This window comes from Chrysemys picta, chromosome 6, assembly GCF_011386835.1.
Source record: "Chrysemys picta bellii isolate R12L10 chromosome 6, ASM1138683v2, whole genome shotgun sequence".
Taxonomy (NCBI): Eukaryota; Metazoa; Chordata; order Testudines; family Emydidae; genus Chrysemys; species Chrysemys picta.
Window position 1 is genome coordinate 106,401,335 of NC_088796.1, and position 68,747 is coordinate 106,470,081.

Sequence of the window (68,747 nt, forward strand, 5' to 3'; positions counted from 1 at the left end):
TCTGCAGTCATGAATTATTATATACCCTGTGAAGGTTGCACTGCAGCTGGCATTACTCTCCAAGTGGCCACGGACTAGTAGAAATGGGAGAAGCTGATAAAAAGGTACTTGCTTTTGTGAAATTTCATAAGCATTGCCCCTTTCAGCTAATGGCTCCCCAACACATTTTACCAGACTGGATGGGATTCTAACCTTCAGTGAACCCTTTGTAGGACATATGTATGTCATCTGGCAATTACCAACACCACTGCCTCCTGCTCGTATTCCTGTGCTCATAATTCTTTTTCAGGATGTGCCCCGGGTTTATGGTTTCAATGACATATGCCCACCCTTCACTACAGCACAATTGCTGGAATCCTGAAGTAGTGCATGTTAAAACAGATGTGCAAGTTTTTGAATAGCCAGAATGTATCTGTCCTTCCCACCATCACACACAATGATCTTTTATTTTATTAAACCACTATCCAAAGCTGGCTGGAAATTGGTTTATTGTTTATGTTAGGCAATCTTCCTCCTCTTCTAAAACCCTCCCCAGAGGAGATTTCTTTTGGCCAGCCTTCCCTTGCTGACCTCCTGCCTTGCCTCTGTCCTGACTTTGACTACATTTTAAGATAATAAAGGAAACTAAAAAGATGTGTATGTATCAATACTATATCTAATGATCCCTCACTGCTGTAATCCATATCCTCCCATACTCTTCCTCCAACCCTTTTTCATCCTACTCTATACCATGTCTAATTTTGGTGGAGCATCTATCCCCCATACTTGCATTTAGTACCTTACTCTCTGAATTGAATGGGGCAAACTGTAAAGTAAGGTGTATTCATTGTGAATATGGGTGGCAGAATCTGGCCTTCCAATTGTAAATGCCTCAGGCTTTTACCTTTGCTGCTGCATAAGTGTGATGATCAAAAGTAAATATCACTGGTGTCAGTTTTCAGCAAGATGGCTTCCAAAAGGAGTAGATTCAGAAGTGCTAATTCTAGTTGCAGGCTTCATTATCCAAAATATTTCAGAGTTGAGACATGAGAGGAAGTTCCTCCCACCCTGGGAATTTTCTGAGCATGGTGCTAAGTTAAATGGGTGCAGCCTTTTTCTTGGAAATATTTTTGTCAGTTCCTGATACTGTTATGTAAAGTAGAAACAAGAACATTCCTTAGAGAACAATACAATGCTTGAAAATAAGATTATGTTCTTCAGAGCAGTGCAGATGGTGTATTTTGATAGACAGCATGTTATGTTGCCTCTTGAGTCATTTTGTTTTTCTGTTTTAGTGGTGGGAAGTGGAGCTTGATGTCACTCTACCATGCCTGCCCCATTCTTCACTCTTTGTAAGGCTGAGATGCAGTCTCTCGTGGGGGGCTACTTAAAACAAAGGTTTTTCAGGTGTTAAGTGGCCGGATTTTCAGAGATGCTGAGTCACTTTTACCTACGGCTTGTCGACACTGCCCCACAGGTCAGACTACTGCGGTGGCAGGTGAAGAGCAGTTGCATCAAAGTGCTGCAGGTGAGAACCAAAAGGTTCATAGTTTGCATTAATGTAGTCCTGTCTGAAGGGGATTAGTGCTGCTGTTCATCCCCCTCAACCCCAGAGCTCAAACTGTGAGGCAGAGGAGACATAGCCTTAGTTACCTAATTTTAGGCACCCAAACTTGAAAATTGTGACCCAAGCTTTTATTTCTTAAACATAGATATGAACATATTTGTTGTGCCTAATTGAGGGCGTGATCCAAAACTCATGGGAGTTAATGGAAAGGCTCCCTTTGACTTCAGTTGGAGAGAGGTAGAATGGTCCAGTGCTTGGTTCAGTCCCCTGGTCTGCTGAAGACTGTTTTGTGACCTTGGGCAAGTCACTAAGGGTATGTCTATACTGCAAAAAACCCTGCGGCAGTGAGTCTCAGAGACCGGGTCAACGGACTCGGGCTTACGGTACGGGGCTAAAAATAGCAGTGTAAACATTCCCACTCAGGCTGGAGCTGGACTCCTGAGACCCTCCCCCACTTGCTGGGTTTCAGAGCCTAGGCTCCAGCCCGAGCAGGAACGTCTACACTGCTAAATTTAGCTCCATAGTCAGTTGACCTGGGCTCTGAGACATGCTGTTACACGTTTGTTTTTTGGTGCTTTTTGCAGGGGGGGTGGGGGGGAAGAGAGGCGGCGGGAGTGTAGACATACCCTTAGTTTTCTCTGTACCTAAATTCACCATCTGCAAAATGAGGATATTGGACTGTCCAGTCACAGGATAAATACATAAAAGATTGTGAGTCACTTATGTGGCCCCCTATTACCACAGTATCTAAGATCGAGAGAGAGAGAACTGGGTTTTGGCTCAGGCCCTTAGAGAGACCACTCCTGTAGTGTGAGGGCATGTTTACATGAACACTTCCTGCAGGGCAAGCTGAGGTGGAATCTACAGCACTGCAGTGTATTGTGCACTAATTGTCCATGTGGACGCTGCTGGTGTGCACTAAAAGTTCCCTAGCGCAGGGGCCAGCAGAGTCCATACACCCAGTTAGTGCACAGCGAACTGGAGCACTGTAGATTTTACCACGTGGCAAGCTGTTTATGTAGACATGCTCTAGATAAGAAAGTTTGACTTGAATGCTTTTGGGTTTACATTTAATTTAGGAGTGACTATATATGTGGTGGCTGGGAAGGAACCGAGAGTGGGCTGAGTGAAAAATAAATACAGAGAGACTGAAAAAAAGGCAAGTGGAGGTGACAAAACTTCCAATGAAAATATAAACACAGTGTGGGACTTACTTTACTCTAACACACACTGGTGTAAATCAGGAGTAACACCACTGAAATCCATGGCTGACATTTTCCTGGCCATTTTTTTGGGAATGTCTCTGACCTAAATAACAAATTAGCTGTACTTTGGTACAGGACAGTGAAAAAACACACTTCCTCCAGTATACATTTTTTTTCCCCGATGTTGGTTTTGAAGAGCTTTAGTGCAAAATGTCTGTGGGTCAGAATTAAAATCTGGCACAGAAATAGTTTTCATGGAGAAGTGCTTTTGATTATTCCATTGTAAATTGGGTTTGATTTGATTGAATTATGACCCATTGAAAGTTGCACTTTGCGCATGTGCAGTAAATTTCAAACAATAGCACGCGGCACCCTCATGGTGTGCAGATAATGAAGGCCATGCTGATTGTGAGACTAACATAGCTGCATATGGAAAAAAAAGTACAGAAAGTGTGCATTTTTGTGTGCCGGGGGCATAACTTTGGCATTTCCTGACTCTTTAGTGCTCATCCTTACAACATTAATGTTCTTGTAACAGAGTTCTTTTTAAGGAGTCCTGCAATGTGTCTCCGGAAGCCAGTCTGTCTAATAAGCTGTGCTGTGCATTTTGACTGCACTTTAATAACTTAAAGCTGAAATATCATAGCTGGGATCAGAAAGAATGCAAATTGTGAATTTGACTGGAGAAAGGTAGAGGAAACAGATTTGATCAATCAGACGATAGGGGGTGAAGTGAATAACCAGTTCATAAAAACAAATGGCATTATGAGGTGTGTTTAGCCTTATTTTTCATGTAGTGTAGACATTTTTTGTGTGCTTGAATCACTAAAGCAATATATGGAGGGGCATCAAATAGAAGCTAAGGTGACTGCAAAACAAGCAAATAACAAACAAAAATTGAGAATACCACCTTAAAAATATACCACCAATACTTAGGCCTTAATCAGCCATGATAAATTATCTCAGTTCCCTTTGTCTTATCATCTCTAGAGAAATTAGTATTAATGTCAGCCAGGAGAGTGCCAACTTTTTGTCATATGGTCAAGATCAGATCCAAGGTAGGAAGGATAATGACAGAAAGCATTCAAGCTAAGAAAACTACCTATTCAACAATATCTGGTGCACCCCTCAAGAATAATATCACCCACACTAAATATGAGTGTAGAGGCATGGGGCCCAACTACCTCCTACACTTAATACTGTTGTAACTAAATTGACTTCAGTAGGATTACTCCTGAATTATGAAATCAGATCCAGGGCTTTGTTTCCCCTCTTGTCATTTTCTCTCTGTGTATAATATTGTAATGAACCAGCAAACTCCTCACTGGACACTGTGTTCACCACCACAGTGCAACATCCAGCAAGTACAGGGATCCGTAATCCCTTGAGTACACGAAAGAGAAGTTCTGCCTGATGTCAGAGGGGACCAGGGCTCTTAGGGGATAGGGGTGCTACGTGAAGTCAGGCCAGAGGATGCAGTCTACAAGCTGGCTGTGAAGAGAAGGTTGGGCAGTTTAGGAACTGGAGCAGAGTCTCAGAACTAGACTGGGAATTACTGAAGCAGTCTCTTGTTTGCAAGGGGGCCAGTGGTACCTATGACCTGAGAGCAGCCTGTAAATGGGGGGGGGAGGGGGCGGGGCTGGGTGGATGCGGGTCTGAACAAGACCGACAGAAAGACTGGGGAGGTGTGGGGGGAGATTTGCAGGGAAATGCATGATTGCCCCCTGGAGAGGTGTGGGCTGTAATGAATATCCTTGGCACTAGTCCAGAGGATCCCAATTGTCATGCCCCTGAACGGGACTGGACTGCCCTTAGTGGCTGAGTTGGAAAGTGTTGGTTCAACGTTTGTTTGTAGCTTTAAGCAATCATGCGAAGGACAATTGTACTGTTTATTTCTCGCAGTCCTAGTAAAACAATCCTTTGTTCCTCAGACTCTGAGAGTTCTTATGGGAACCCAACAAGAGCTAGAGCCTGAAGTGCTTGGAGTGCTTACAGAGCTGGCCTGTCAACATGTGGTACACTCAGCATCCTGTTAAACATCTGGGGGAGTGGTGTACCTCCGATTTATAATACATAATATATATATATGTGTATATATACACATACATGAAAAAACCCTGTAAGAATAATGCAAGAATAATACTTTCTGTTACACCACAGTCTAGAATAGTTTGATACTTGTGGAAGTCTTGTACCTTTCAGAGCACAGACTTTCGAGGTGTTTGGCATTTCTGGCTATGAAGATCAGCATCTTGCAGGAAAAAGATGATGCATCCTAATTATGGTACCTCCTTGGATGGTGATTTTACTTGTACTGGAGAACTCCATGGGAAACTCTGAGTGCTGCAGGAAGTGGTGCTAGTGATTTAGTAGGTGACACTTTTCATTCTGAATTAATATTGAATAAGCACTGCAGCTTCAGGTCTTTTGGATGAAAAGTACAAACTACAATCAGGACCACTTGTGATCACTCACTATCCTGTGACATTTTTCACAAGAATATGCATCATAGCCACAGTGTCCAGCCCTAATTCTATCTTGGCTAACTACATTATGCCCATACAAAATTTCTAATTGTTTCAGATAGGTACAATATTTTCCCGCCTAAACTAGTGGCTGTATTTCAGTGGTAAGTGAAATGATTCCTGCATGTACAGGATGCATAATTATAATAGTTCCTAAAGCACTTTGCCTGCCTTCAGGAGGAAAACCAATATATAATAATGCATATAACAGTACCTAGCACTCTTCATTCATAGATCTTAAAGCACTCTACCAGGTAAGATAAATGTCATTAGCCCTGAGTTTTTCGACAAATGGGGAAATGGACAGACAGGTTCAGTGACTTAATCAAGATCACATAGCAGTCAATAAGAATGCTGGAAACAGACCCCAGGTCTCCTGACTATCCCTAGCTCTTTGGGATTTGTAACTGTAAGTTACTAATGTATGTAATCCTTCTGCATTGAGATACCATTTTTAAAACCTATAGGAAGGGGAATGTGCGGAACAAATTAGTTTTAAAAACGGTTACAATTGCATTGCCATTCACCATGCTGCAAAACCAGTGTTTCTATTATAAATATTTTGTTACCAGGGGTTCCTAACTTAGCCATAAGGAATTGACTTAGGCTAAAAGTAAGTACATAAAATCTCCTTTAAAATCACAATTTCACTGCTGGTTTAATATAAAGAAATATCTTTAAAAATGTTATTTTTGAGTGTTAAAGGTCATAACCTGTGTGGTCCTGTGTACCTCCTGACTTGTCTGAGCACTTTCAATTTTCATTGACTTCAAGACAGGCAGCACCTTGCATGGTTGGAGCCCCATCGATTTAATATCCTCACCGGCATCCATTAATTCAAAAATGGTTTAAATTTAAAAACAGAAAGCTCATAGCATTGTCCAGTTTCCTGAAGGAACTGATTTTCCACCCCTTTTTCTTTTCCAATTGATGAGACTGTATTTTAAACATCAGCTACTTCACGGGCACAATTATGATAGACTGGAATAGTTTCTAGGGTTAATGATCCCTAGAAGTTAAAAGAACTTAATATAAGAAGCTATTCCAGTCTTAAGGCCAAACTGGCACTAAGAAAGAAAGAAAAAGAAGCCAGAGGAGGATAGCTATGAACTGGCTGTACAGGTTGGATTGTATGTTTTCTCCAGTGGGTTTAAATAATAAATGCTCCTATCACAGCTCTGGTCAAGTTTCCCCTCTGGACCCTCACCAGGATGCTGTGTTTAGACCCACTCACTTGGCCCCTGTGCTTTTAAACTCCCCTTGGTTGCTGGGTAAGTTCCAGCACTGTCTCTATATTTGTCCTCTCTGGCATACTTCCTAAGCACAGCTTCTTGGTCTCTACCCCTCCTGGGACTGGAACCTTGAGGCTTAGCTGGCTTACATCAGTGCCGAACAGCCCCAAGACTGCCCAGTAGCTTAAGCACACCCTTTTCCCAGAGCTCTCTTCTTGTGGACACTAGTGTATAGTTTACCCTGGGATGGGTTGGATCACAGAAACCCCCTTGGGACTGCCAAATGATGTGCCAAGACTACTTCTGCCCCTGCTTTCCTGCACTGGCAGCTTAGGACTTCAATGCCCTGCCTGGTTTGAGCCAGCCCCACTAGCCTGCTGCAAACCCAGACCCAGGGTCTGAACCACGTCCCCTAACAGCTGCAGACTTAATTGAAAGCAACTTACAGAAGTGTTCCTGTCTTTAACACTCAGATGTCCAACTCCCAATGGGGTCCAAACCCCAAATAAATTCGTTTTACCCTGTATAAAGCTTATACATAAATTGTTCACCTTCTATAACACTGATAGAGAGAAATGCACAGCTGTTTGCCCCCCACCCCCCGGTATTAATACATACTCTGAGTTAATTACCAAGTAAAAAGTGATTTTATTAAATACAGAAAGTAGGATTTAAGTGGTTCCAAGTAGTAGCAGACAGAACAAAGTGAATTACCAAGTGAAATAAAATAAAACATGCAAATCTAAGCATAATACAGTACTGAGTACAGATAAAAATCTCACCCTGAGAGATGTTTCAATAAGTTTCTTTCACAGACTGGATGCCTTCCTAGTCTGGGCTCAGTCCTTTCCCCTAGTACAGCCTTTGTTCCAGCTCAGATGATAACTAGGGGATTCCTCATGATGGCTACCCATCTTGTTCTGTTCCACCCATTTATATATCTTTTACATACGGCGGGAATCCTTTGTCCCTCTCTGGGTTCCCACCCCCTCTTTCTCAATGGAAAAGCACCAGGCTAAAGATGGATTCCAGTTCAGGGGACATGATCACACGTCACTGTAAGACTTCATTACCCACTTGCCAGCACACATGTATACAGGGAAATTTACAAGTAAAACAGCGCCATCTGCAGACAATTGTCCTGGTTAATGGGAGTCATCAAGATTCCAAACCACCATTAATGGACCACGCTTTGCATAATTACAATAGGCCCTCAGAGATATATTTCATATTTCTAGTTTCAGATACAAGAGTGGTACATTTATACAACTAGGATGATCACACTCAGTAGATTATAAGCTTTGTAATGATACCTTACAAGAGACCTTTTGCATGAAGCATATTCCAGTTACATTATATTTAAACTCATTAGCATATTTTCATAAAATCATATAGAATGCAACGTCACATACCCCTTCAGGGATATGTAATAGTTGAAGCAAACAGACACAGACTTTGCAAAAGGATTTCTAAAAAACAATCACTCTTTACTTTAGACACCACGAAAAAAATAGAGATCCATGTAAGATAAGAAACACTTATATGCAATTCCCTGCATCGTTTTCCTTATCACTCTTGAACAACTCTTGAGCATTTTTTTGGGATTTGATCCGAGCCCTTTAAGGGGTCTAGGATTCTCCCTCTTTCCCTTCTCTTTCTGTACAGTATTGCCTTCTAGTTCTAGTCTCTTCTCCCTTTCTAAAATAGTTGGTGAGAGACTTTTCCTTATCTAAGACTTTGTTTCCGTTATCAATGTCAAAATCCCTATCTGGTGATCTGTCATTTGGTCACCACCAACTTGGAGTCCAAACATGAAAACTGGCCATGGACAGTACCCCAGTCTTTGTCCAAGGTGCTTCTGTTTGAATGGACGATTATCAAGGTTTAACAATCCTCCATTGTTAGCCCTCCGCTAGGTGGAAGAATTTCTCCTGACACCATCTTGGTGTTCCAGGCACAGGGTGTTCAGTCAGGCACAGATCAGTCTTATAATCAAATGCTGCCCAGAAAACAAAATGGAATTTGGTAGTGTGATATAGATACACACAGAGTTCATAATATCAAACAGAATCCATAGGTTGTATGCAGGCCAATTTCCCAGCTCCATAATCTGTATATGACACCTTCAAAATAGTCAGTGATTTGTTTGTGAAGTTTCAAGCTGGGTAGGAGACATAGGGGAGACATAATATGAAGGGGCATATGCATAAAAGTCTTGACGATGTGAACTAAGGTAAATAATGTGACGTAATGTAGGGCCGGATTATGCTACTGTTGTTCTATACATACAGGACTGCCCTTGAAGACAGGAGACCTGGATTCCATTCCTGTCACTGCCATTGGTTCATTGTGTGACCTTGGCCAAATCACTTTAAGTATCACAGCCTCAGATTCTCCACCTGTAATGGGTATAATTATATGCACTTTTGTAGATTTGTAGATGAAAAATATTATGGAAGTGCTAGCTATTTTTTATATCTTGAAGTCAATCAGAGTTTTTCCAATAACTTAAATGGGAGCAAAATCAGGTGCATATTTAGTAAATTGTAATACAAATTGCAGGAAATACAAATGCAGGAGACAAGTAAATTCCCTGGGGCTGGGAAGTCTCAATGTTATAACCAGAGAGCACATAATTATTTGAGATTGTGTGTGTGTGTGTGGGGGGGGGGGAAATATCCCTGGCTCCTCCCTACGTCTAAATCATTGAAAATAATGAGTTCTAAACATCTTTTATTGGAGAGAGTGAAATGTATGCTGGGTAAATAATATGCCATTTTCTTTCTTTCTTTGCAAGACACTATTAAAAAAACCCCTTTGATTAAATATCATGATGGGCCTGGCTTAAACTGCCAAAAGCTAGGAAATCAGCATTAAGGCTGGTACTTCATCCTTAACTCATCCCATTGTGCTTGTATTTTTTCCTTCTTAATGGCATGAGTTGAGGGTGGTGCTTTAGCCTTAACTTTGAATTTCCTGGCTATTGTCAGTTTAAGCCAGACCCCTGATGTATTTAAATGCTGAATTTCCTCCCCCCCCCCCTTGTATTTAATGTTATTTTTAACTGAACTATCTTGTTAATCTTGGGAGACATCACTGGAGCTGAAAACCATTCAAGTAATAATAGCTCGACAGCTCACTCCCTGCGGACAGCTCTGCAGAGTCCGTCTGGAAAAGCTCCTATTGAAAGTGAAGTCACTGACTAGCCCCTTTTCTTTAACTTGGTGTGGAATTTTCTTTTAGGGACAGTTTTAGCTGAGGGAGATACAGATAATTGAAACATCAGAGTCAAAACAGGGGACTGCTGCCACACTAATTAAAACAAAGTTTGTTTGTATAAAGGGGGTTCTCCCCCCATGTGAAAAGGGCAAACAAACATGGGGCCTCTTTCCACACAGCGTCCTTTAATCTGCAAGGAGTTATATTTTTAAATATAATTAAAAGTAATGCCCCTTTGTTTATTATACTCTGCCTGCCAAGCTTGAGTTCTGCAGAACCTGCCAAACGTTGACTGTAAATTTAGTATGCTGAGCTGGTTTCCAAATGTAGTCATACTCTCAGAGGGGAGTGCAGGCTGTGATTGTCCTGGATTTGAGATATTAGCCACTTGCTGCTACAGTCTTTCCAAAGAAGAACAGTTCTGAGGAATATATGATGAAACTGGAGTATTATGTCACTTACCTTCGGGACAGAACTGAGCTTTCATTCTGACTGTAAAATGCTTTAATGGGGGGAAAACACTAAAGTTACTCATAGCTGTGAGGAGTAGATATCATAAAGGCTAATGCTAATTCAAGGAATTATGAAAAAGAAAAGTACAAACCTGCCTGTAGCATATACTCCTCTATTTTAATAGCATATAGTGTTACAAAGCACAGCCGAGATGTATTCAATTTAACCCTCATTACCTTTCTCCATGTGATTTACTGGTGTCCACATTTACTTCTAATTAATGAACATTCCTGATGCTGTTGGTTATTTTATTAGTGTCGATGCATTTTTTTTTTTGATTCATCTGATTTACCTTTTCTTAACGGAGATTTATTATTTCAGCTCCATTTCTGGTGATCAGGAGGAAGCATAACTCAGCATAAAAGCAAGCAAAGAGAGCCAGAGGGCAAGAGTCATAAATGAAATTAGAAACCTTAACTCAGGTTTTCTCCAGGAGTTGGAACAAAGGCCCTCTCCGCAGTATGGTTAAAATCCTGCTTACAACAACTGTGTTCCAAATGAAGTGGGACTAAAAATCACAACCTAGAATCCCCTTTGAATGTTTTGGGTGAAGGAGGTAGTAGGGTGGGTGGTTGGATTAGAAGCTCCATATCCAAACCTACTACTCTAGGTGTGGTTCTAGATCAGATCCAACCAGTTTCGGGGTTCTGGTTTGGATGTGGCCACAACCTTGAAAGACCTGCCCATGAAAGCTTGGTGCTGTTAAACATGAACCTGAGTCCTAGCCCTTCTTTAGCTTCTGTTCTGCACACTAATCAGTCTGAGCACTGTCATTGTCACTAGTACAGCTCAAGCCTAGTTTCCCTGACCACTGTAACAAGGTTTTTATCTTGAGATCCATAATCTGAAGCACAATTTGACTGGTACAGATCTCAGCAGGGGGCAATACATTCCAGTCCAAGATGGCCAGGGAAACTACTGTTCATCCTTGTGTTTAAGCATTGTTGTTACTAATAGATTTTTCACCATACAGTGAACAGGACTTAGACTCATGCCTTTTTAAATGTTCAAGCTTCTTTTCCAGTGACTGCATTTAGCCATGCCAATGCAGTCACTGGAAAAACATCCATGAACATGTGCTTTGGGAATCGAGGTGAGTGGCCCACCTCATACCTTGGTATATTTTGCTAGCCACAATGATGCTTTGCTGGTAAAAAGTGGACAAAGGAGAGAACAGTGAGGAGATGTTGTGAGCATACATTTAAAAACCGTCTCTACTGCTCCCACCCCAAAAATCCCAATTATTGGCTCTGGGCAAGATGATGAAAGGAAGGGTATGGGTGCCTAAAATTTCCTTTTATCAGAAAGAGGGGTGAGCATACTGCGGAGATACATCAGACTAAATCCAAACCACTCATGTTTGCCATAATGTTTCTTACCTTGTTTGCTAATTAGCAAGGGGTAGATTGCTCTGGACCCTTGTGTCAGTGCACAGGGGCCAAGCACATTTGCAAACCCTGGGAGGTGCGGGGGTGGGGGTAGAGCAGGGACTGCTCCATCCTAGCATCCCCAGGGTGGTAATCCATTCAAAAAGGGGGTGGGGAGGAGGCAGGGCTACCCCTGAAATCTGCGAAATCTGCTAGGGCTGGGTACAGACAAAACAAGCAGGCTGCATTATCCTAAGCATGGCGTAGCATGCACAGTACCCCAGCATTCCCTGTGTCTTCAGGAAAGACTGTGCCTTGCAATGGGGTGATGTGACTACATTACCCCCATCAAAGGCCAATGCCTTCAGGGCACATTCTGGTCCGAAGGCTTTATTTGTGCATAGACAAAGGCTTTCACCTTCCATCTCCTGTTTGATCCTGGCCTTCCAATTTTGTAGGCAACAATCCTTTGCAACCATAGACTGGTTCAATAAGTACATTATGGTATAACTGTACTGCAAGAAGAAGCAGGAGGAGAAGCTCAGCCCTGAGGGAGAGATCACTTATTGAAACGCAAACTGGTCTTCACTTACAGCACAGGGAACACGGAAAAATACTGGCTCATGACATGTTTTGTATAAAAATCTTCTTGTCCAAATTTACTCTAGTGTGAAAGTCCTTTCAGCAGAAAGCAGAGACCAAACAAAAAATATAGTCACACCCAAATTATCAGCTGCACTAAACAATACCATAGAAAATAAATGTTATCTGTTCTTCTGGGAAAGGGAAGGGAGGAGGGAGGGTAGTATATCCAATAGAACTATCTCTTTGCTCACCTTCTTACATTTTCCACCAATACAGTGTGATCGTGGCTAGCAAAACATCCCTAGATACAGCTCTTTTCCTTGGTGTTAGTAGAACATTGTGTGACAGCTTTCAGTGATGTAAAAGTCTTAACTGAGTCAAATTTTGCCTTTGGGTGCACACAAGCCTCTCCAATGGACTTCACTGGGAATTGCCCACATGCATCAGAGGGGCACTGGCTAGCCATTTGAGATGTCTCATCTTTTTGTGACTGTTGGAAAGATAAGGAGAACATCATTGACAATGTTAGCAACACTGGACTGTTCCGCTTTGTAATTCTTAGCAAGGATATCTTCATTTCAGACCTCTGTTACTGAATAGGGTTGCAGAAAAACACTAATGGAGAAAACATCTGAGTACCCTGATTTAGTGATGTGTTGACACCAGATGGTTCAGGGGTTTGGTTTAGCTTTGTACCCAAACTTTCAGATGCTTATGCTTATCTGATGCATATTCATATGTTTGCCCCTTCCCAATCAGATCCTCCTCCTCATCTCATAATCTTCCCTTTCCCAATAGACCCTTGTTTCCACTACCTGTGTTGTCTTGAGGGAGGCTCAGCTACCATCTACCCCGCTCTGGTGCATCCCCTTTATTTTAGGGGAGGCTCAGAGACCTGCGACCCCTAGCATCATAGTTAGCAGGCTTCTCCCTGAAGAAAATCATATGTTGGAGTGGATGGGTAATAGTCCCTTGAACATCCCCTTGAAGAAGACATCCACTCCCAGAAGAGAGGCACTGACTGCCGCTACAGGGATGGGTGGTGGGTGACAAAAGGGGGAAGGATGACCAAATATTATCACATCTTGAAAGAGGATGTGATTAGAAGATTGGGGAAAGTTTCAGACATTCTTTTCAGTCATACACATAACCCGGGTGACCTTGGGGTAAAGTAGACTAACAGGTTAATGGTGCCTGGGTATAAACAGATATCTGTCCAAATTGTGCAGGAGTTTAGCTTAAGAAAATGGCTTCTCTTTGCCCCAGAAGCCTCACATCCTGTGTGATTTCTTTGAGTGTCCCCCTTCCCATAGTGACGCTTGTGGTAGGGTTTAATAGTTGCCTGATTCAAAGTCCAACTTTCCACTGACTGCAAGGAGATTTACTTGTTTGCTTATTTTCACCTAGTTCAGGGGCGGGCAAACTTTTTGGCCTGAAGGCCGCATCGGTTTTTGTAAATTCTATGGAGGGCCCTCTATCCAACCCCCCTGCTCCCTGCTCCCTGCCCCCTTACCGCGCTGCCTGGAGCACTGGTGGCTGGCGGCGCTACAGCTGCACTGCCCGTCTGGAGCCGGGCCACGCTGCTGCCGCTGCCACCATGCAGCACAGAGCACCGGGTCAGGCTGGGCTCTACAACTGTTCTGCCCCAGGATCTCACAGTCCCGCCGCCTAGAGCATTGCGCCGGTGGCGGAGTGAGCGAGCTGAAGCTGCGGGCGAGGGGGAACGGGGGGAGGGGCCGGGGGCTAGCCTTCTGGGCCAGGAGCTCGGGGGCCGGGCAGGATGGTCCTGTGGGCCAGATGTGGCCCCCTGGCTGTAGTTTGCTCACCCCTGACCTAGTTCTTCCCAACACTGATATGAACTTAGAAGTCATGGAATGGGTTGCTAACTTCACTCCATCATGTGCACTCCCGATTTATGATCTGCTCCCATTAAGATTCCCCCTGACGTTAGTAGCTTAGGGTGAGCCATAGGACTTCCTATCACTGCCAGTAGCCATTCAGTTTGTCTCCCACAGTGAGACAGGTAAAAACAAGAAAGGGAAACAACAAAAAAGTAGAAAATTGTACAAATATTTCTGAACAGCTTTAATCAGAAGATGTATTTAATTTATATTTGTAATGTATGTTGAAGGACTAGTGGATTTTCTTTTAGGCAGTGTCTATAGTAACATTTCCTGTATTTTATGGCAGGGGTCAGACATGGCTTACCCCTGCCCCCCAACTAGCATTTGAACATTGTTGCTGCAATTGTGTAGACACCATCAACAGAGTTTAGCACCTGTTTTGACAAAGTAGAGGCAATCATTTGGGGTGGGGTGGAACCTGCCTACATCAGCAGGCAATAGCATTCAACATTTGTGGGAGCAGCTGGGGGTTATTATTAATTATTATTATTAATAATTAATAATAATTAATAATTTGTATTACCACAATCAGGGCCCCATTGTTTTAGGCATTGTACAAACACATAATAAGAAACTGTTCCTGAAGAGCTTACAGTCTAAATAGAAAAGACAGATGAAGAGCAGGAGAAAGGTAATGTTGTCATCCCCATTTCTTCCAGACAGGCAATGGGGGCACAAGAGGTCCAAGATTAAATAGGACGTCTGTGGCATAACTGAAAATGGAACTGACATCTTGTGAGTCATAGTCCATTGCCTTAACCACAAGCCCCTACTTCCTCCCATTATGAAAATTCTAACACAGGTACCCTGTAGTGGAGGCTTTTGCTGAGATGTAGGGAGATGCTGAATATGTCTTTCAAAGACACCAGCCCACTGCTTATCTTTTGTTGTTGTTGTTGGCATCCTTTCATCTGTGAGAGATGGTGGGAATTGCATCCTATGAGGTAGATGGTTTGCAATGTCTCTTGTGACGGATCTCAGATTGAACTGCTTATCTGGGTACAACGAAAACTGTACAAAGAAATTAAAAAAAAATAATTAAAATCCTAAACACCGTTTTACTCTTGGTGTGTTTTGTACTTCTAGATTGGGAAGGTTTTTCTAATAGTCTCTTGGTAGCACTATTTATATTCTGTTTGTGCACTGAACAAGGATTTGGCTTTGTGGAAACTACATAAGATATATTTGTGTGTACAAACACACACACACATTCTGTTTTTACATGGATATAATCTATTCAGGGGACATTGCTCTTTGGGAAGCCAAGTGCATAAAGCACATGTTATATTTTCTAGATTAAATCCTTTTAGAATTTTTCCTTTCACTGATTTCTTTCTGAACGTTTCTACTCCTGGTTCCTTTTGTAGCTACGCTCGTGCTGAATAAGCACTTTAGGACGAAATGCGGCACTTGCTATCAGTGATTGATAGCAAACATAGCTTCCAGGCAGTTAGGACATTTCATTGACCTCTGCTGACTTTAGGTATTGAATTATAATTCTAAATCAAGCTCAGTGCCAACATTTATTTAAGCGTATGGATTCTGGAACTGTTTGAGTTTAAGGTACTGAGATCTAGATTAGATTCACTTTTCTTCTTGGTTCACTTGGCATGTAAGCAGTGCAAGGTGATGCACAAATTAGACATACATGTCATCTCTGCATGTTGATTGAGTTTGCTCACTTTGCCTTTTGCATAAAAGGCATATTAGAAGCACTAATCCCATTCTAATCCCGACAGGTGCATTAGCTCCAAACTCTAATGTGTGGAAGCTCCACGCCAGCCTGATGAACTTCTGGGACAGTTAAGTTAGCAAGATGCGCCTATGGAGCAACTTGCTCCCTGATTGGAACATGTAGATGTCTAAAAGGGGATGGAGAGTTCAGCTAATGAGCTCCCCCTCCCTTTACTGGATAACTGCAGAGCCTTGCCTCTTTGCCTCTTCTGTGGAGACTTCTGCAACTTTGCATATTTTCTACCCGTGGGGCTGGGGATCGATGGAATTATTATGAGTCCCCTAAAAAGCTAATAAAGGCTGGATTAGAGGCCCCTGCCCTGAGTGAGCTCATTAGCACTAGTGAGCCCATCATTTTAACTTAAAAACACTATATCCAAGTTTTCAACTGGAGATGGATCTTCAGGCAGGTGACCACTTAGCCAGAGAAACAATAAAAGGGGGCTGTCAGTCATCTGGGGAAACCTTTTAATGAAAACCAAGCATTTCTGTCGGGACAGTCTGAATGTCTTAAAAGCAACACTAAACATAACTGCCATGTGCCCTGCAGTTCCCTGGGTGACATTTGCCACTGGTCGGGTAAGCGAGGCCATGTGGCTGCCTGAAACTGGGCACCACAGCAACCGTAGCTGCCAGGAAGAGGAACTGCAGCTTTCATTCTACATCCCAGCTGAATGTAGGCAATTATGGCTGGAATGTGGGGAGGTGTGACAGGGCTGCTAAATAAATGAGCATTACATGAAATGCCTGGCACTGGGCAGTCCTGAGTAAATAAAGAATATGTCCTTGCAAAAGGAGACCTAACCAAGGTCTTCCCCAGCATTCTTGCAAACTACAGAAAGTTCTTTAAGTTGCCAGGAAATGAGTGGTGGAATGGTGAACATTTTTGGCCTTTGATTTCAGTGTTGCCTCAGTTTTGAGACTTGTCATTCATTGCCTAATGTCTCTGCATGTAAAAATGCATATTTACTTAAGTTATAATTTGATTGTCTCAGAGTCTGAAGGGCTCCTTATGCTGCACATCTACTAAAGGCCTTGAGGCTTTCGTGAATGTAGAAGATTCCAATGTAAACCATTCTCCCAAAGTAACTTCCTGGGATTCACCTGAAATATCCCCTGACCTTAGGGTGACCAGACAGCACATGTGAAAAATCGGGACAGAGGGTGGGGGGTAATAGGAGCCTATATAAGAAAAAGACCCAAAAATCGGGACTGTCCCTATAAAATCGGGACATCTGGTCACCCTACCTGACCTAAGAAAGGCTCCACAGCAAATGTGTCAAGAGGATATGTTTGTTCCTAAATTCTTTTTGTGTGAGAGGGAAGGGTTTAATCTCTGCCTTTTCAATGGCCACTCGGTACTAGAAGGGCAGCCAGTTAATGTACTGGAAACGAGACAATATGCAACCAACTTGGAAGCAAGTGTTTACCTGTCACAGACTACTTGGCTAGGTCTCAAGTGAGGGAGAGGAGAGGACACTTTATGCTACTGTATTAGAAGAACCCCCCATTTCCTATATGTACCTACTGTAGAAATCCTAGAGACATGCTTCTGAAACAAGGGGGAGTGTCTTTTTTGGTTACCAAAAGCAAATGGATTATAAGATCTGTAATAGGCCTCATTAAACAAAAAATAGAACTCTTTTCAGTCTTGATAGATTTCAACAGGTTATGACTAAGCCAGGTTGCCCATATGAAGATGCACTCAGAAAACAGGCACTTAGAATCTTACCAGATGAAAATGAGAACCAAGTTGAGATTTTGACTAGTTCTATACCTGGTCAAAAATTAGAAAGAAGTTTGCCAAATTTCATATATTGCTTTTTGGAATTTTGAAACTCAAAATTTCATTGAAATTTCAAAAATTGAAAATTGTTGACCAAATAAATTGCTTATTACTTAATTGCTTAAAATGTATGATTTAACATTTGTATATAGTGGCAGAGGTATTCATGGCATGTTTCTCCAATGCCACTATTACAATCTACTTTTAAGCTCTGTTTTCACTGTGGTAATAACTAGAACCAGGGAGTTTGGCATACTAGTTAAAGCTGCTTCTCTAGCTAGACCAGTTTTACCAAGGTATTTTTCTTTTATGGGGATATTAAGGTTTTATGTAATCACTTAGCCAAACAACCCTTTTTGCAGCATCAGGGATCTGGTTCCTAACCGGGCTAGTAGCTCTGTATTGGTCTGCATGGGTATCTAAACAAGCTTAACTGAAAATGAATGAACCCTAGATGAAGAAAAAACAAAGGTTAAGTAAATGCCCACTTTCCTTTTCTAAACCTAGAGGATGAGGATTTTCACAAAGGACCCAGTTTCTGAGTATGAAGCTTACGGAAGACAGTCCTTAAGTCCTTATTGTTTGAGGACTAAGCCTGTATCAGCTACTATGGACTTGCTTTGGATGGTTGAATATTTACTCTATTTATTCGAGTTAATATCTTTACTTGAAGTTTCCGTATTTCTTGGAAACACATTTTAGCAATACTTTAAACATACTGTATGGAAGAAAAATATTTTTCTTTACTTGTTATATTCTTCACAGGCTTGTATTTATTTATTTCTGCATGTTATTGGATTTTTTTCCTGCAGTTAGGATATTAAACTTATTTCTATGATCATTGTGTGTAGAGATCCCAGCTGAGATTGGGGTCCCATTGTGACACAGAATGAGAGATCCCTGCACTGAAGAACACACTGTTTAAACAGACAGGACAACGGGCCACAGAATCCCCATTTTCCAGATGGAGAGCTGAGGTAAGGAGAGTTTGTGACTGCTCAACATCACACAAGAAGCCTGTGGCAGTATGGGGCATTAAGCAGAGGTCTCCTGAATGCTAATCTACTTTCTTAAATACAAAACTGTTCTTATCCTCTATTTCTATGACAGTATCATTCCTCTTGTCTCTTACACACATTTTAGTCTTTTTAAAATGTTGTATGTGCACTGGGCAGTGGCACTCCAGTTGTATCGTGCACTCACCCTAAGAAATTGTGGTGAACCCAGAATTCTTCCTGGTGCTTCCACTGTAGTGCAGCCTCCTATGTACCCCTTCCTCACAACTGTGTTTTAGGGGCATAATTGCCCCTTTTCTCCTTCATTCCATGGTACCAGGGCTAATGCTCAGGAGACAATAAACTGTCCGGTGCCAGGCTGTTGTGTGGAAGATAAGGAGTAATTTCTTCGGGTAACATTTTGTGTGGGGAGGCGGGGGGGGGGGGGGTGTTAGGTAAAAAGTAGGGAAGGTTACCTGACTCCCCCAATAGTATTTTGCTGGCCCCCAGGTTAACCTGTTTGGTTATTTCCTCCTTACATTGCCCTAACAAGAGCCACAAGGAACTGGTGAACCCTGTGAGACAGCAAGCAATCCCAGTCTGTATTTGATGAACTGCCAAGGGAGTAACCTTCTCATAAAACATACTCGCTGACCTGAAAGATCAGTTCCCTATTTTAAAACACGACACTCTGCATGGAGGCCCACTTCCCAACCCGCCAAATTCCAGGCAGTTTAATGCATCATCAGATGAATCATAGCTGCAAGGTAATAGAAATGGTACTCAGTGTAAACATGCTTGGCCAATGTTATCAAAATATGCACCATCCCTCCTGAGCTAGAACAAATACGAGGTGGAAAAATTTTTATGGCCAGCTGCGTTAGAGATGTGGAGAGCTGACCACGGTCATTGATAGAGTTATTATATTTCTGCCCTGTTACGAAGTGACAATGACCAGAAAGAAAGAAATGGAATGCCAAATAATGTTATCACCAGAGCATCACAGGAATGGATTCAGTTCTAGTAATGGGATGGGGGCTGTGATCTCAGGTAGTATCCAGTAGGGTGCAGCATACAGTTGCATTAGATAAACTTTCTTGACCTTTAGTCCTTGGTAAAATGGTATCCTTCAGTGCAGTAGAGAAAACTGTAGTTTCTTATCCCAGTTGCCTAGTCATTCCTCTGATTACTCTTATTACACAATACAGAATATGTGCAGGGGTCCATACGACTCCACCATACCAGAGAGAAAGAGCTCTTTCTGTGTGTACTCCCCAGTGATATACCCACATCCATAAAGTATATTGTATGATCAAAGCACAGCATATTTGAATGTGTCAAAGATGGGATGTATAAAAAAAGACATTTCCCCCCTTGCACCCTCCCCCATTTACTAGGATTCACATTCCTAGGGAACACTTTAGTATCAGTCTGGACAGTTTGATGTAATCCTACCAGTGTAGCTGAAGCTATCTAGACTCAAAGAGTTATTAGTTGTGAACGTTCATTTTTGTTTTTACTGGTCTGGTGCCAGTAAATAAGTCACCAAAACCACTGGCTGAGTGTCATTTGATAGGAAAAGGCTGGGATCACAAGGAAGCCTTCTGTCTTTTAACAAAAAAAAAGTGCTGAGGTAAGCAGTGTCAAACCCAGCTGCATCAACATGATGGTGGGAAGACAAATGAGAGCTTTCACTGCTGGATACAGGGGATAGAGAGCCCACAGCTCTGAAAAACCTCTTCATATCCCAGAAACAGCTGTCATAACTGAAACTGCAAGGGACTGCCTTTTAAACTACTGGCTTTGATAAGAAGAATTCTCTCTCCAGCCCTTTCTCTAGCACATAAACACACTTGTAGCAACACAGAGCTCATCTGAAAGGTGACTGAAGATTTAAATATCTTTAAAGTTTTCTGTCCTTTCCCTCTCTCTTTTCGTATAGCTGGTTCTCAGCTGGCATTTCTAAAGCACCTATCACCATAGTATCTGGCTGCTGTTCCATATGAACTCAACAATTATCATGTAGTATAAATCTCTCTTGGTTTTTGCTATGGAAACTGAACTTTACAAAGTCAGACCTAACATTTACACTGTTATTGCCAACAGTGAATCATTAAATGAGCCACAATAGAAGGGACATGGGGTCAATTTAGAGCAAACATACAAGCGGGGCAACAGTTTTGAAATGTTCCGTTGGTCTCTCCCTGTGTATGTTCTTGGAAGAGGGGGTCACCCAAAGTCAGGAGTGATGAAATGTACGTAGTCACTGTCTGTGACCTGCTGGGTAGAAGCAAGGGGTGAGTGAGGCAGAGAGGTATACGATGCATGTGTGGAATAGCAGGAGAGGGGTGAAATGTAGAAGTGGGGCGGGGAGGGAGAGGAGGTGGAGGTGGAGGAATGAACTTGAGACAGGGACTGCTTTCTCTCCCCAGGGCCCGCCAGTTCCTTGTGGCCGTTGCCTGGGCAATGGCTGGGGGATTATGAGGAATGCTTGGAGACGATATCCTTCTTTTGGGCTCATGGATGGAGCAGAAGGGGGTGGATGGCTTTTCTCTTTCTGTTTCTTCTTTTTATATTCAGCAGATTAGACAGGCGGGTTGCTGTGGCGACGACACGGAGGAGGTCTCCGGCACACCTGCACCACAAACAAGGAGTCCCGCCAACATGGACTTATGGAGTCCTGGAGGCAATTTTTTTTGCTGTGGGAAGCATACAGGGGGGAGAGGGGGAGGGAGAGAGAAAGAGGAGGAAGGAAAGGGAATGTGGAGGTGGGGGGAAGAAAGGGAAATCAATACACTACTAGCTCAGTTCAACAGCAAAGCTTACTGTTACAAAACAGGATATGCATACACAAGATACACACAGACTGTACACAGAAACACCCTGAACAAACTGCCCTTAGGAAAGAGAAAAGAACAAGTATCCTTTTGGTCTGATCCTATTGAATCTCCTGAATACTATGCAAGGCGGGGGGGGACGGGGGGGACGGAGGGGAAGGAAACAAAACTGAAATGACTATGGAAATTGCAAAGCTGGGTACAGGACTGAGAAAGGGAATGGGGGCAGAGAAGGCTGAAATGAAAAGGTACTCTGACTTGCTAGAGAGAGGGAAGTGTGTGTGTAAATTTCATTTCGGGCACACCCCCTCTTCTAGAAAAGGATTCACAGTGGTGTGAAAAATGACATTATACGCCTTCTCTTCAGCTAAGAGAAAGAAAGGGAATGAGAGGGAAAAGAAAAAAATTTAAAACCAAGGAGGTCCTAAAGGCAAACATGCTGCTCTGGAATGCTTTGGCACCCATCCAGCTTCTGCTAATGAAGCAGTCAGTTCTGTGCAGACTAACTGTCCTTGCCTCACCTCTCCTGGACATCTCCTGTCTCCTTCCCTCCCTTGTATTGGTGATGATGTTCTCTCCCTTCTCGCCCAAAATCCCTTCTGATTGCTTTTCACATTATAATCTGTTTCCCCACCATCCGTAGTGACTCCATTAGCATGCCTGCAGCACTTTCCAATGTAAATATACACATCAGATTGAATAAAATAAAAAATGCACACAGGAACAGGTAGTGAATGCATAGATGGGCCTCTGTTATTGAGTGTGTCTAAGCGTGGCTCTTAGGAGACATTTTTCTCCCCTCTGACTCAGTCTTTCTTCATCTCACAGGCAAAGGCTCTCACTCATACACTGGAATATTTGATAAGAGGAAGAAACCTTTAATGTTTCAAAGTGATAAAGTTAACAAGCACTTGCGGCCAGTGCTCTGCACTTGGTGGGGGAGGTGGTGCATCTTTAGTTTCCTGATCTCTAACTCCTAGGTATCAAAGGTGCAGGGAGTGCTTCCCAGCCTGGAAGGAAGGAGTGCTTTGCTTCATTTGACAGTGACCCTTTTTGAAGTGTTCACTCACCTCAGTACACCCCTTTCTGGCCAGGCACAGTACACTTTCAGTCTGCTGCCCTATGCCAACAGTCGTTCTGTTGCTGCAACAATCTCTCTTCCCATAACTCAGCCCACTGGGTGGCTCACAATTTAGTCCATCCCTTCCAGAGGTCTCTCTCCCCCTGGCAGTCCAAAGTTTGCCCACTCTACTCCAGTGGCTGCTTTATGCTGCCTCAGCTGCTTCTCAGTCTCTTCCAGGCAGGCTAGGAACCCAGGGTTTATACCCTCCTCCCTGTGCTTCCTTGTCACTACCTCTCTATTCCCACAGAGTGACTACAGACTCCCACCCTTAAGAGTCCCTTCTGCTTTCAACTCCTGGCTTTATAATCACCACTCAGTCTCTCCTCAGCTGGGCTTCATCATCAATTAAGCCTGGCTCTCTCACTCTCTCTCTGTTGCAGGTGCTGTCAGGTATGTTAATTGGCCTCTTAGGCCCACATTAACTTATTCAGGACCTGTGTGAGGTACATGTGCCATCACACCTCTCTGGCCAATTGACTGCTAGGCCTGATGAATGGAGCCTAAAGGGGATTGCTGGAATTTAGTTAGCGTGCAAATGGGAGTTTGCACCAGGTGATGGCCTTAGTGAGCTAAAATCAGACTTGGAAGATCTAGGTGCCTTGGGACTACAAGCTCAATCTCTGACAGGATCAACTTAGTCTTTTATCTTTCTAAGGAAGGTAAATTGTGTTTCATATAGTTTATGGTGATGGGATATTTCAGAAAAGACTGGAAAAGTCAAGGTCCTTCTGTCTGCCCTGTATGGAAGTTAAAGATTTCTTGACTGTTTTCATATAAATAGGGATTTGACCAGGAGTCCTTCAACAAAATTATATATAACTATATATGGTTAAAGCACTTTGGGATCATTCACAATGAAAGATATTGCCTTCTGCATACTGGTCTATTCAGATCCTGTGCTTGCACAGTATAAAAATCTACTTACAGTTCATATTAGTAACCTCTTTAAAGGAATAACGCTAGTAAATGATTGCATGCACTTTACCCCAATTTATGTTACTGTTTAATGCTTCCATTCCTCAATGAATCTGGAATAAGACAGGCCTCACACGGGACAATTATTTTACTGTTTGATGGTTGAGTTTTTATAATGTCCTCTATTGTGCTGGGTTGAAGTGGTATTCCATACCAAACTGTCTCTTCTATACAGAAATGAAAACAAGGCTGTACAATTTTTGTTTCAATCAGGGATTAAGTACATGATGTTGTGGTTTGATAGTATCTATGCAAATCAACTGTTTGAAAGGGTAACTAAGCCTGAGAAACCTGTTGAAGTAAGTGGGAATCATGCCATTGTCTTAATGGGCTTAAACTTAGGTCTTGTGTGAAAAGTTGATAGGGTGGAGTATTTGCCCCCTTTCCTCACCGGAAAAGAATAAGAGCAGTGGGCAGGCTGAGATGCAAATGTCATTTATTGAAGGCTGGGGAAAGGAAAACATTGACCACTTCCCCCTCACAGCATTTCAGTGAGATCAGCTGGTCAAATAGGTGAGGTTTACCACCCAGGAAAATGGTCACGAGCTTTGGCCCCCATATCCTCAAAGCCTATATGGCCCTGCCCCTTTTATATGAATCCCCATCTGTTTGAGGGAAAGCAGTGAGGGGATGGTGAAATGCCCTCCTTGAGGGAGATGTGTGGGGAGATCTATACCTGAAGGCCTTTGTAGGAATATGGCTTTCACGTATGCATTATAAGTAGGGATTTTTAAAAAGAGACAGAGAAAAAACAAGATCTATATACATGGAATTAGAAAAGTCTTCCTACTTGATGTCATTCGAAAGTCTTTACAGAAAAAATCTGAGGACACCAAATCAACATGTATTTTGAGCCAAATTCTGATCTGTTGTATTGGTCTAAACCACAGTTTCTCGGCCCCTTGCGGCCCATGTGACATCCTCAGGGCTATACAGGTAGTATATATATTGTGTGGCTGCAGTCCACATAACACAGAGAGAGTTGCATATGCGGCCCACAATGGTAAATAGGCTGAGAACCGTGGTGTAAACATTAGAGTAACAAAAGAATGGAAATTGGCCCTTGGTTATTTAACATTGAGACATTTTGCTATCATTTCTTTCACAGGACATTTCTGAACATACTGCCAGAGCTGCGTGGAACTGAGTTCTTCCTGTAGAATTATAATGCAGAGGGTGAGACTTAGGGCTGGCCTACACTGGGGGGCGGGATCGATCTAAGATACGCAACTTCAGCTACGAGAATAGTGTAACTGAAGTCGACTTATCTTAGATTGACTTACTTCCCGTCCTCACGGCGCGGGATCGATAGCTGCGGCTCCCCCGTTGACTCCGCTTCCACCTCTCGCCCTGGTGGAGTTCCGGAGTCGACGAGGAGCATGTTTGGGGATCAATTTATCGCGTCTAGACGAGACGCAATAAATTGATCCCCGATAGATCGATTGCTACCCACCGATCTGGTGGGTATTGAAGACGTACCCTCATTGTGGGAGCTGAACTGCAACATTGATTGGGGCAAGTGGTTTAATTATTGTCCTTAGAAGGAAAAAGGCTTTGCTTATGTCACACTCCTAACACTGAAGTATTGGCGTGATATGGCAGAGGAGTCTAGATTTTTATAGAGGGGAGTCTCACATTTCATATATTTATTTTTAAAGGATGTGGTGGGTTTTTCTTTTTTGTGGGTGTAACTGAAGTGTCCTGTCAATTATAAATTGTGAGCCAACAAATTAGTAAGTAAAATCTAACTATCTGAGTAGGTCAGGTGAAAAAAATTAGATTAAATTGGGATAACTTCTTAATGCATATGATACACATGAGAGCAGAAAACCTCATCTCAGGGAGCAGTGGATTTTGTTTGTTCAGTGAAGTTCTACAGTGTTACTTTGTTTTGATTACATGAAAAATGATAGATTGTTTGCTTACAGTTGAACTGAAGTGCTTGAAAGTTAAATACAAATGAAAATAATTGTGGAATGGCCGGGGTTTCATATAGACATACAACACTTCATGGATCTATATAAAATACATATTGAAAGAAGATTATCTTTGGGCCCTTCAGACCCCAGTAAAAAAGGTGATAAATTCTTCTTCTTTAAAAATGCTGTGCCAAAAAATATGATGTTAGCAGTTTTGCAGCCTCTGTTGATTTCCTGCAGGAGGAAAAAAAAAACAGTCAAAGGAAATTCAAACTGCCTTGAGATTCTAACCACGTGCTAAGTGAGGTTTCACAGAGGCCACTGCAGAGTACTGTATGCTACTCAGTCTGAAAGCTTTAAAAATGCCAGATACAGTATCTATAACTTAAAGAAAAAAGGGGAGGGGGCTTAAAGGCATTTGGTCTGGAGAACTAATAACATCCAGCATGAGGAGGTATGTGAGCAGTGAATCTAGCAGTGAGCTACTGAAAATAGTTCTCTTCCCCTTCTCCTCCTCCTCTCTAGATTTATTCCCAGAAAGAATGAGTTGATAGAATTGGATCATTTCTGGTCTTGCTTGACTCCTACTGGGGAGGAGAGGAAGTTATTGGCTGATGTGTTGAGCCACATTAGTGGTAGTTTGAGGGAGGCCTGCTGCTGTTCCAGCCTGCTCTTCCAATCAGGAGCATCAGAGAATAGCTCTGAAGGGAGGCACGGGGGGAGGAAGGGACATATGGTAAAAATCAAGGAGAGGCCATGTCTGGAACCACAGACACCATTAGCTACACAGTGGATTCCCAGCAGATGTGGTAGACAGCAGAATGTACTTTCCCATTGCCCTCTCTCTGGGCATGGATGCTGGACCTAGTGGAGAACTTTCTTCAGAGTCCCAGGAAGGGAGAATAGTATTGGTGAGTTGGCTAAACCCACACTTCCACTTGGGAAAGGAGAGATCTATTTGTGTGACTCTCCCTCAGGTGAGTTGGCCCTGAGCTAGTGGCCTTTCAAGATGCAAAGCTGTGTAAATGTGAGACAGTTGGCATTATTCTTTGAATACATGTGCAAGTTAAATAGCCTGAATGTGTTTGGAATGAAATGAACATGTTCTTGCTTGCAAATTTGGAATGTGACTTGTCAACATGCTCTGAATAGCTTTCCAAATATTAGTGATGTCTCTATTGCCAAACTACCCAAACAATTTGGTGTCCATTGTAAGGTACCCACTAGATCCCGGGAAAGGAGATTCACTGTCTATTGTATATTCTCATGTTCTTTTCTAAAAGCCCTTGTTTAAAAACTCTGTAGCCACTGTTGAAGTGCAATCACCTCTTAGTAAAATGTAGCAACTGTTTACACAGTACACAGTGATGCTATATCACAGTTCAAGACAGAAAGTGAAGAATACCATATACAATTGGAAACTACAATAGAATTGTAGATAGCTGAAATATACACCTCTACCCCGATATAACACTGTCCTCGGGAGCCAAAAAATCTTACCACATTATAGGTGAAACCGCGTTCTATCGAACTTGCTTTGATCTGCTGGAGCGCGCAGCCCCGCCCCCCGGAGCGCTGCTTTACCGCATTACACCTGAATTCGTGTTATATCGGGTCGTGTTATATCAGGGTAGAAGTGTAGTTACTTTGTTTAGAATTTGACCAAGAGAGCAGGGTGAAATCCTAGCCTCTTTGAAATCAATTGGAGTTTTATCTTTGATTTCAATGAATGTCACCCCAGGGCTAAGGCTGCTACACTGAAGGCCTGGAAAATAACATATACTCCATCTAGGCTTGGCCTTTTCCATCTATGACCATTCTGTTTTCAAAACAGTGTTTGTTTTCCAAGAATATAATAGCTCTACAGTTCCTGGTTTATGGGCTCTCCTACATTGCCACTGTGTTCTCATGTTCCTGATAGCTCTCAGTTCTTCAGTGTCCCTCCCCAATTATCTTCTGACTTTTCCACACAAAGGCCAGTTAGCAATGCACTTGGTTTTAAATACACATTAATAAGATGAGAGCACTTATATATGTTTATATCTGCAAATCCCAGTCTCTTTGTACTGTGCCATAAAGGGTTATGCTGTAAGTGTTTATTATTTATTATAGAGTCCTTCTGTCCCCAAAGCACTTTGGGAAATCAGCATTACTCTGTAAGACTGCATTGACTCGAGTTATTTTGTACTCTTTTATATATCTAAACGTAATGACTGGGGATTAAAAGTACACCATGTCTTCCAAACGTTTTATTTAATACAAATTCATTGCAATGAATCCCTTATTTTATGTTTTTTCATGTTAACAGGAATGCATAAACGAAAATCTGGATAGCTGATTCCCTTAGTCCAGTAATACTCTGAGTAATAGTGCAGATAAGATGCACTGCTTCTTGGAAGGAGTTTGAAATTCTTTTATAGCTTTTGCCAAGGCTTTATACTTATAATGTGCATGTATGTGACACACACACACACACACACACACACACAGATTTTTGTTTTCCTGTGCTATAACTGCATATCCTGTGCATACAATACCAGACATACTTAAGCACAACTGACTGCATTTGAATGTCATCTTTCGGTGGGTTGTGTCTGTGTGGTCTTTCTCACTTTTGAGAAAAAAAATTCTTGAAGTTTCTTCATTCTTTAGCCTATCGGAGTTAGTGGAACCTACCTGCCTGCTTCCTCCTTTTTAACTTTTTTCTTCAAGTTTCATTGGTAGTTAAGAGAATTTTCTGCTAGGATATTTAGTTTTATTAAGGTCAACATGCATTTAAAAAACTTAAGGAGATTGTGTCTGAGCAATTTTACCTTCAGTTGTACTCTATATTGCTGCAATAGAATCTGAATGCTTCAGATGATGCCACCTTACACACTAGATAAGGAAGATCATGTAGTCAGTCATGTAGATATTGTAGATATACTGTATTAGGATTTAAATGTGATTGTGCATGGAATAATTTAATGTGGTGGTGGAATTTCAATGCAACATGTTTTATTTTTCATTCTCCAAAAAGGAGACTAATCTTTAAATGGGTAATGTACCCCAAAAGACATTCTGGGCAGCCATTTCCTGTTCCTTTATAAATATTGCTATTAGAAGTAATGTTACTACTTGAACAACCCTTAAGAGGACAGTCAAGGCACTATGGGCCTGATTCAGTTTTCATTTATGCCAGTGAATCTGCGCTGGCTTCAGTGCAGTTATTCCAGACTTTACTCAGATGTAAGATCAGAATCGGGCCCTGTATGCATATACTGCATGACTACATTGCAGGATAGTTGAGGAAACTAAAGCTGTGTGAAATTTACTGGTCTTGGTCCACGTGGGATTTGGCTGACTTTTTTCATCATTGTGTTCATGGGGTTTCAGACTCCTTGAATTTCACTGCACATTTATATTATGTTTCAAGCCAATAAGGTGAAGGCAAAAGTCACAATGAAACTGGTCAATTCTTTCAATCTTCCTGTACTGCATTTAGGTTTGCAAAGGTTCTCCCTGCTTTGAGAAACTTCTGAAGGGTTTATTTGACCTGGGAGACTCCATACGTGACCAGATGGCTTTGATATAAAGCCAAGACGAAATCTCAAAAATTCATCTTGAAAAATCTTTGCCCAGTCAAAGACAGCAAAAAGTTCATCTGCTTTGTCTTATGAAAAAAACTACCAAAAAAGAGGTATTCACCATACTTACTACTGCACTCTTCTTAGGCAATTGCAACTCCAAAATAGATTTAATATACTGGTAAGCTTAATTGGAATTTAACAGATTTGTACAAATGCTCCATTCCTTTTACCTAATTTTAATGTGATTTCCACCCCCCCCCCAGTAAACAAATAAAGTGAAATCTGTTCTCTAGTATTACACCGTCTCTCCCTTCCCTCCCTTTCACCTTGTAATGTCAGGGCTAATGACTAGGGACCTGGGTTCAAATCTAGGTCACAAGTAGGAATGTGTTTAATCATCTCACCCTCATTTCTAGCTGGACAATTGACATTACAATAAAATATGCACAAAACTTTGCACCATTCGCAAACTCTGACTAAAGCGGGAACAAGAATGTTACAGGATTAAGATACAGGGACAGCCTTTGTAAATAAGTTTTTATTTTCACGGTGCCTTTCTGCGCTCTAGGCAGCTGTTATTTTCTTATGCTCACAGTAACTGGGCGAACAAGGCGTGAGACTGCCATGAGCCCTGCCTCTGCATTGAGAAGGATATTCCCAATGTAGTAACCAATGACCCCCTTCTCCACCACACACTCTATGCATGTTCATGACAAATTCATACACAGTTTCAATATGGAAGAATTAGTGATGGCCCCTCCCAAGCATTTTGGCAAGAGCTATTCTTCACCTCATCAATCTGAGCCATTTATTCTTCTTCCTTCAACTTTGCTGGACTTCCTCAGACTCTTATTTCCAGTGGCTCTTCTGATACACCCCAAAACACAGGAAACACTGCTCTTGCTTGCTCCTTCATCCTATTTGGTGCATAACCTCCATGACCTGTTTGGCTGCCACCAATGTAGAGCCTGATCCAACTCCTATTAAAGTCAATTGGAATCTTTCCATTGAGTTTATTAAGAATTGGCTCAGTCACTTAGGAGGCAGAAGTCCCTTCTGATTCTCTAGCAATGCAGCACCATGCCATGCTGTAGCAGCAGCAGCTTCTACAGCCCCTTGCTTTTTAATCTACCCATATTAAGAGCATTGGAGAAATTCACTCCCACTCGGCTTTATCTGTAGGCTGCCTGAAAGTTTGTGATTTAGTGAGAGGTTTTGCTAGCTCAGCTTGCGAAAATCACATTCTTTATCAACTCCCTAGACAGTCTAGTTTATTAGAAACACAACACAATCGAACACAACCCTTCAGACTGTGTACTGCAAAGATACCCTCTAATTTCCAAGAAAAATATACATATTCTTTGCAAATCCTTTCTTACTTTCTGCTGAAAAAATGCAATAAATTGTAAAGGTAAAGTTGGGGCCAATTTTGCTTTCTGTGACATTTGTATAAATCCAGGGTAACTCCAATGAAGTTGAGGCAGGTAGATACTATGGACTTATACCAATGTATTAGAGAACAGAATTTTGGCCAGAAGTATCTGAGGCTGCATCAGAACAGCCCATTTGTGCTACGTAGATAAGTTCGCAGCTACCCTTTTTGTCCCTAACTATTCTAGGTTTTCTGTTTAGTATTTTGGGCACCCAGCTCTCAAGAAACTGAAAAAGAAAAAGGAAAACTCAGAGCTCAACTACTATCCCACCATATGGTAGAAAGAAAAACAAAAAAAAACCAAACCCTTGTCCAATAACTATTTCTTCATAGGATAAACTGTACAACCATTCAAATTCTCTGCAACACTCTTTGGATCAAAATATTACAACCATAGTAAATGGAAGTGACCACATTTAATGGGTACTCAAAGAGCTAGGCCACTACTTGGATCCTTTACTGTCATTTGGAAGTGAAACCTCAGAGGAGAGGAGGGAGAGGGAGACAGACCTTGTGTTAAGCTGGCATGCACCAGTGGATAAATGGCTGGCATTTGCAAAGCTGCATTGCAGGGGAGCTTTTAGCAGTTTGCCACTGCCAGCTGATGTCTCTGTAAGCATCGTTGCCAAGAAGCCAAAACTGGAAGCAGGTGCAGGGGCAGAGAAACTGAATGTGGAAGAAAAAAAAAAAAGGAACAGAACTTCTGTTGTTAAAATTCTGTTGCCTTCATTAAAACCTAAACAATGCTTTACTTTAAACTTGAATAATATTTTTAGCATGATAGACTCCTGCATACCCAGTTTGACAATCCTCTTACATTTATGCACTGAACTAAAAGACTTTTTTTTTTCCCACTGCAAAGCTGTGGATTGTCTGAGAGAATGTTGTATGCTGATTATAGCAGCTTTCCTTCCGAGACTGAGAGCATCTGCTTCTTAATGTGTCCCTTCGCCCCACCCCCCCAAGCAAACCCCTTTGGAGATTCCCACCTCCATTAGCCCAGGGCCTGGGAACACAGCCTATTTCCCAACCTAAGTCTCTGTCTCTACCGTGCCATGTCACCAGTTCAGGCCTGTCGTATTCTGCCTTCGGATAAGAAACAAGGCAGGAAACCGTGGTGCCAGGGAATTTACATTTTTCTTAGAGACACAGAAGAGATGTGCCACTCGCATTGTAGTGAAATGGATTCTGTATTTTTCCTTAACCTCAGATAAGTTACATAAGAGGAAGTTATATCTACACTGCAATAAAAGACTCACAGCACCAAGTCGCAGAGCGTGGGTCAGCTGACTTGGGCTTACAGGGCTTGGGGTATGGGGCTATATAATTGCAGTTTAGACATATGGACCCTCCCCCTCACAGTGTCTCAGAGCCCAGGCTCCAGCCCAAACCCAAACGTCTACACTGCAATTTTTTTAGCCCCACAGCCTGAGCCAGTCAGCCATGGTCTCCTATCACAGTGTAGATGCACCCAGAGACAGTGGGGAAAGACAGATATGTTGTTGCATGGACTCACACAGAGGGGCATGCTACACAAGATGCTCAGTCATAGACATCTCCATCTCTGGGTTCCCATGAAGGTATACCACAAGGACACAGTACATTCCCTTGAAATTAAAAAATATCCCTTGTTACACCTGTAACCAAGCTAAGGCCAAAAATGTCTAATGTGGCTGCCTACAGGGGTGGCTCCAGGCACCAGCGCAGCAAGCATGTGCCTGGGGCGGGAAGCCGCGGGGGGTGGTCTGCCGGTCGCAGTGAGGGCGGCAGGCAGGCGGCTTTCAGCGGCGTGCCTGTGGGAGGTCCGCCGGTCCCGCAGCTTCGGTGGCAATTCGGTGGCGGGGACGCCGATGGCGCGGCAACGGCGGACCTCCTGCAGGCATGCTGCTGAATCCGTGTGACCAGCGGACTGCCCGCAGGCGCGCCGCTGAAAGCCGCCTGCCTGCCATGCTTGGGGTGGCAAAAAACATAGAGCTGTCCCTGGCTCCCTAAAATTAGGCCATTAAAGCTATATTTAAGCACTGTACTTAAATAAGCAGCCTGATTTTTAAGAAATGCTGAGTACCTGTAATTCCCATAGATCAAATAAAAATGAGGCAATCACTTATTTTAATGCCTGATTTTAGGCACCTAAGTTTGTAGATTTTGATCCATTTATACTCCACTCTTCAAAATGTTCCTATCATCAATGGCTAAAAGGATCTGCCTCTCTACTTCGCTTTACTGTCATGTTGTAAGAAATGACCGGGAACATATAAAGGTAAACTGCCAGGATAAAAAATGTTTGATATAAAAATGTGGGTATTTAACTGTATATTTAAACATTTTCCTTTTGTTATGCGTACTACATTAAGGTTTGGGTTTTTATTTTTTATTTTAAACAGTTCTCACTTTAAGACAATTATGCTGTTTTCACTTTCAGATTGAAAAATGAATCTAGACTGGTCAGTTTCTTATTTTTTTGCATTAGCACAATGCTGACAAGGCTCTGGGTTTCTAGTAGAGGAAATGGTTAAATAAAAAATACAAACTTTTGCAATATCTAAACCTATGCAGTGTGGTATAGCACTGCTGCTTTCTATTTACATTTAATTCCCCTGATTCCCTTACCCACATTCATCTTATTCTCTCTCCCTCAAAAATAAACGGGGAACTACGTAGAGGCTGGATCAGTGTCTTTAAGTCTATATTGTAGGTTTCTCTGTAAAGGTGGATCTGGACCCTGGTTTTGCAAGATGCTGAGTGCCTACTGGGAAGTGCTATGTATGCAGCCTCACCTTCCTTCAGATCAATGGGAATTGAAGCTGTTCAGCCTGTCTTAGGACTAGGCTCACACATAATGCACAATACATGTAGCAATAGGCCAAATTTTGCATAATTGCATCAGTCCCCGAATTGCTCAAAAATCAGAACTGGGCACCTAAAATCATGCAATTGGCTTAGAAATCATGAGATTTTTACAAACGGCTACATTTTGTTTTCAAGCTCTTTTCCACAACCATGACAACTAGAAACTTTTCATTTCAAATGAAAGCGGAGATCTTCACCTAACCAAATGACTGCAGTTTAAAAAAAAAACCAAACCAACAAAGATCACAAGATGCATGACAACGTTGCAAGAGTGGAGCAGCTCCTGGATGTGCTGAGCTCCCTTTCAAGTCCCTTTGACTCAGCAGCTACGGTACGGTAGGACTGAGCCTAATGCAATGAGCTACCCATGTGCCCAGAAACATTCCTGCTAAATCAGTTCTGGGGTTGTCCTTATGAAACCATCAAAAGTATCTTCATTTGTGATCTAAGCCAAAATGGAATGGAGATCTCTTTATTCTAACTAGCTCAGGTAACAGTAGTAGTGAAGATGTGGTGGCACAGACTTCTGCCTGGGCTAGCAGCCTGAGTATATTCCCAGGCTCCGTGGTGGGGACTGTACTCTGGTGCCTATCCCATACTGAACACATGCTAGATTAAAGATAACATCCATGCTAGATGAAAGATAACATGGGTATGCCTAGCTGTGCTAAATCACTCTGTCACTTGCAGCATACACCCATATCGTTAGTGAAAATCTTAAGCACTTGAGAAGGGAGAGGTGCAGAAGGCATTCTATTCCCATTCAAGTGTGCAGAACAAGAAGTGCAGCACTCTAAGTGGGAGTTAGGGAGGGCTGTTTAACCATGCCTTCTTTCTGGTGATGCGGGCTCCTTGAACTACCTGAGTAGCAGCTGCGTAGAGGAGGGATCAGGGCTTCCTGGGGCTAAAGAGGTAGAACACTCCCTCTGCCATTAGTTTTATCCCCTTAATCTCAATCCCTATACTTAAATTTTCCTAAACATTGGTGCTCTATTTCAGACTGCCAGTTCCATTCAATGTTCTAAAGGGTTAATGTACCAAATCCCAGCAAATGGGACACTGTACCTTTAAGGACTTGCTGATTGCTAAATGCTGCCATAACTTATTTTGATCTTAACTGATCTTATTTCTGTGGCACTCAAGAAAGCATTTGAAACTCTAAGCACTTTGCAATTTTTGTGTGTGATTAAAAGCTTAAAGCAATGAGTGGTCTAAGATATATAAAAAAAACTAACCAAAGAACAATAGCTCATTAATAAAGCCATGAAACTGCTAATGGGATACATTTTCTATAAACTGAACTGACTTGCAAATACAGTAATAAGGCAGCAAATAATATAGCTATAAAATGTAATACAGCCAAGACCTATTAAATGAAACTGTAGATGGAGGGGACTTATGTCATCAGTCTTTGAATTTTGTACATTTTGAACGTCATCCAAAAATTATAATCCACCATTTGAAATCTTATAGCACTGGAGAAGGAGAAATGGTCTCCCCATTACAAACTTATAGCCGCAAACGTTCACATCCTACTGTAAATATATCACATGCTGTATCATGTTCCCCCTGGAAAATGACTTTTTTTTTCTTTTCGTTTTTGAATCCTTTTGCAAAGGTTAGTTTTTGACAAAATCAAGCCCCTAACTGTGCCTTTCCATTTTATTTTGCAGGAAACATGTGCTCTCTCTGAATGAGAGTAAATTATTTCATATTTCCACATTCACCATGTACTGCCTATACAAGCACTGAAACTTTGTGCACTTTAGGGGTTTTACATTTTCTGTGTATGTGTTTTTCCAAATTTTCAATCTATAATCCTGTTTAGCATGATGATGATGATAAAGTATCTACTACATTTGTGATGCACTCTTCAGGTCACATCTGTGCCATATACAATTTTTTATACAAAACATGAAGATAAAGATCAACTGACCAATAACCGGAACCAAATGATTTGGCCCAAGGGCAAACCCAATAATCTTCAAGCAGACTGTCCATTCAACACACAGGAATAGTTCCCAATTAGCACAAAGGAGGAAGGGTAAAAATAGTCTGCAAACAGACTTTTTTTGGGGGGTGCAATGTTACAATAAATACTGTATTGCAGGTAGGGCACACGGTGAAAGAAGATCAAGTGGGACTTAATCCTGCAAAGTACTGAACTGTACTCCCTTTGGAGTTAGGGGGATTTTTAGGGTGCTCAGCACCACTGTAGGAGTGTGCAGCATCTTGCAGCATGAGGCCCTTAAATTCTTAGAGCCTAGTTTCCAGAGGGCTTTGCATATCAATATTAAAGCCCTTAGCCCTTTGTGATAGGTTTTTTGTTTTATAAGAACTAAAACACAACTCTCAGCTTTTGAACTGTGGTAAGCTGCAGCAGGAGAGAGGGGAGTTGGCTTCACCAAAGTGATAAAAGACTTTGCTTCCATTGAGATAGTAGTTTAATTTCCCTTTTTGCTATCCTTTCTGAAGACTCATTTTTGGGTGAGAGGGTGGAGTGAGGAGGGTTAGGGGAAGCAGACATGGGTTCCAATACAGTCATTTAACCATGCAGTATTGTCCATTGATTTATTTTGAGCACAGAATGAGAAAGAAGGTTGGGAATGACTCTAAGTCTTCAATATTAAAGTTTTACAATACATTTCTTTTTTGCCTGGGACCAACTGAAAATGTGGCTCTAATTCTGAATGTTTTGTGCAACAGGGCTCTCTAATTTTGCATGTCATATGTCCTGTTAAAATTCTGTGTGTTACTTTTACTTTTAAAATTTGACATTTGTTTCTTTGAGACTATGGAATTTCATCAACACCTGGTGTTTTTGTCACATTTCATAGAGCTATGGAAAAAAAGAGTATACTATATAAGCATGTAGGAAGTCTAGTAACAAAATGAAAGAACACCAACAGGATGTATAAATTGCAAAGCCAGAATCTCCTGTTAGCCAAGATATATAGAACTAGAGTCATAGTTTCAACTGGTAAGAAGCCAAACGGAAATAAATAATGGTATTCAAGATTACTGCATTAATGAAAGTGGCAACTGAAATCAAAAAGGTTACATAACTCTTCATTGCACATAAATAAATGCTGTAAGGTAACACACATTAATAATGCATACTTTCACTTAGGCATTTACGGGCCGATCCTGCTCTCAGATAGGTGCGCATATTGATGAGTGTTTTGGCCTACAGCTGTTGCTATTATGGAAAAAATGTGTGGGTGGGGGATGGGCCCACATACCTATGAACAGGCCCATGCATCTACTGCTTTTTAAAATGGTTGTATGAAGTGGGTGAAATTCACCCCATGCAGGTACAAAGCCTATATGGGACATAAATTGTGCTCAGGCTGTGTGCAGGCCCTCTGCATAGGGGTGAATTTCACCCCTTTAAAACAATATCCTCTAAATGGTACACTCTTTGCACTCCCTGTGCTCCCATTTACTGACTCTTGGTAATGCCAGCAAAGTTTGATTCAGTTTCTTTTATAGGTTCCTTTCCATCAAGCTCAGAATTTTAGCTGCAGTGATTACCAAAGAGTTTTGCCGAAGATTTACCCAATCTTGAAAAACTGAAATGGACAGGTTAAATGAATTGTCCACGCCACACTAAGGAATAATTGTTTGAGCTAGGACTACAAGTCAAGTATTCCTGGCTCTTGGACCTGTGCTCATGCTGTTAGGCCATGGCTTTTGAATAGCAAAAAGGCAAGATGGGCTTTTCTTTTGGGGAAGAAACCTGAAGAAGGAAGTCCAACATATAAGGAATAGGTAGATAATATGGTAAGGTCACACGTCATGGGATGAAATTCACCTTTGCAGATAGCATACCAGCTTTGTACAGGCTATTTAAGTCCCACTTAATCTTAAAGGAGACTTAAGTGGTGAATAGGCTTTGCTCTGTCCAAAGTGAATGTTACCGTGAAGGACACATTATCCATATCAATTCTGAAAATAACTTGCCTCACACTTCATTGCTAAAGCTGTTGTTATGCCCACGACTTTCGTGGCTAAAAGCTTGGGGCTCGATTTTCAGAGACATTCAGCTTTCCAGAGGAACTCATTTGGAGATGGGGGTGCTCAGCCCCCCCGGAAATCGGGCTATGAGGCTTTTTTTCCAAAACGTTTTGCTGATCTCAATTACCTTTTCAGTGCTTAGGCTTTTTCTATAGCACCTATCACTTTACCGTCTAAAAGACAGACACATTCTTGTGAGGCACTGAGCACTCTCCTCTTTCATTGAAGTCAATGGGCATTGAGGGTACTCAGCAGCCTACAGAAGGTGCTCAACACTTACAGGATCTGTCTCCTACCTATCAATCGTGACCCACAGGTCAGTCATTTTATCTTTATTGAGATTAAACCTGTCATACAATAAAATATAAATGCACTTATGTGGAGATTTTCAAAGGAACAAAGGGGATTTAGGTGCCAACTCCGATTGACTTTCCATGGGAGTTGGATGCTTAGATCCCCTTTATTCCTTTGAAACTCTCTCCCTAGTTCCTATGTACAGTAGCTTCTCAATTGTTTAAATTTTTGTTTTTAAATATCAGAGGGGCACTGGTTCACAGGAACCCGCAGGACTGCAAAATTTATTATTTCAATGTCACTTTCTTTTTGTTTATCTGAGGGGAGCACAAAAGCATCTGAAACTATGATTTTTTAATTTTTTTTGGGTCTTGCTTAAATAAATAAAAAGGCCAGTTATGTTTCAGATTTGGAAAATAAATTCTCTCTCTCTCTCTCAGGATGAGAACATGACTGTCACATTTTATCCTTGATTTTTTTTCTTTGTTATATGAATTATAATTCATATACATTAGAGATGACTCAGAACCACAAATATTTAGGTCTGCTTCTAGTCTTTCCCCAAAGCAAAGCTCAGTTGGTTTACAGCTTTGGTTTGGATCAGGCTTCTCTATGTCCACTCAATGTACTGCAGTACTCTGTTTTAGTGTATAGTCACCAATGAGACAGCCAAATGCATAACATCCTAACAACCCCCTCTCCCTCTCAGCTATTGGTTTGGGACCATATAGGATACTCCATCAAAATCAGGACTGTTTATTATTTAAATCTTTGTAATTACGCTATTTATTTTTGAAATTTTTCTCACAATAATAAAAATGGATGTTTTTCAGAAAAACATCCATTTTTATTATTGTGAGAAAAATTTCAAAAATAAATAGTGTAATTACAAAGATTTAAATAATAGTATGGTAGTATCCATAAACAAACATTTCCCCCAAATCCCTGCTTTCCTATAAGTGAAAAAGTTGCTGCCACTCCACTCGGTCAAAGGCTTTCTCCAGAACCAGGGACATTGTAAGTCACAGATTCTGTTTGGCCAATGGCATGAGTAACAACCTGATGTTCTTAGAGCCATGCTTTCCAGTTATAAAACTCACTTGACATTTTGGTCACAATTTTTCATGTGTCTCAATATGCCAAACAAGTACTCAGAATTAAAGATCTTTTCTGATGAGAATAGACCAGCCTTCTAGACATGTATCCACTTTGAAGCATAATATGCCTCATTAAATGACAATAAAGTACTAGCTTTTTCAGTGTGTAATTAAAGATGTATCAAAGAGAAGAACAATATTTGTGGCAAATATTTTATAAATCTCTTACCACAAGCATTTCCTACAACTAAGAAGTTTTTAGGCTCACTAATTTCAACTTCACCTATGTCTTGTTTAAATTCCTGGGACTGGGCTTTGGGCAGCTTGAAAAGTTTGAGTATTTAAATGAGTTTGACTTCTGTTTTTGAAAGATCGGAGAAAATGCTGTAGCTGTCTTTTAAGTGGTGTTTAAAACTGGTTAAAAGTTTTCAAATGCAAAATATTAATTTTTAAAAAGGTCTGTTTTTAAAAATTGGATATTTTAGTGAAAAATATCTTTGGTTGTGGGTGGTTGTTTTCCATTTAAAAAAAAATGTAGATTCTTCTTGGTTTACTTTTTTCCTCCTGTCATCTTCCTTCCTCTATGCTTCTTTCTTAGCAAAAAAGGAAATAAACAAAAAGCAGTGGGAAAAGGGGAGGGGAAACAAAATTAAATTAAAAAACAAAAAATCAACCCCTAAATATTAAAAAACAAACACAAAAACCCCCAACCCTTCAAAATAACAATAACTGAGCATTTTCTAAATGGATAATAATTCTGAATACACACAAAAAAATCATTCCTTTTTGAAACCCCTGGAATTCAAATTTAGGAAAATTTTTCATGAATTCTCCCTCCTCCTCCCACCGCACACCTATTTGTTGACCAGCTGCAGTGTTGTTGGTGCAGTGACACATAGAAAAATGAATGAGGCTTGCATGGATTCAGATGGATGATCAATGACACATTCTTGTGGGAGGTTAGGAACAAGTCTGAGGACGGAGTGGCTTTAGGATAGAGTATATTTGTGTAGGTAAAGAGGGTACACTGACTTAGAACGACATAATGTTCAGCTCTGGGATCAGTTATACAGTAACTACTTTAAGATGATGTTGCTAGTCATATAGAGACAAATACAGTCCCATTTTAGCCAAACCACAAAAGTTTAGGGATAAGATAATAGTTTCCAGTTCTTCTCCAAACATCTGCAAATAAAAACACCATTATATGATCAGCAAAAATAACGAGGAGTCCTTGTGGCACCTTAGAGACTAACAAATTTATTTTGGCATAAGCTTTTGTGGGCTAAAACTACTTCATCAGATGCATGGAGTGAAAAATACAGTAAGCAGTATCTATATTACAGCACATGAAAAGATGCAAGTTGCCTTTCCAAGTCGGGGGGGGGGGTCAGTGCTAACAAGGCCAATGCAATCAAGTTGGACGTCACACCTTGTCTACTGTGATGTTTTTTATATATATATATATATATATATGTAATATACTGCTTATTTTTCGTTCCATGCATTTGATGAAGTGGATTTTAGCCCATGAAAGCTTATACCCAAATAAATTTGTTAGTCTATAAGGTGCCACAAAGACTTCTCGTTGTTTTTGCTGATACAGACTAACACGGCTATCACTCTGAAACATGATTATATGATCAGTGTACCAGTGCTGCGCTGGTAAAAACTTACGCCACATGCTGAAGTGGAGGATATGTATGTGCAGGAAAATGTTCCTTGCCCTCCCACTTTGAAAATTTGCCAGAAAATGCCTAAAACACAAAAGACTGAAACAAAGGTTTTTAACCTTTAATGCCTTAAACTGGTTCATTCCTCGCTACCACAGACACCTTATCTTCCCAGCTCCTAAAATAATCTGAAGAGCTCATGGTAAGAACCAGGCTGACTTAATCACAAGGACCTGTAGAGGCAGCACATTGCTAGTGAGAAGTCCTACCAAAGCCAAATTTGTTGAAGTTCAGCCTGAAATTCAAGTTATACTTCAAAACCTATTTGTTCTCCCAAGCTTTGCCTATATGGATGAGAAGGTGGGTAAGGATGGTGAGAGAAGTTTGGTTCTGGAGACATCAGTCTGTTGGCCTAAATTGCTATCAAGTTTTATGAGGGTAACTGTACATTTTAAAAATTGAAATAAACAAACATGAGTCATGGTAATGGCCCTGCCAGAACTAGGAAAGAAACATGCTCTAGTTAAAAAACATGTGAACACAGGATAAAACAGAGATGTAATGTGCAAGATAATGAAAGTTCTGTTATGGGTAGTGTAAAATCTAGTTGCACTCTGAGTGAGGTTAATAAACTTTTTAGTTATTTTTGCAAAGGATTTACACAGATGAATTACATGAAACTCATGGCTCATAAGGCATGAGACCAATCATGAGCTCAAGCAAGCACAGGCAGTACTAGAAAGGGAAACTTGGCCACAGAGATTAAAAATACATTTGTGGACAACAATAAACTTCGAAATTAAGGATTAAATTTATGACCTGTTTTTGGTTAACCATAGTTTTTCTCAGGTCCATCACATGCTTTCAGCTTTATCAGTTTGACAAAAGTATTTCTAAAAAGGTCCTGCTGGCAATTTAAACCTATAGAGACCAGGCCCAAATTGGTGCCACTTTCCTGGCAAAAGCAGAGATGATCTTTCATTGTGTATTGGTATAGTACCTAGCTCAATCTTGATTGGTGCCCATAGGTGGTATAGTAATACAAATAATAAGTAATAGTTCCGGTTCTACTTTTAAATAAAATTTATCAAAAATTGCTGTGCTACTCTAAGGCTTAATTGGAGATAGACTACTTTTATGTGGGATTTGGAATGCAGCAAAACCTGGTAAATGAAAGCAGAAAAGAAATAGAGATAAATAACCTGGTTTAATCTGGAATATATGCAATTTGATATTGACCACAGGTTTGTGGTCAATATGAAATTGATAGGGCTAGGAAAAATTCTTCTGCATTTGTAAAACAATCAAATTCCGAACAGTGCACATATCAGGCTCCTTCTGTAGAGGGGGTGCCGTTAGGGAACAGAAAATGAGAGAGAGGTTTTTTACTGTAGTGTGCACAAGTGCAAGAGTGGTTTTATATGTACTTGCATAGCATTGGTTTTTAATTGGTCACAGATCATAAATGACTAGAAATCATTTGTTTTCAGAAACATAAACCATGTGCAAGAGTAAAATGTTAGATATTATGGCAGCAATCGCATTATTTTAGAGTGAGGGTACAGATTCATTTCAGAAAATGAAGGTGATGATCTTTTACAAGTTCTTCAAAAGAGAATGAGAACTAAAGTGAGGCAAAAATAACCCCCCCTCACACTTGCTTACTTGCATTGGGTTTGCTGACAAAAGCAAAGGAATTCAGAATTAAGGTTGCCACAATGTCAGTTCATCCTGAATTTGCACCATTGTGCCTTCTTGTTGCAATGGATTCAAAACTTCAGACAAATGGGTCAAATCCAGACTGCTCTAAGAAGGTGGAATTCCAGTCAGTTTTTGCCTTCTTACTGTAGGTCTGAATTTGGCCCTGTGTGTGATCCTACATACCATATATACAACAAGATCTGCTTAGTGATTTTGCACAATGGTAAGGATAGATTTCTTACCTTTTCTCAGTTAATTCTATTAAAATTGGTTCTGCTCTGAAAATTGATTCTGTAAAAATGGTGGTCGTATTATCTCTCAGTGATTTCCCTACAAAGTATACTCAGTTTTCATGTAAAAAGATGCTGGGTTTTTATTTTAACTGCGCATTCCTACAAACTTAACCTGGGATCTGAGACCCAAGCTGGGCGCTTTTCTTCACACATCATTATTAGTAATAAATGCTCAGCAGGCTGAATCATGCCCTAAATTACTCCTCTGCAACACCATTGTCTTCAGATTCTTGCTTTCAATACAGGTTTGCAGAGCTGTGTAATTGATTGGAATCTAGTATGCAATTTTGTTGTTGATGAAGGGATAGAATCTATCTCCTGTTCTGAGCTGTGCTGGCTCTGCAGGGCTAATAGAAGATAGAAACTTTTTTTTTCTTACCTTTTCTGGTCACTTGCATGAGCCTGTGGCCCTGAAAGTGCACAGGAATCAGATTTACTGAGGAAGAAAGTACAGTTTTTACATAGTTATTTTTCAAAGCAGCACCACATTGCATCGTTGTTGTATGATTCAGGTTATTTGTATAAAATGTCTGTCCGAGGGTAGCTGGTCCCTGTGAGTAGTTCAGACCCAGCTCCCCTACATCCGAGCAGGTGCTCACAATTGAGCCAGTTAAAGGGGGCAGGACGGCACCTAGGGCTAGAAAGACTTGTCAGGGCCTTGTCAGTATAAAAATAAAATACATTTGGAAAGAAACATCTAGTGGTATCAAAACAGATCTATAGGGCCTTCAAAGATAAATTGTCATTGGAAATATTTCAGTATCTTCCACTGACATAGTACTAACTCCTTATGTGCCGCTCTGAGGTTTATTTTGTTTTGCTAAGATTTTGCATAATTAGAATACACACTGCCATCTAAGAGAGAACCAAGAATATACTTTTAAGTTATCTAGAGCTGGTGCCAACTCAAAAGTCAAGATCCTGTTTTAAATGTCCCTGAAGTTTAGGGGTGCTTTGATATGGGGTTTTGATCATTTGGAGATTGATCTAAAACTCATTGGAATCAGTTGAGGCACTCATTAACTTAAATGTCAGTTGGATCAGGCCCTCAGAAACTAGTCTTAATGTACTGCAGTCTAATTACACACACTGGCATTTTCATCATCATGGGGCCATAAATTGTTGGATTATTCAAAGAAAAAGTACTTTGCTTCCCAGTTTAATGGGAGATTTTATTGCAGCCTTTAAGATAATTTTCAGTATACCAACTGTCAGTGAAATTAAGGGGATTTGGACTGTTGTTCATCTTTATATTATAACAGAGTAGATATTGTAATTATGTGTTTATAAACAGTTATGTTGCATGAGCAGTAGGTGATACACTTCATAGGAAGTAATTCAATCATTTAACTTCAAAGATAAAAAGAACTTTGACCCCATTCTGTGTTAAGAGCCTACAACATTTTGCATCTGTAATCTATCCAGAAAAGATTTCCCACTCTGTCCCCAGCTAAGAGAATACTGTCCAAACTAATTTCAATCTAATTTTATTCAAAAGGAACCAAACAACCACTCCAAAACAATTAACCTTCTGAAGATCAGAACTTGCAGGCTAAAAACTAACCTGAAGTGAAGGAAATGGTCTGATTTATTAACTTCTCAGATCCAGGGTTTTATAGTGGAAAAACACAACACATGCAGTAAGGTCAGAATAGGATGGAAAACAGGTGCACATAACTAGCAACCTGATCAATAAAACTTTGGTTATAGAAAATGTAATGATGGTGAAAGAACAGTAAGCATATCTCTAAGAAATGACCCAAGAGACAAGAGGTAAGAATTTGTTCACAAATGGGATACAGGAATGAAATGGTGCTTCAGTTTCTTACAGTGTTGTTGTAGCCATGTTGGTCACAGGTTATGAGAGAGACAAGGTAGGTGAGGTAATATCTTTTACTGGACCGACTTCTGTTGATGGAAGGTACAAACTTCTGAGCATCACAGAGCTCTTCAGGTTTGAGGAAGGAAACTAGAATGTCTAAACTAATTACAAGTTGAGAGGTTGTTAGGCATAAGGGGTTTAAGTGTCCTGTAGGCAGTGCCGGCTCTAGGCACTAGCCAAGGAAGCAGGTGCCTGGGGTGGCAAATCTGAAGGGGCCACACTCCATTCCTTGTTGGGGTGGCACTCCAACTCCCCTCCCCCCTTTCTTCGGCGGCAGTCCGGAGGCAGCTTTTCCATTTCTTCTTCTTCGGCGGCACTGCGGCCACTTTTTTTTTTTCCCTTTGCTTCGCCACTTGGGGTGGCAAAAAAGGTAGAGCCGGCCCTGCCTATAGGAGACCACTTAAAATGAAGAGGGCAGTTCAGGGTTAGCAGGCAATGGGTGTGACATTGCTCTCCATATGATTTTATGAAAATATGCTAATAAGTGTGAATTAATAATGTAACTGGAATATGCTTCATGCAAAAGGTCTCTTGTAAGGTATCATTACAAAGTTTATAATCTGAGTGTGGTCATCCTATTTGTATGAATGTATCATTCTTGTATCTGAAACTAGAAATATGAAATATCACTGAGGCCCTCTTGTAATTATGCAAAGTGTGGGCCATTAATGGTGGTTTGGAATCTTGATTCCTCCCATTAACCAGGATAATTGACGGTAGATGGAGACTTGGGGTCTCACGGGACATGTGACCATGTCACCTGGTACTGAAAGCCATCTTAAACCTGGTGCTTTTCCATTTAGAAGGAGGAGTGGGGACCCAAAGAGTCAAAAGATTCCTGCCTTGTGGCAAAGGTAAGGGGGTGGAACAGAACAAAGGGGGCTGCAGTCATGAGAAATCCCCTAGCTACCACCTGAGCTGGAACAAGGACTGTACCAGGGGAAAGGATTGGGCCCAGACTAGAAAGGCGTCTAACTTGTGAAAGACGCTTACTGGGACATCTGAGGGTGAGATTTACCTGCATTTAGATTCCTACTGTATTAGGTTTAGACTTGCGTGATTTTGTTTTATTTTGCTTGCTAATTTACTTTGTTCTGTTATTACTTGGAACCACTTAAATCCTACCTTTAATACTTAATAAAATCATTTTTTTGCTTATTAATTGACCCTGAGTAAGTAAGTAATTCCTGGGGGAGCAAACAGCTGCGCATCTCTCTCTCTCTCTCTCTCTCTCTGTGTGTTATAGAGGGCAGACAATTTATGAGTTTACCCTGTATAAGCTTTATACAGAATAAAATGGATTTATTTGGGGTTTGGACCCCATTGGGAACTGGGTACAGGAGCACATTCTAAGATGTTTTCTGTTAAATCTGTAGCTTTTGGGGGACGTGGTTCAGACCTGGGTTTGTGTTTGCAGCAGGCTAATGTGTCTGGCTCAACAAGACAGGGTACTGAAGTCCCAAGCTGGCAGGGAAAACTGGCTCAGAGATCGTCTCAGCACTTCAGGTGGCAGTCCCAAGGGGGTCTCTGTGACTGAACCCGTCACAGTGGGGTACGATACAAATTGTTGTAGGGAGACATAAAGCTAATGTCTGAGTGTCCATGGTTTTTAAGTATCAGGGGGTAGCCGTGTTAGTCTGTATCTACAAAAACAACAAAGAGTTTGCTACCCAAGATCCATAAACCCGGAAACCCTGGACGCCCCATCATCTCAGGCATTGGTACTCTGACAGCAGGATTATCTGGCTATTTGGACACTCTCCTCAGACCCTATGCTACCAGCACTCCCAGCTATCTTCGAGACACCACCGACTTCCTGAGGAAACTACAGTGCATTGACGTTCTTCCTGAAAACACCATCCTGGCCACCATGGATGTAGAAGCACTTTATACCAATATTCCACATGAGGATGGACTACAAGCTGTCAGGAACAGTATCCCTGATGAGGCCACAGCAAGCCTGGTGGCTGAGCTTTGTGACTTTGTCCTCACCCACAACCACTTCAGATTTGGGGACAACTTATACCTTCAAGTCAGTGGCACTGCTATGGGTACCCGCATGGCCCCACAGTATGCCAACATTTTTATGGCTGACTTAGAACAACGCTTCCTCAGCTCTCGTCCCCTAGTGCCCCTCCTCTACTTGCGCTACATTGATGACATCTTCATCATATGGACCCACGGAAAGGAGGCCCTTGAAGAATTCCACCTGGACTTCAACAATTTCCACCCAACCATCAACCTCAGCCTGGACCAGTCTACACAAGAGATCCACTTCCTGGACACTACAGTACAAATAAGTGATGGTCACATAAACACCACCCTATACCGGAAACCTACTGACCGCTATACGTACCTACATGCCTCCAGCTTCCATCCAAGACACATCATACGATCCATTGTCTACAGCCAAGCCCTAAGATACAACCGAATTTGCTCCAACCCCTCAGACAGAGACAAACACCTACAAGATCTTTATCAAGCATTCGTAAAACTACAATACCCACCTGGGGAAGTGAGGAAACAGATTGACAGAGCAAGACGGGTACCCAGAAATCACCTACTACAGGACAGGCCCAACAAGGACAATAACAGAACACCACTGGCCATCACATACAGCCCCCAGCTAAAACCTCTCCAGCGCATTATCCACGACCTACAACCTATCCTGGAAAATGATCCCTCACTCTCACAGTCCTTGCTTACAGACAACCCCCCAACCTGAAGCAAATACTCACCAGCAACTACACACCACACCACAGAAACACCAACCCAGGAACCTATCCCTGTAGCAAACCTCGTTGCCTACTCTGTCCCCATATCTACTCTGGCAACAGCATCAGAGGACCCAACCACATCAGCCACACCATCAGGGGCTCATTCACCTGCACATCCACTAATGTCATATATGCCATCATGTGCCAGCAATGCCCCTCTGCCATGTACATTGGCCAAACCGGACAGTCCCTCCGCAAAAGAATAAATGGACACAAATCGGACATCAGGAATGGTAACATACACAAGCCAGTAAGTGAACACTTCAATCTCCCTGGTCATTCTATCACAGATTTAAAAGTCACTGTCATTGAACAAAAAAACTTCAGAAACAGACTTCAAAGAGAAACAGCAGAACTAAAATTCATTTGCAAATTCAACACCATTAATCTGGGCTTGAATAGGGATTGGGAGTGGCTGGCTCACTACAGAAGCAGCTTTTCCTCTCCTGGAATTGACACCTCCTCATCTATTATTGGGAGTGGACTACATCCACCCTGATTGAATTGGCCTTGTCAACACTGGTTCGCCACTTGTGAAGTAACTCCCTGCTCTCCATGTGTCTGTATATAATGCCTGCATCTGTAGCTTTCACTCTATGCATCCGAAGAAGTGAGGTTTTTACTCACGAAAGCTCATGGTTTTTAGTGTCTAGCAGAGTTATGAATTTAAGTTCCCAGGCTCAGCTTTTGAGAATGTTGTACAGGTTTCCTTTGAGAATGAGAAAAGACAGAGTGATTCGCTTTTTGAAAAGTGTTCGCCCACAGGTGGTGATGTGTGTTTTTTTTTTTTTTTTTGTCTTTTATCCTTTCTGTATGAGACTTTATGCAGGAGCATAGTGATTGTCTGGCTTCATCCACTTAGTTGTTGCTGGGGCATTTAATGCACTGGGTGAGGCACACCACATATTGTGACAGGCATATGTAGGACCCAGGAATCCTGAAAGGGCTATTATGGGGGATCATCACAGCAATGGAAATATATCTGAAGGTTTTGTCTGAACAACACTATATAGGCACTGTCTGATTCAAACTTCTCTATTTCACAGATCATCATTCTCCATTAGTGACAACTGAATTGTCCCTTCTTCCCCAAATGCTGCATCAGCAGAATTCAGAAGGCTACCTGAAGAAAACCAATAAACAGAATACAAAGAAGAACAATAACCACTTGTAATTACAGGCTAACTGATTAATAAAAACATGACTCTTCGTAGTCAGGACTGCAGCAGCAGAGAGATCAAATGGAAAAAGAGGAAAGAGCTATGGTTATCAAAATATCTACTTGCCCACAAAATACGCTACCAACATTCACGGACCTATAGTATTGCTTAGGGCTTTCTTCTGTCCTGCACTTCTCTTGGTCCTGGTTAGGTTAACTTTTTAGGATATCTTCTGCCCTGTGTAGCTGCACACAATTCCTACCAATGTGAATGGGAGGCCCATTAGCATACAGGGTGAAATTCATCCTTGCGCAGAGAGCGGATACAAGGCCCATGCACCACTTAAATTCACTTAAGAACTATTTTTAAGGCTTAAATGGCACTCAGAGTTGGCCTTCTGCACAGGGGGGAATTTCACAGGAAGAAGGCAGGGTGTGGCTCTTACAAGCATTGTAGCTGAAACCATTGGTAAATAGATACTTCAGCTCCATCCCTGTCTACAGCTGGATCTTATATTTGAATGTTTCCTTCTCTTCAATCAGATTTCCAATAGACCCTGTGAAGTTGACCATGCACATCTATACAATCCTTCTACATTGCTATCTTTCAGCAATTAATTAGCTTTAAAAAATGCTATTTATTTTGAATATAGCTCTGTTACTCTCCCCTGCACCCAGTCACTCTTGGCACCTTTGTATCCTGACTGCATTATGTTAAAAGCAAGTAATTGGCTTGGATATAAAAAGTTTAGATTTATGTGTTCTGCAATTTCTTAAATTTCATACACTGGAACACTTAAACTTGAAAAACTCGGATTTTATACAAAAACTGTCAACCCAAGGGACAGCCCAGTGATTTATGCCTAGAAATAAAGGCTGAAGTTCCAGGATTGCCAAATTGCTCACTTGAAAAACACAGTGACTGGAAGAAGGGAAGGAGCCCTCTGAATTAGTAGTTACTCTCTCACTGAACAATAGTTTGCTGTTAAGTGTCATCCTCCTTTGATGGATCACTCCTGGTTACCCCAGTGAAGAATTATTTCCTTCCTGAGGACTTGTCACCCATGAATAAGATACTCAAAGTTGAAGTTACTCTCCTTGAAAAAAGATGGATTAATTTTTTTTTTTAAGATTGTGATTGTTAAATGCGTCACCTTCTTTGTTACGGCATCTAAAACTGTGTGCCAGTTCTCAAGACTTGATGGGACTGCAGCTATGGCTTTTGAGGTTAGCTAATTCTTCATGGAAAATATGAACTTCATCCAAATTGAAATTATTGTTAAAAGTTAAATTAAGTAATGAAGTTAGATCTACAGGAGCCAAATCTAGACCAAAGGGGTGGACTGGAGGAAGGCTTGGACTCCATTCCACCTTCCCAACAGAAGTAGGACTCATGACAAAGAACTCTTAGTTAAAGTTATTAATTAAGACAGCATCCCACCAGGGGAACATTTGCTCTAGCTGAGTGAATGAGAAGCAGGTGATGGATGAGTCCAGGAGGAGTGTCAATAAAAAGATGTTTCCACAATAGAGCAATAAGAAAGGTATAGTGGGAGGCGCAGAGTTAAAGGACAGCAGCCAGAAGTTGTAGTGCAGCTGGGGAACAAAAAGCCATTTGCGGCTGACGGAAGAGTTGCTCCAAAACCACAGATGGGAAAGAACAGAATCCTAGATGTTAGAGACAGATAAGTCCTATTCCTTACCATAGGGGTCAAATTCTGGCCCCATTTAAGTCAATGGTAAAAGTCCAATTGGCTTCAGTGAGGCCCAGATTTTCACTCTATTTCATCAGTGGAATTTAGAGTCCCCAATCTACAGTTGGGAAGCTGCTTTGCAGTTAACATGGCCAGAAACAGGTAGGAGAATTAGCTCAGAGCTGCTACTCTGCATGTACAAATCTTTGGATTTGAATTTCCAGATCCCTATTTCACCCCCATCAGTCATAATGTTTCTTCCTGAGCGCCTGTGATGGGGTATCCACCCCACACAGGACTGACTGGGGTTAAAGTGTCTGGGTAGACCAATTAACTCCACAGGCTGCACCTGGAGCTGTTCTTGGAGCTGGTACATCCAGAAAGAGGAGGGGAAGCAGAGTCCAGGAGCAGTGAGGGCAGAGAGAAGCCCTGAACTGAAGATCCCTGGACTAGCACCTGGAGAAGAGGGCAGGTTCAGGTTCCTCTGACAGCCACCGAGGGTGTGGCATAGAACTGAAGCAGTGAATGGGAAGATTCCCTGGGGCTGCTGATGGACTGTACCCTGGAAGAGGGAATGCTGAGTGACCTAGCCGGAGACCCAAGTTATGAAGGAGAGGTTGAGGGCCCTGGAGAGAGAGAGAGAGAGAGAGAGAGGTGCTGCAGTCCAGAAGGAGACACAGAGTAATGGTGTGCAAACTGTGGAAAGGGGTGTTTACTGCAGGAGCTAATCCCCAGAGCAATCAGGAGATGCCAGACCAGCGGTGAGTGGTGCACCCCGTGACATCCCTGCACACTGTGCTCCCATGGAATTGGCAGCAGCTTTTCAGAATAAAAAGGGCTACGCATTTGCCATTAGAGGTTCTTCTGCATTCCAGTTCCTTACGCAGCAGAACTGCAAAGGGTATGATGTATTACTATGTGCTGCTTGTGGCCTCCAGGATTTCATTGATTATCAACTACCATGTCCCTCGGGTCTTTCTCGTTCACTATCTATCCATGATTTTTACTCAGGAAGGGACTGGATTCACAGTTTGCACAAGATTTTGCAAATTTAGTTAAAGATGAAATCCCACAATTTCCACCAGCAAATACAATGTTTTGTGTTCTGAAACACAGTAAAATTGCACCCTGAAACAAATGCTGAATTCCCACCTATTTGTCCTACATGGAAAACAGCTTTTTTTCCTCCACAAAACTTAAACATGCTTTTGACAAGGTTATTCACTTACGAAAGTGACTTTTGGCTTGGTAGAAAACAGAGGAGTTCAGAACATTTTTGGTTGTGCACTTTAAAAAAAAAATTGTGAAATGCAGGGGGCAGGTGGAGTTCTGTCCCTAGGATGACTGAGCAAGGAAGGTTCACCAAAGCCCTTCATATGGGGGAGTGAGTCAGCAGAAGAGCTGCTAGTGTCTGTAGGGGCAGAGGAAGTCAAATGGGCCCCGCCTGCCTTCAGACTCTCTTTCTTTACATGGGCACCATCTGACTCGCTGTTTCTTTGAGGCTTCCATACCAAGCATGAACTGATGCTGAGGTAGTCAAGGTAGTTAGAAGGAAGGTCCATTTCAGGCAACAGTGGCCAAGCAGACTAGTTGAGGCACTAAGAGGGGGGAAGAAGGAAAGGGATGATATGGGGGAAGAAAAGGAGGGAAAAAATCAGATGTGATCCTACTGTGATCTCAGACATTTTGCTTTTCATTTGTTTGCCTTGTCTATTTAGATAGTGAGCTCTTTCAGGCAGGGAGTATGTCTTACTATATGTCTATACAGCACCCAACACATTGTGGGTGCTACCTCCCATTTAATAAAAATAATAGTTTGGTTGATATTAATCTTTTTACATGTATCAGCAGGGGCGGCTCCAGGCACCAGTGCAGCAAGTGCGTGCCTGGGGCGGCAAGCCGTGGGGGGCAGCCTGCCGGTCCCTGCGAGGGCGGGAGTCAGGCTGCCTTCGGCAGCATGTCTGTGGGAGGTCCACCAGTCCTGCGGATTCGGCGGCAGGTACGCCGAAGCCGCGGGACCGGCGGACCTCCCGTAGGCATGCCGCTGAATCGGCGTGACCAGTAGACCACCCGCAGGCGCGCCACCGAAAGCCAACTGCCGTGCTTGGGGCGGCAAAACACATAGAGCTGCCCCTGTGTATCAGGAAAGCATGGCCTAGGTAACCATGTGAGGACCACTGCAGGAGTCCCATTGAGGCTGGTAGGCATATTGCATAGAAACAAAAAGACTGATCCATAGTTGTCCCACTGCCTCTCTGTGCTGCCACAATGCAGAGCCTTTGGTGCAGAAGCCTTTGGTGTTGATAGAGTTCCAAGTCAGGCATTCTGGAGGAAAAAGTGGGGGTAGATGTGGTCAGAACAGTCTTCATTCTGGCAATTCCCTGTTCTCAGGAGCCCTGTAGGGTTGGGGACCAAAGCAGCCCCAGTATTCCTAGACTCAGGAAAGCACAACCTGTCTCATTTCAAAACATGTGAATCAAAGCCCTTTGAGGTCAGTGGGACTCTTGACTTTGATGGGCTACGATCGGACCCAAAGAGTCTGCAGAAAGAGAAGAAAGTCTACAGCACAATGGACAGTCTAGACAAAGGAGGAGACATGCTAATCTTGCTGCCTTTAGTAGAGGAAAAACCACTCTGAATACAATCCACTATTATTGTGGAATAATATTTATTATGACCTCTCTGGTTGGTTTTTTGTTTTGTTTTGTTTTTTTATTTTGGTTGCTATCTTTTTTTAAATGAAAGTAAAAGTAAGCTGATGGAGGAGCCTTCTACTGTACTGCCAGGATTTGGGGACTTCAACAGCAGAGTCAAGGGAAAGGGTAGGGACGGCTTTGTGGCCTGCAACATGCAGGGGGTCAGACCAGATGATCATAATGGTCCCTTCTGACCTTAAAGTCTATGAGTCTATGAGTACTTTGCGTACGTACATATAAATCTTTAATTGACTAAAATCAGTTTTTAAAAACTATCTCAGCAACTCATTCATGGGCTCATGTCACTTTCCTCCATGGCAGCCATGCTACTCTTGAGGGATTTAGTGCATTAAATAAAAAGCACACAGGCATCTGCTCTACATAGATGCCCAAAGTCCCACAGGCTTTCACTCTATCCGAAGGCCAGCTCCGCTATGGTGATGAAATGACTCAGCAAAATCTCACTCCCCCTCCCCTACACAGAACTGATGGTTCTTTACATTGCAAAGCATGATATAGTCTATGTTTGGAAGACAAAGTCCCCAAACAATGTGTTTCTAAACCAGTAGTTTCTTAAAATGTCTGGGTGATACCTTGGACATATAGTAAAAGGTGTTGCCTAAGCAACAATGCTCTTAAGGGGATGTCAGCAGTTTTATGAGCACTTAAATTTATAATTTATACACTTGTACTATGCTTTATGTGTTTTACAAACATTTTCAGATTAATTATGCTAAATATAAATAATGATCGGGCTAAAGTTCAACTAAAAGGTATGGTTATTAGTTTTTTATTGTTGATTTTAATAGGACCAGGAACAGACACTTTGAGTCATTTTGCATTTCATTATTTTCTTTTTAGGATTATATCTGAACACTATAGGTGACAAATTTAGAAATACAATAAATAAATAAAAAATCCAAACCAAGAACCAGTCCCAGCAACACCATCACTTATAATACTAAGAAGTTGGATAGCACATGAGTCAAATCCTCCAGTTTTCTCTAAACATCACACCCTAACAATATTTGCATTTGAAGTAACAGCAGTTGCTATTTTGAAATTCTAACATAAGCAGCTTTGAGTCATAGTATTAGGTAACATTTAATTATAGCCAGAACATCTCAGACTACAGTACACTTACTGGATCTTCAGTGTCCATGATTTACTCTGTCCTAAACCATTTTACAAGGCATTTTAAATTACCCAACAGCAGACAGAGAGGGCATTTAGGCATTTAAGTATTTTTGTCTTTACATAATTCCAAATGCTCAAAGATTCATCTGTGGACCCTAATGGCTTTGGGATTTTGGGGAGTGGGGAGGGGGAATCCAAACTAAACCAGTTGAAATACTTAAAGCAAGATTGTTGCTGGAACTTGTGTATATGTTGGAGGAGGGGGAATGGAAAGATGCAAGAATTATTGATCCTACTCTTGTGAAGATCCTTAGCAGCCCTTGTGCTTAAGGGTGTGAAGAGACTGTCTATGAAATCCATGGGGTATGGGAATGAGAGGGCTCCATGCCCCACATATGCCTAGGAGCTAGACAGGCAATGGAGAGGAGCACTACATCCTGTTCCATGAAGTGCAAATGCTGCTGGAGCACCCCACTGCCTCATATTCAAGACCAAAAACGAGGAGTCCTTGTGGCACCTTGGACACTAACAAATTTATTTGGGCATAAACTTTTGTGGGCTATAACCCACGTCATCAGATGCATGGAGTGGAAAATACAGTAGGCAGGTATAAAAATACAGCACATGAAAAGATGGGAGTTGCCTTACCAAGTGGGGGGTCAGTGCTAACGAGGCCAATTCAGTCAGGGTGGAAGTGGCCCATTCCCAAGAGTAGGCAAGAAGGGGTGAATATCAACAGAGGGAAAATTATTTTTTTGTAGTGACCCAGCCATTCCCAGTCTTTATTCAGGCCTAATTTGATGGTGTCAAGTTTGCAAATTAATTCCAGTTCTGCAGTTTCTCGTTGGAGTCAGTTTTTGAAGTTGTTGTTGTTGTTGTTTTTGAAGAATGGCCACTTTTAAGTCTGTTATTGAGTGTCCAGGGAGGTTGAAGTGCTCTCCTACTGGTTTTTGAATGTTACAATTCTTGATATCTGATTTGTGTCCATTTATTCTTTTGCGTAGAGGCTATTCAGTTTGGCCAATGTACATGGCAGAGGGGCATTGCTGGCACATATCACATTGGTAGATGTGCAGGTGAACAAGCCCCTGATGGCGTGGCTGATCTGGTTAGGTCCTATGAATAGATATGCAGACAGAGTTGGCAACGGGGTTTGTTGCAGGGATTCCTGGGTTAGTGTTTCTGTTGTGTGGTTTGTAGTTGCTGATGAATATTTGCTTCCGGTTGGGAGTCTGTCTGTAAGCGAGGACTGGCTTGTCTCCCAAAGTCTGTGAAAATGAGGGATTGTCCTTTAGGATAGGTTGTAGATCCTTGATGATGTGCTGGAGAGGTTTTAGTTGGGGGCTATAGGTGATGGCTAGTGGCGTTCTGTTACTTTCTTTGTTGGGCTTGTCCTTTAGTAGGTGACTTCTGGGTACCCTTCTGGTTCTGTCAATCTGTTTCTTCATTTCCCCAGGTAGGTATTGTAGTTTTAAGAATGCTTGCTAGAGGTAGGTATTTGTCTCTGTTTGAGGGATTGTAGCAAATGCAGTTGTGTCTTAAGGCTTGGCTGTAGACAATGGATCGTGTGATGTGGTCTGGATGAAAACTGGAGGCATGAAGGTAAGTATAGTGGTCAGTAGGTATAGGGTGGTGTTTATGTGACCATGGCTTATTTGCACTGTTGAGTCCAGGAAGTGGATCTCAGGACTGTGGGTAAATACCATCATTTAGCTTTCAATAACTCCCTTTGGTCAGGAGTTTTCTAGGCATATATAGTATGCTGTCTGTGCCAAAGTACTCATTTTCCACTATGTAAAATTATCTCTTTGGTTGATTTAAGTCTAGTGCTCTTAAATTGTCTAAATGCATAGTTACATGATGCCCAGGTGCCATGCTGAATGAGTCACTATTATTTGTCAGATTAGACACATTTGTTGAAATTTCTAATGCATGTTTTAAGTGACAGACATTAACAGCTCCATCGGAGCATTTTGATTCATTGTGTTTCATAAGATATACTTCTCTGACCACTTTTCCCCTCTTGCTTTGCTGTTAAATTAAAAAAAAAAATGAAGACATTATTGTCATGTGACACAGGTAAATAATCCTGGGAGTCACTTTTTTCTAACATAAAACAAGGAATTTTATCTAAGAAAGGGAAGCAGTGTCATCCCTGAGGCTGCTTTTTCTCTCCTTCACTGTAGAGCTTCTGCCTAACCCTTTCCTTGCCGCTGGCTGCCTGGCTTCCTGCTAGTTTTTAAAGAAACAAGACAAAGATCCTCACAGCTCTCCCCCATTTTTCCTCTACAAATAGGTTTTAGTGGAAATTAATATTTAAATTTAATATTTAAAACTTGGATGATCAAATCCTAAAACTGTGGACCACTGTTTAAAAGCTTTAGGACTCTGCTCAACAGGATTTTCTCCTTTCACAAAGGCTGTGGTGTGAGTACCATTGCTGCCAGGGTCACTTTTCTTCACCCAGGCCTGTCAGGTAATGCTTTGGATCAGTGACCGAAGAAAATAAAAATGGGGAGGAGGAAGCTCAGCAATACTGTGGTGTATATTGTCATGGGTATTGATGTCATGTGCCACAAGGTGAAATTGCATCATCTTGTTTGATGGGACATAGTACAGAGAATAGAATGGGTATAAGGGAATAAATGTAACCAAGGGGAGTCCGTGTCCACAAGCAGGCTCATAGCCAGATGAGTGTGTCTGTACCTATATGCTTGGACACACATACAGATTGTGGCTTAGGGGAACATCCTATGGGCTCCCATCCCCTTTGCTCTGTGCTCTTGGCTGCCCAGAGTGTGGGGGGGGTGCAACTGGGGGTGGGGGGCTGTCAGAGTCACTCTCTTTCACTTGGATTGTGCTTAAGGGAGAGGAAGCCAATGGTAAGGTCTTCCTTGGTGGTACCAGGGAGGAAGAGCTAGAGGCAGCAACAAAAGGAGGAACGGATCTCCCCCTAGGAAAACAAGGCATGTAGGGGACTCCCATCTTGAAAAATTCTTAGTCTTCAGTTAGATGTGGGTGCTACTCCACCTACTGGTGGGAAGTTTTGAAGCTCCATAAACTCCTCATCCAGGCACAAACTCCTCCTGCTGCTCCCATTTCAGATCCTCTCTGCATTTCACCAAGCAGTGAAGAGGAAGGAAGAGAGGGGGGCTGAGGCGATCCCAAGGCCAGAAGAGGGAGGGGACAGACCTTTTCTTATGCTTTCAGCAGGGAAGGGCTTACACTCTCTTACTCCCTCCTTGCTTCAATCCCTGCTTAGCATCTCTAGCTGCTGGGCTGGTGATGAATCAAAGGCTTCTTTGAGGTCACTTGCAGAGCTCTTGGGAGGTTACTAGCTTAGCACCTTCATCTTGTTTATCTGGTGTCAACAGGCCTTCAGAGAAGAAAGAGGAGGAGTAGCGGGAGGGGGACAGTAGTGGAAGTGTCAGGAATAGGAAAGCAAGAGCTGGGTACTTCCACTTTTATCAATGGGGAGAGGAAAGTCAGGTGTCTGTGAGGGTGAGGGAGAGAGAATGGGAGACAGAGATTGGTGACTGTGGTGAGTTGTTTGGAGCTGGATACAGAAGAGGACTCAGGAAAAAGAAGGGAGGGAGGACCAGAGATGTGAATGAGGCTGCTAGGTATGGAGCCAGTATGGGGTGGGTAAAGATGTGTTCTGGGTGAGGGGTGGTCAGTGTTGGGAAAGCTGTCTCCAGAGTCAAGGGGAGACGAATTAATTGGGCTTGTGAAAAGGAGAGAGCTGTGTGTATGTGGAGCAGAAACAGATAAGGGAGGAGGGAAAGGTAGATATGGTGTGTGGAGGGCAGAGAACTTGGAGGAGGGAAGGGGGAGAAGTGAAACATAAAAGGGGAAGCTGAAGATGGGGTGTTAAATACTTTCCTATCACAATAATTACAGATGGATTAGTACAATTGAGGAACTCATGTCCATTCAGAAAAGGAAGCGTAAGTGCAGGGTAAATGATATCTGGAAATGTAGGAAGTGGTGGATTAGAGAATTCTAGATATCTTGTGCAATCTCAGTGGGGGTTTTATTGCAATAGCACACCAGTTATACAGGTCTTTCTATTCATACAAAGCACACACTCATAACCACTGCCATTCACAACTGACTTCTTCTTGGAAGATGACAAAGAATTTATTGTAAAGGGCTTTATAAAGTGATTATAACAGGTGAAGAACTTTGGCATTCCTTTTTCATTATGTCTTAGGCACTTCTGGGAATAGGAAAGATGTTGAGCTGCTTACATACCTGGCCAGTGCCATGCAATTTTCAGCCTGACAGGCTAGTTAGACTTCAGCTAAGCAACCGAGAATAATGCCTTCATTGTCAAGCTAGAAGGAAAAGCCTGCAGCTGCTATATGTGTAGGTAAATACATGGAAAATGGAGAAGATTATATGCACCATGAAAACTGCTAGTTTATGCACCCTACCATTTCTAGTACAGTCACATCAAACTGCACATGGCGTGAAGAAGTGCAGATTTCAATTTAGGTAATGTATATGCAGTTGGAGTGGAGCAGAGGACCATGACCATGACAATCTATCTCCTGTAGATTAATGTCTGGTGCAGGCAGGTTTGTCATAAACTATGGCTTAATATGGAGAACCTCTCAGTGTTTCTCTCATTTTCACTAATGCATTGTGCTTGCCTCTAAGAGATTCACAGTAGATGTAGGGCTATTGCTTTTAAATGTTGCCTCTGACCCAGATAATGTCAAAACGTCTGAATGCATGCGATGCTCTTTTTAAAAAGAGCATCCCTAATGTAATGCAAATGCACATTGTGGGGAAATTCCAGCTGAGAAAATGAAGCCTTATATTTCTAAAACCATATACATGTCAATAGCCCATTATTCTCCAGTTTTAAATGTAATTGCAGCCCAGCTTGGAATGAATTCCTGAAATAATAAAATACACTGAGTAGTAGTTACTAAGTCTTCCAGTTATTTTATGCTCCCAAGAAAAGGAAGAGGGATGGCGAGAGGAAAGGGGGTGGTGGGGAGGCAGAAGATAAAAGTGAAAGTCATATCCTTTTCTTTAACATGTTATTGGAACACTCTGTGAAAAAATATGCTGGGCTCCTAACAGGCATTACAACATCAGTGTATCTGAAGCATTTGTATAAACGTATCTCGGTCCAATTTTGTCTGACAAATTATTTCCAGACAAATTAAGAATATTTATAATTGTTTTCTTTGGTAGGAACTTCTATTTCCAAATTTCTTTTAAAGCTAATGTTTCCTATAAAGCCTGAGCAACTGTCATTTTGAAAGAATCCTTTCTTAATCATGTGAACTGCTGTTTGAAAGCACTTTTTTTTTAAAATAAATTTAGCGTGTGTGTGTAGTACAGCCTTTATCACCAGGACTGGTACATTTTAAGTTATCATTATTTCATTGTGGATTCTTTTTTCCCCATTCATCTGTCTTGGGAGAACTCCAAGAAACAGCTCCCATGATTAAAAACAATGTAGATTAATATTGTGGTGGTGCTGAGCTGCAGTATTTCTCTCTCCCCTCCCCCCTCATTTAGTATAAAAATCTATGCTGCTCAGTAAGTGAAACCTAGATGGTTCAATTTCTGAGTTGAACTGCTAGGGTGGAGACCATACAAATGGAGTTTCTGCAAAGGAAAATGTCAGCAGCCATTTAAAAAAGCAGATGGGAAGTTATTCAGTGAATTCCATAGTATGAAGATCTTTTGAATAGAAAACTCACTTTTAAAATAATGCTGTATGCATACTCTGGGGTTCAGTAATCCACAGGGCTGTAATTTAGCTTTTTCACTGGAGGTGGCTTTTTCTGAGCACGGGGTTATTGAAGTAGAAACCAACTTACCCCACTTTCAGCCAATGAAGGAGGTAACTGCTGACGCCATTCAGCATGCCTTGCTTTCCTTTGGTCTTTTTTTGCTTCATTCAAGAGGAAGTGGGGTCTTCCAACCCTACTTACAGAGGTGCTGTTAATTACCTAGCTCCTTTTATCTTTATTTATGACCTAGCATAAGCATAAATTCCATCTCTTATCTGTTTCTCATCAAGCTAAATTTCTGTCACTGTTAGTAACCCTGAGGATAGTCAAAACTGTAAAATTAACTCCACTTCAGTCTTTGAAAGAAAACAAAAAAGATAAAAACAGTCTCCTCAGGTCTTAAAGCCTGTGGTAGTTGATTAGTCCCTGCAGTAGGGAAAATTAAATTTTGTGGTTGAGACCCAGCATGCTTAGATGGTTTAATAATGCTATGGCCATCATCCAATGGCTCACAACCAAGAACTGAGGTACTTTCTGTTCTTTACTCCTTCATGCAACACCTGAAAATCCTGGGGCGAATCAAACAGCAAATTAAAGCTCAAAAAACTCTCACCTGCAAAACATGTATAAGGAACTCATTTTAATGCTTTCAGGCTGAAATCACTGGGACAAGAGCCCAAAAAGAATGACAAAGGTATCTTGGTAAGTTGTTAAAGCTCCTTTTTCAATTCTTTGTTGCTCCAACTGTGCTTGTATTTTAGTTTGTTTATTTCTGTTTCCAGTCCATATACCAGCCAGCAAAAGCCAAGTAGCTCACTACAAGTAATCAAATCACACAAAACGTTTCAAAAAGCCAATTTGTGATTATGAATGAAGCCATAAATGAAGGCCTGTTGCTGCTCAAATATAATTGTATATGGAATTTCTTTCTGACAGCTGACCCCCCTCTAGCACTCTACATTGAAACTTGATTAGAGCTATTCTTAAGAATCGAGTACAAATATCGTGGTGATTTGCATTATCTTATATGATGGTGTGAGACAATGTACCAGGTTGTCACTGTGAGTTACGATTTGTAGCCATTGTTTGCCACATGAAATATGGTTTTCAGTTACCAAAACCAGACGTGAAAATTGCAGTCTTTCTAAATTGAACTCAATATACTGTCCAGAAGATCATGAATATGACTTCAGTGGAGAGAGATGTTAAGACAGAAGGTTGGTTCTAGGTAGTAGATAGGGTTGTATGCCGGGGGGGGGAAAGCAACAATTGTTCGGTTTGAAATAGAAATCCAGCTGTTAGAGAGGAATTATATTGCCATTCACAGTACCCGTGAGACAAATTTGAAAGTATCATTCGTATGCAGCACAGTATTCGAAATCTGTGGTGTCAACAGTTTGACTTTTTAAGAATATGCTTTGTTGTCTTGTAAGAAAACACAATCTAGGACACAAATAGGAGGATGTTCTTACTCAGGCAGTTTTATAATCCCCTTTCAATATAGGACACTTTTAAATGACTGTCCTGTCTTTTCTTTGAAAGAGTTTCCATGCTTTTTTAGAGATGGCACTGAACTCCAAATTTGACTATCCCTGCACTAGGTGGTGGGCCTTGAAACCTCAACTCCTAAACTAATTTTCCAAAATGTCCAACTTCTTATCTTTATAATGGGGCTGAACCAAAACTCTGAATCTCGGCACTCCCCAGCTTTGAAGTGTTCAGAATCCTGGTCTGGATATGCATTTTGTGGCTTTCTACCTATTTGTGTACTTATATGGCCCCCATCACTGCTCAATGCTTTACTTTCTTCACTGGCTTTATCCTCACAACATTTCTATGAGGTAGCAAGGTACTATCATGGCAATTATATGGCAGGGAAACTGAGGCATGGGGAGACTAAGTGACTTGCCCAAGGTTGAACAAGAAATCTGTGGCAAAGCTTGGAACAGGTCTCCTGAATCCCAGTCCGGTACCTTAACTACAAGACCATCTTTCCTTCCCTTTGCTAATGTTTGCATAGTCTTTTCAGTTTAATCTCCTTAGCTTAATATTGAAACCACTATCTAAGCAAGCAGGAAGTGTTCAATCTTCTTGAGGTATGTTTTGTCCAGTTTAGGCAATGTTCTCTTAATTTACCCAGTCTCTTTTTTCTCATCTAGTTTTGGACCTGATGGAAACCTCAGTTTTCCTGCCAGCCAGAACAGCTGATGTTAAACACACACTCAAAGGCAATTGTTAGTGCAGTCATTCTTCAAACTCTCAGACCTATTGTAATGTGTTTTCAAAAGGGCAATTTGCATTCAGCCTAGAATGATGTCCAGTACATGCCTGCAACTTAACATGTGCCTGTTATGAATGAAGTATATACAGAGCCTCTTAAAATTCACCCAACATAATTAGATACACTCTGGTTCATCTAAATGTTATCCAAAGGCTAAGTATCTGAAGCTTTAATTGAAAAAGCTCATTAACTTTAAATACAGATAAAGTTGTTGGTAGGGTGAGGTTGGGGGGAAATCTTGGTGGAAATAGTAGATTGTCCATGAAGACCAAAAATAAGTGTTTGAGTCTAAACCTATTAATCTTAAAGTTGACTGCATATTTATGCTACTTCTGAAATGAGTCTGAGTATTTAATTAAAAAAGGGAAACTTGTGCATGCATGTTAACTGAATTCTACTAATTGGGTGCATGTTGAGCAAACATTAAGTACTTAAAAGTAAAGGAGTCCAAAATAAAGCAGTTGTGTGATATAAGAACACAGTGGATAGGTCTATGGTCAGATCTATCTCCTAATTCTGTATGATGACATGTTCACATATGGTGTAGTAAATAATAGCCCCTGTTGTTGTAGGTCCTACTGACAGATAACATACCATTGCATGAAGGTGCATAATGGATATGAAAGTCATTACTGTGACCAATGGGAGTCAATATTGGGGGTTAAGTAATGCAGAAGGCAATAAGTATTCTAGGGCTAGATCCACAAAGGGTCTTAGGTGCCTTGCCACCCAGTAGAATCCACAGCCCTTAGTTAGGCACTTAGGCTCCCTATATAATATATGAGAGACTTAAGTGCCTAAGAATGGGATCCAAAAAAGCCAACATGCTGAGTGGGGAACTAGCTATGCTAATCAATAGCAGATGAGGCGGAGGAGAGGGGTGTGGCCTAACTCCTGCCTTTCTCAGGGAGTTAGGCAACTCTCTCCACGCTGAATTTAGATTCCGATGTCTGTTTGGGATTCTGAGCTATCAACCCTCACCTAGAGATAGGTGCCCAAACTGTGTAGGTGTGTGTGTTTTTACAAGAAATGCTTGGTGGGGAGGGAAAGGAGTCCTCTCTGAAACATTTACTTGCATGGTACAGCACCCAGCCAGGAGATAGGAGACCCAAGATCAATCCTTCCCTCTACCTGATGTGTAGAGGGGATTTGAACTTGGGTGTCTCACCTCTCTGGTGATTGTCCTGCCACAGGACTATGGGATCCCTTGAGGTGGATCTCTCTATATCTCTCCTGTTGAATTGTTGTGTTATAAATTAAATATGAATTAGACCAGAGCGAGAGAGAGTGACTCTACAGTTCAGTAGTTGGGGGCACTTGCCTAAGAGGTTGTAAACCTAAATTGAAATCCCCTCTTAACATCAGGCATCTGAGGGTGGGAATTAAACCCAAGTGTCCCACAGCCTGGGTGAGTTCCATAAGCACTAGGCTAAAGGTTATAAAGGAAGGCTATTGTGTGCTCTCTGGCTGTTTTGTTTGAGTTTAGGTTTGCTCAGAACATACCTACTGAATCAGGCCTGCAGGCAAGATAGATGGGGCAACACCTAGTTTGAGGATCATGCTGGCACTTAAGCATCAGATGCCTAGACTGAAATGGCTGCTCGCATACTCACTGGCAGAAACGTAGGCACCTGGGGAACTTTAATGGTAGAAACTTGGGTACCTAAGGATTTTAGCTGCCTATGGGGTTAGGTGGCAGCTGAGCAGGCGGTTTGAGGATCTCAGTGGTGCCTAAACATTGGACTTATGCACCTCAGACCATTAGTGGACTTAGCCCCTAATTCCTAAAGGGACACACCAAATACAGGACAACACATAGAGCTACCATATAACTAACCTGTGCTACAGTATGGTTAGTGCTAGCCAGTTCTGTTAGTTGACTTTCAGAAATATTACCCCTCTCCACTACAATGAAATGCTTTAAAAAAACAAAATATTTTAACATGTTTCTGTGTATGTGTGCGCATGCGTCTGTGTGTGTTACAGATGTAACAAGGAAATAAATATGTAACTAAATTATAGTGGAGCACTAGCTGTGCTATAGTTAATGTTCAGACCAGCTTATACTAAAGTACTAACTGAGTGCTTTTGCTGGAAACTCTGAGATCCCTCTTCTTCGCCTCCCCAAGTCTCTCAGGGCAAAGTGGAGATGAGCATTAACCCACACTTTTACAGACATGATTGTAGAGAAGGAAGGCAGGCACTCCACACCCTAGGACCTCTCTCTCCTCAGATTTTTTGAATGCAGTTGAGGAGATAGAAGTAGTTGCTTACTGACACTATGTGCCCCACGGGAGTCAGATTGGGAGCACATGCAGTACAGATGAAATGTGGCAAAAATTAAGGGACAAGTCTGCAGTTCTACTGGGCATGTGCATATATGGCTTCTATCTCTGCCAAATCTGGATGGGAATTTCACGAGAACAAAAGGTACCTTTCAGATCTGAAGACTATCCCTCTGCAAAACTTCAAATCCCTGAGCCATTTCAGCTGTTCAAAAAATAGTTTATTAACATTGCCAAAATGATCAATTTTTCACTAGTTTCAAATGGCTTCCATGAGTTTTGTGAGAACAGGGAATGTAGAAAAAAGCTGCAGATCAATAAAATTCTCACTCCTTTAAATATACAGTCACTCCCATTGAAACAAAACAGAACAAATAAAATACCTCCAAAAGCTAGCCATCAGAAATAGATTTCAGATACATGCTAGAAGCTGACCTGTAACTGTAATCTATTGTACTGATTCTATTACAAAACGAAGTGTAGTTTCTAAGAAGTCCTCAACATTAACCAGCTTTTCTTAAGCTTTTTTTTTTTTTTGGTTTTCTTAGTAAATCAAAGCTAATAGAACAACAAAATTTCTAGCTGTGACTCTCTGAAGCAACAAATGAAAAGTGCTGCTACCTCTTGTCAGTTTACTGCAAGTCTCACAATATTTGACATTTTACTTAAAGATCCAGCTCCTGAAGAAAAGTCGGTTTCATCAGAATCTCAGCTTTTCTTTTTTCTTTTCTTTTTTTGAACATTTCTAGCCCATCTGGTTGCAGAGATAAAACTTGAAAATGTGATATGAGAGCATGCTAAAGTCTCAAAAAAGAAGTATAATAAATAGGATTTTTAAATTCTGAGATTTTTTTTTTAATCTCATGATTTTGGAGGGCCTGATTCATGATTTATGAATGTTTAGGGTTGGCCATACTTATATTCTTAATGTTTCCTTATTGTTATTGATTTCAGTCTCCAGGAAAATATTGTACCTTTTTATAAAGTCATGCAATTTATGTATTCCACGTCCACGTCTTTTCAAAAATATTTTTCTGGTGATTCATATTTTGAGATTTTTAACAATGATATGCTGTGCTAATATTTAATACATTTTCAGAAGTGCTGACGATCTGTAACTTCCACCTATTTTAGTAGGAATCTGCAAATCTGGCAATTTATTTAAGTACTCAAATACCAAGTTTGGTGCTTAACTTTGGGACCCAAAGTGTTATCTACATGGCCCCACCGTTCAGACTATGGGGGGTGCGAACTGCAGCACTGTGGACAAACTAAATACCTTTAACTTAGTCCTTCTTAAAGAGAACTATGTTGATGTGATCATGGTACCTTTTTAGTTTTCACTCATAGAATCCACATGGGAGTTACAGCATAGCACATGAGTGGACGCTGCAATTTGTACCTCATAGTCCAAACTGCAAAGCCATGTAGACATAGCCTAAGTTTAAAAATTTGGATCATAATTTCCAGTAGAGCTTGGGTGAGTAGTGGAAAAAATTATTTGTATACACATTTGTTAAATCTGACTCATACAAATTTGGTTGCACCAAATCACGATTTTTTTTTGTTTTTCCATGAATAGTCATGAAATGATTTTTATACACATAAATGTTTAGAGAAAAGAATAAAATAGGGTGTATTTTTTTTTTTTATGAAGTCACTTGCTGAGTCTAATCTACATGTGCGCATGCAAAATTACTTGGTTGGAATGTTGCAAGAAAACGGGTATTCTTAAATCTGGCATCCATATATGTAGCCAAATAGGGAGCTTTCCTGAGCAAAAATGGACTGGAAAATATTTTAAATGTTCTAAAGTTTGCCTAATCTGTTTATGCCTGTCTTTAAAGCATAATCTCACTTCTTCCTGAGAAATTCAATGCCCCAATACTTTCTTCAGCCACTGCTCCTGCTTATAAAGCTTAAGTCCTCCAATCAGGGATGAGAAACCATAGCATGTGACTTAGGTGGCCATTTGGACAGACTGAATACTGGATTCAACTGCTTGCAGGAATGCTTGCTATGAACAGATTGTGAATAGCTTGAGGGCCAAACATTCATAAAAACACTTTGTAATTGTTCAAATAATGATCAAAAATATCATAATTGTGATCAATTTGAAGAGAAAAGAGCAAACTCTAACATATTGACACAATGGTTATTTTCAGCTGCCTCAGTGAAACATTGCTCGTCTTAGTAACTTTACATTCTTTAATCTGTACACAAAGTTTCTGAAGATATCACTTGGAGATAAACATCCAGTCCTCCTCCTTCTTGGAAGATGGTTTATTTCTTCAATTAAGATGCAGGTTGAAAAGGAATGGGGTGTGATATTTACATCCCTTGAGGCAAATGTAACACAACACTTAGCAGTTTTGCCTAAAGGTAAAAGCTTTACGTAATCAGGCCAGGAATCACCCCACCTCTGCCATATGCTAGAGGCTTTAAGATCCAGAGTACACATCCTTTTTAAAAAAAAAAAAAAAAAAAAAGCTGACTTTGGAAAACTTTCCCTTCAGCCAGTCAGTTATTCTGACAAGCTAGTAATTAGCACTAAAAAGCACATGGTCCTTTCTTTTTTGACAAAACTTTCAATCTTGACTGCTGAAAGCATTGCGTGAGAGGTATTGATTTGTGTAAATCGTCAAAAAGTTATTTTTTGCAAATGGCTTACATTTATTAATGCATGTACTTCAAACAGAATCTTCCTGCTTTCCAAAGTAGCCTGTGGGAAGGTATTTTTGAAGGGCAGGGGATGGTTTGAAATCGCAAGGTATACTTGTTTTCCCAATTTTAAAGTAGCACTGAGAAAATATCTATATAGTGGGCCATAATCCATTCTCAGCATCTTAAAGTATGACTGAAGCACAGTGCTGTCTCAGTAGCAGCCCCACTAAGGGTGTAAATTACAAAGGCATTTATTGATGGTGGGTTTAAATTAGGCTAGTTGCAGATCTGTTATAAATCATGATGGCATGTGCTAAATTTGCATACTGTGCTCCACCTAGTTTAACCTCCTACAGGGGGTAATGACAGTGGAAAAGAAAGATGACCAGGGATGGAGGAAAAGGTGAAAGCAGGTTGCTGGCTCTGAGTGATTAAGTGGTATTAGATCTTGCTTGTGACTTCTCTCTACCATGATTATTGAACAGCAAGGAAGTCTTCTTTGAAATTGAATGAGAGGTCCTTGCCTGGTTATTCTGAACTCCCTGCCTTGTCAGAGAAAGCTGCTAGATGTGTTGCATATCATCCTGTGAAACTTTGTTAATACCAATCTATTGATTTTCAGTCTGGTCTTTGCACAATAAGAGAGCAATGTAAAACAATCTTGAAGTACAAGGAAAATCCAATCTACTGGATTAAACTAATAAGTAGACCTGGAGGGTAGACTGGTTCTATTTAGGAACATAGGACTGGAAGGAACTTCCTGGGTCATTCAGCCAGTTCCTGTCATGTACTATCAAGCTCCATCTTAAAACTAGTTAGATTGTTTGCCCCCCTACTCCTCCTCTTGAAAGGCTGTTCCAGAACTCCTCTGATGGTTAGAAACTTCTAATTTCCAGCCTAAATTTATTCAGGGCCAGTACTTGTGCCAACGTTGTCCTTTAGTTTAAATAACTTTCTCTCCCCCTAGTGTTCACCACAATAAATTTAGAGAGAGCAATCATACCCCTATATGTTTGTTCAACCTAATACCAATAGCTGGTTAAAGAGACCCCTCCAGTGATCAGACTGTCCTAAAGTATGCACTAGGGCTGTCAAGCAATTTTTAAAATTGTGATTAATCGCACTGTTAAATAATAGTAGAATATCATTTATTTAAATACTTTTGGATGTTTTCTACATTTTAATGTATTTATTTCAATTACAATACAGAATACAAAGTGTACAGTGCTCACTTCATATTTTTGCATTCATATGTCCTTTCATGCTTCAACCACCATTCCAGTTGACATGCGTCCATTCTGCTCGATAACAATCCAAAGCAGTGCAGGCCGACGCATGTTCATTTTCATTATCTGAATCAGATGCCACCAGCAGAAGGTTGATTTTCTTCTTTGGTGGTTCAGATTCTGTAGTTTCTGTATCGGAGTGTTGCTCTTTTAAGACTTCTGAAACCATGCTTCACACCTCTTCCCTCTCAAATTTTGGAAGGCACTTCAGATTCTTAAACCTTGGGTTGAGTGCTGTAGCTATCTTTAGAAATCTCACATCGGTACCTTCTTTGCATTTTGTCAAATCTGAAGTGAAAGTATTCTTAAAATAAACAACGTGTGCTGGGTCATCATCTGAGACTGCTATAACATGAAATATGTGGCAGAATGTGGATAAAACAGAACAAGGGACATGCAATTCTCCTCCGAGGAATTCAGTCACAAATTTAATTAACACTTTTTTTTTTAATGAGCGTTATCAGCATAGAAACATGTCGTCTAGAATGATGGCCAAAGCATGAAGGGGCATACGAATGTTTGGCATATCTGGCACATAAATATCTTGCAATGCTGGCTACAAAAGTGCCATGCAAAAGCCTGTTCTCACTTTGTGGTGACATTGTAAATAAGAAGAGGACAACATTATCTCCCATAAATGTAAACAAACGTGTTTGTTTTAGTGATTGGCTGAACAAGAAGTAGGACTGAGTGGACTTGTAGACTCTGAAGTTTTACATTGTTTTGTTTTTGAGTGCGA

The 68,747-nt window shown here is 41.3% G+C and overlaps 1 long non-coding RNA gene across 1 annotated transcript; it reads right to left on the minus strand.

Annotated features, from left to right (window-relative positions):
- Positions 1-24,260: 24,260 nt before the first annotated feature.
- LOC101943767 (uncharacterized) lies at positions 24,261-59,964 on the minus strand. Its single transcript, XR_255841.4, has 3 exons — positions 59,580-59,964; positions 42,771-42,827; positions 24,261-25,699 (listed from the first exon to the last, which is right to left on the minus strand). It is a non-coding gene; the product is annotated as an uncharacterized LOC101943767 (long non-coding RNA).
- Positions 59,965-68,747: the final 8,783 nt, after the last annotated feature.